The following is a 72,089-nucleotide window of genomic DNA, read 5'->3' as shown; positions in this document are numbered from 1 at the left end:
TCTCCCAGCTCGCTCTATTGAGTCCTGGTCAACTCTTAAAAACAAGTTCAAGTCAAGGTTCTCAACCAATAAATAAGGAAGGAAAATGACCGCCTCGCTCGTCAACATCCATCAAAGACCAAATGAAAGTCTCCAAGAATACTAAAACAGATTTCGAGCCAAAACAATCTAGATTCCCGACTTAATAGAAAATTAGGCATTGACCTACTTAGCAACTGGAGTTGATAGAGGACTCCATAATTTGTTGTTAGAAGAATTCTTCAAAAAAGTCCTTTAATATTCCAAGAAGCCATTGAGTTATTTGACCATAGATTGACTTTACAAGAAGCGGTTGGTAGCACACATTTGTCCAAGTCTCCGATGTAACGCCCTCAAATTTGGGGTCTAGATTAGGGAGTTACTACACGATAAACAATACTAAATATGTACAACGGAATAAAATATTAACTATGACCCCTTTCATGCAACTGGATTGATCACAGTTTATAGTATGAAACATGCACTATTACAAACCAAATGTTATTACAACCCATAAGTCTATTTAGTTTTACAAACTATTCATATTTTATTACAAACCTCTAGACTAGTCAAACGTCCCAAGACAGTCTACCTGGAAAGCACACCAAACTATTTACAAGTACACTTCTCCTGGTAAAACCTGGAACTCAAGCCTGCTCTGGATTAGCTGAAAGATCAGAATAATAAACAAGTTTGAGCGAAAGAAATGCTCAGCAAGCAGTATATAGCTTATAATTGAACAACAACAACTACATATGAGTAAAACCAGAAGTTAATATAAGCTTTACTGTTTAAGCGACATTTTTAACACAACACAATTATGCACTATGTTGTTCCTGATGATCAGTCATGAAAGAACACCGGTATCCCGCAGCCATACCATAAATTTAGGTACCGATATCCCCCAGCCATATTGTATCTATAGGATATCCATAAAAAGGCATATATTCGCCTTACAAGATATTACACTTTCGTATAATAGCTCACGCTGGACCGGTGCCTCGGCCTCTTACGCTAACCAGTAACCAATTCATAAAACAATTTTGATTAAAGGAGTCGTATTAATGACATCCTTATCCATTTAACTCCCCATTTCACATGGTCTGGAGTAATCGCATCAACTGATGGCAAAATAACTAGAACAAATAGTTATTCTCTAATCTCATCGCAAAGTTTCACTGTATAGAGTATATCTAGATAACATAGTTATTCACTATCTATTGAATCAAAAGATTTGTTCTAGCCGAAGGATTGCTAGAATAAAAGGATTTCGATAATCAAATGACTGTTGGTATCTAATACACTACAAGAATATTTATAAACAGTTCTAATATTTTGAATACATAAAACAATCAACTATTCTGAATTTAGAATAGGGAAGAAAACTTGCCTGGTATGCTCAATAACTTCTCACTATAACCTTGGCTTATAACTGCTGGCTATCAACTCCGTCTAACACTTGACTACGCCCCTTGCTACTTGATTCTATAAACAAAAGGATTATCTCAATTAACAGAACCGAACTCAATCAACGTAACTATACGTCTTGACATCTACCCGGTCGTTCATAACTAATCATGGGATTTTAAAACTGTAAACAGATAGCATGCATATCGCATAACACGTAATCACGTTACTCATATAACACGTAATCCTATATTTCATGTAACATATAAATCACATTGTTAAAATTTAGGTCTCAGTACGTTTAGAATTGAAAACAGGTCTATAGCAGAATTTATCTATCAGATACCGACTTAGAATGACTCACAAATTAAATGACCTTTCAATACAAAATAAATTAGGTCTCAAAAGTATTTTTATTGAAAGCGGAATGTTTTTCTGAGTCTATACGCGCTCATTTCGGATTAAACGGACGAACGGTTTATTTACTACAAATAAAATAAGAATAATTGAGAATAAATCAATTAATAATAATATTAACTAATTTTTAAATACCTAAATGTAAATTTTAAAAGCTCAAAATTTTTTTTAGAAATTATTTGAATTAATTATAAATATTTATACTTTATTTAACTATTTATAAATAAAATGAATTGATTAAATGATTTAATCAATTAATTAAATCCATAAATAATTAACTAAAATAAATTATAAATAATTCAAACAAATATTTATTTTTGAAGATAATAAAAGAAAATAATTTTTAGAATTTAAAATAATTTAGCAAAATATTTAAAATAATAAAATAAATAAATAAAAACAATTTTTGAAAAGAAAATAAAATCAAAAAAATGAATTTTTTAAAACAAAAAGCAATTTTTAATTAATTTTAAAAAGAAAATACAGAAACAGGTTTAGAAATTGGGATTAGTGTTTAGGAGAATCAAACCCGGGTCAGGATTAAATCCAACCAGGTCGGTAGGAACCCTAATGGGTTCGTATGAACACCGCCGGAGATTCTCGCCGGCATCTGGGAGTTCCCAGATTCCGGTCGCCGGGGAAATTATCCGGCGAGGTCATTCCTTGCCCCAAAACATACCGTTTGTCGTGATTTTTAATCTGTTCTCGATCTAAATCCAACCCAAAATTAACCAAAATCAACACTATAATCGCCGATTCCGTCGAGTTTCAGCCTAACGTCGGCGAACTCGAATGCAAAATCCGGCAAAATAACAAATTGCATCAATCTTAAACCAAACACAGTGATTTACATACTAAATTAAAGCTATAATTCTCTAGAATCTAACCATCTAATTCAAATCAACCACAAATAAATCGGAAACTTTGAAAATCGAAATCAAAATCCAAGAATAACAAGAACTCGGTTTATATCATTCTGAACTACAACATGAATAAAACTTGCCCAAATCAATTCTAATAATCATGATAAAGCTAACTGCAACATTAGGAACAATAAAAAACTCATAGAAATCAAGAATCCAATTCGAGCTCAAGAACAAAAAAAACGAATTCATGATTTACTCAACCTCAGTTGATGATATTTGTATCAAAAGAAAGGTCTCTTTGAGAGGATGGATTTGGTTATAAGAGCTTCATAAATGGATTCCTCAATCTCCCAATATCATCAATCAAAGTTATGCACAAGAATTTCATCCCCAAAATGTGTTCTTGAAAATTGTTTTTAATAAAAATAAAAAATGAAATAAAATAATTAATTAGGCTATTTATACTTTTTGAAAAATAAATACCCAAAAATCAATTAAGGGCGTTTTTATCTCTTAATTAAAATAATTAGGCCCAAAAATAATAATTATGGGGAATAATTTTAAAAGCAATTAAATATAAAATTTATATCGAAATTCCCCAAAAATTATGAATAATTCAAAAATGCACAAATAATGGGTATTTGAAACGTGTATGATTTTATAAAAATAAAAATATGAATTTTTTGGGTTTTGACGTCCCGGTGGAGTCCTGGTCCGTTGAATTTTGATAAACCAAAACGATTCCTAAATTAACAGAAAACCCCGAAAACACATAAAATACATTCAAACGCACATAAAACAAGATAAAACGAGTACCTCGATAACGACGCAAATAAAAATGCGTCCAGATTGCGGACGAATTCATTTAAATGCATTTTAAAACACATAACAACTAATCGAAAAATTTTCTGGTCCTTGCGAGGCCGCAAATAGCAATTATAACATGATATAACATGGCAATGATCAATTTAAACTTATATAAACACATAATATTTATTTAATTATCACAAAATATTTACATAATTTTCCCGGATATTACATCCTTCCCCCTTAACATGATTATGTCTTTAGAATCAGCTTAGGAAAACAAGTGAGGATACTTGGCTCGCATTTCGCTTTCCAACTCCCAAGTCGATTCTTCAACCTTGGGATTCCTCCTCAAACTCGCACTAAAGACACAGATTTATTCCTAAGCACTCTTTCCTGCCGGTCTAAAATCTGTACCGGTCGCTCGATAAAAGACAAGTCTAGTTGAATCTCGACTGGCTCATATTCTATCACATGATCTGAATCAGGCAAATAACGCTTCAATATTGAAACATGAAACACGTTATGGATATGCTGCATGTGTGGTGGTAAGGCTAACTCGTAAGCGACCTTCCCCATACGCCTCAAAATCTCAAAAGGGGCAACGTAACACGGACTCAGTTTTCTTTTCTTCCCAAATCTGGATAAACCTTTCCAAGATGAAATCTTCAATAGCACTGCTTCACCAACTTTAAATTCCATATCATTTCTTGTAGGATCAGCATATTTGCGTTGACGATCTTAAACTGCCACTACTTTCGAATGAGTTTTATTTTCTCTTTTGTCTGCTGGATCAATTCTGGACCCAAAATATTTCTCTCACCAACTTCATCCCAACAGATCGGAGATCTGCATCTTCTGCCATACAAGGCTTCATAAGGTGGCATGATAACTATTGTTGTAGGAGAATTCAACAAATGGCAAATATTCATCCCAACTTCCTTCAAAATCTAGAGCACATACCCATAGCATATCTTTAATAGTCTGAATTGTCCTTTCACTTTGACCATCTGTCTGTGGATGATAAGCGGTACTCATATTCAACTTTATTTCGAGACAATCTTGGAAACTTCTCCAAAACCTTGAATTAAATCGAGGATCTCTGTCTGAAACTATGGATACTGGAACTCCATGTCGAACCACAATTTCCTTCGGGTATAAACGAATCAATTTATCCAATGAAAATCTCTCGTTGATAGGCAGGAAATGTGCTGACTTAGTCAATCTGTCAATAATAACCCAAACAGCATCATGATTTGCCTTGGCCCTCGGTAATCCAACTATAAAATCCATCAAAAGATGTTCCTACTTCTATTTTAGAATGTCCAATGGCTATAACAGTCCACTAGGTCTTTGATGTTCTGCTTTGACTCGCTGGCAAGTTTAACATTTACTTACCCATTCAGCAATTTCTTTCTTCATACTTGGCCATCAAAAGTATTCTCTTAAGTCTCTGTACATCTTTGTACTTCCAGGATGAATTGAATATCTGGAGTTGTGAGCGTCTCGAAGAATTTCATCTTTCAGCTCGGCCACATTGGGTATCCATATTCTGGAAGAAAATCTTAAGATTACTTTATCATCCTTTTGACTCCCTATCTCTTCTCCTGTTAACTTGTCTTGTTCATGGCTCATTACTTCTTCCTGACTTCTTCTTATTTTCTCCAACAATTCTGGTTGAAAAGACATTGCATACAACACATCTGTAGACATACTTGAAATACTGACCTTTATTTCAAGCTTCTCAAATTCCTTGATCAATTCCTCAAATGAAGTGATCATGTTTAACCTTTCTTTCCTGCTTAGAGCATCTGCCACCACATTTGCTTTTCCAGGATGATAGTTAATGGTACAGTCATAATCCTTGATCAACTCTAACCATCTTCTCTATCTCATGTTCAGCTCTTTCTGAGTGAAGATATACTTCAAACTCTTGTGGTCCGTGTATATCTCACACTTCTCTCCATAAAGATAATGCCTCCATATCTTCAATGCAAACACTATAGATATCAATTCCAGATCATGGGTTGGATACTTCTCTTCATGTGGTTTTAACTGTCTTGAAGCGTAGGCTATCACCTCGTCATGCTGCATCAACACACATCCTAATCATTTGTACGACGCGTCACTATAGATCACAAAGTTTCCTTGATCATCTGGTAACACTAGCACTGGAGAAGATACTAATCTATTCTTTAATTCATGAAAACTCTCCTCGCACTTCTCGTTCCATTCAAATTTCTGATTTCTTCTGGTGAGCTTTGTCAATGGCGTAGCTATCTTCGCAAAATCGTGTACAAATCTTCTGTGGTAACCTGCCAATCCCATAAAACTTCTTACTTCTATTGTGTTTTTGGTCTCTCCCAGTTGATTATTGCTTCAATCTTTGATGGATCCACTTCCACTCCTTTATTACTAATTATGTGCCCAAGAAATCGTAATTCTTTTAACCAAAATTCACACTTTGAAAATTTTGCATACAATTTCTCTTATCGCAGTATCTCCAGAATTGTCCTCAAATGCTCTGCATACTCTTCTTCCATCTTAGAATAGATCAAAATGTCATCTATACACACGATCATAAATTTATCCAAATACTTTTTGAATACTCGATTCATTAGATCCATGAAAGTTGTTGGTGCGTTAGTTAATCCAAATGCCATCACCACGAACTCATAATGTCCATATCTGGTTCTAAATGTTGTCTTCAGAATGTCATCTGGCTTAATCTTCAGTTGATGGTATCCAGATCTTAAATCAATCTTAAAAATCATACAACACCTTTCAGTTGGTCAAACAAATCATCAATCCTTGGTAACAGATACTTGTTCTTAATGGTCAACTTATTCAATTCTCGATAATTAATACACAGTCTCATACTTCCGTCTTTATTCTTGACAAACAACACTGGTGCGCCCCAAGAAGATACACTTGGTCTTATAACTCCTTTCTCTAAAAGATCTTGCAACTGAGTTGCGAACTCTTTCATCTCCACTAGTGCCATTCGATACGGAGCTTTAGAAACTGGTTCATTTCTAGGTTCTAAGTCAATCGCAAACTCAATCTCTCTGTTGGGAGGTAATCCTGGAAAATCATATGGAAAGACATCTAGAAACTCATTGAAAACTGGAATTGCTTCGAGCACGTGAAATTTTTTGCTGGTGTCTATCACATGGGCCAAATATGCCTCACAATTTTGACGCAATAACTTCTTCACTTGAGCTATCGTTAAGAACTTCTTTTCCTGCTTACTTCCTCAGAATATCACCTTCTTCTTACAATCCAATGTCTGAAGTCTCACTTTCCTATTCTTACAATCAATCTGAGCATTGTTCTCTGATAACCAATCCATTCCTAAGATAACATCAAATTCTCCCAACTTAAAAGGTATTAAGTTGGCATAAAAAACGATGTCCTCCTATCTCAATATCACACCTCGGGCACACTCGGCCAACGGGAACTTGGTTCTTATTAGCTAGTTCTATCATTAACGCTTGTTCTAATAATTCAACTTCACAATGCAGTTTATCGACAAAATCTTGATAAATAAATGACCTTGTAGCTCCAGAATCAATTAAAAATTTAAAATCTACGGAGTTGACTGGAAGCGTACCTGCAACGACGTTGAAACTCTGAATAGCATCCTTCATAGTCATATTGAATGTCCTGGCCTTTGGCTGATTCTTTGTTGGTAATCCTTCAATCCTTGGCATACCCTGAGATGATGGTCCTGTTATCTTTGGCACATTTACACCTTGAGCTTTCTCTTTACAGTTGTTAGCATAATGTCCTGTCTTCCCGCTTCGGAAATATGTAACTTCTAGCATCTGATTATAATACCCATGTGCATGATGTCCCTTCATATTACACTTGTAACAAACAGAATTAGATTTTCAAACCCCAAAGTGCTTTTTGCCACAAAACTTGTAATCTGGCATTGGTGGAATATTGGACCTCTGCTGATTTGAATTATGGAAACGGTTGTCTTGTCTTCCATTTCCTGTTTGTGGTCTTCTGAATCCCACATTCTTATTACCCTGAAACTCTGGCCTTTTGTTGAAACGGACCTGGAAATTACTCTATTGTTGACCTCCTCCTAAGGTTTCTATTTTCCTTTTCTTTCCGTCCCTTTCTCTCTGAGACATGTCACTCCTACTTTCAATCACCATCGCTTTCTGAACCACTGCCACATATGAAGTCAACTCAAATATGGCCACTCTATTCTGAATCCAAAATTTTAATCCCTGTTCAAACCTTCTTTCTTTCTTTTCATCTGTATCAACCTAATCTGGCACAAACCTCGCCGATTCAGTAAAGTTGGCCTTATATTCGTGACAGTAAGATCATCATGTTTCAGACTCAAGAACTTGATCTCCATTTGATTCTTCATATACCTCGGGAAATACTTTTCCAAAAACAGCTCTGTAAACCTTTCCCAAGTCACAAACTCATCTTCTTCCAATGCTTGCTAGGATTCCCACTAGTAGTTTGCCTCACCCTTCAGGAAGTAGCCGGAAAACTTGGTCTTCTGTTCAAATCCTGCTCCGACCAAGTCAAAAGCCTTCTCAATCTCTTTAAACCAGGCATTGGCTTCCATGAGGTCAGCACTTCCCTTAAACTCAGGTGGTTTCACAGCCTGAAATTGCTTAAAAGTCACCGCATGTGAAGCTGCTGGTTGTTGCTGCTTCTGTTGTTGTTGTTGCTGTTGCTGCGTAAGATGCAACATTTGTTGCTGCATCAGTCCCAATATCTGTACAATCGCTGGATGTGTATGGCTCTCGGTACGATCCTCTCCTGAGTTACTCCTCTTCTTTGGTGCCATTATTCTGGTAAGAAAACAAGCAACTTATATAATAATCTGTCCAGCATGGTGTCAAATATGTAGCAATCTTTTAGCATGTCAAAATTTTCACGCATTATCTCTTTTCCAAATTATCATAAACTTGCTACCATATTAACACATGCGACATGATTATAACATAATCTTGCTTATTATCTCAAAGAATAATAACACAAAGAAAATTAATAAAGAATTATCCAAAGTCTTCCAACTCTTGCTCAAAAATCTCAAATAAACCAACAAATGGTGGATAAGGTTGCAACACAACCTTCCAACCTCTTTCATCACTTCTTACTATCCTCGAAAACCAACAAAATAGCAAATCAATGGCACAAAAGCCTAATGCTGAACGCAAAACAGGAAACCTGAACAACATAGCTATAAACGAGCCCAATAACCTAACCTAACTCTATGAGAGCTAAACTACACGCGCTTATCTTATGTTATGTTCCTATAACTTACTTATGACAACACCTAAGCCTGTTTCAGTGGCTATAACATAAGCTCTGATGCCAACCTGTAACGCCCTCAAATCTGGGGTCTAGATTTGGGAGTTATTACCCGATAAACAATACTAAATATGCACAATGGAATAAAATAATAACTATGACCCTTTGCATGCAACTGGATCGGTCACAGGTTATAGTATGAAAAGGCACTATTATAAACCAAATGTTATTACAACCCATCAGGCTATTTAGTTTTATAAACTATTCAGATTTTATTACAAACCTCTAGACTAGTCAAACATCCCAAAACAGTCTACCTGGAAAGCACACCAAACTATTTACAAGTACACTTCTCCTGGTGAAACCTGGAACTCAAGCCTGCTCTGGCTTAGCTGAAAGATCAGAATAATAAACAAGTATGAGCAAAAAAATGCTTAGAAAGCAGTATATAGCTTATAATTGAACAACAACAACAATATCTAAGTAAAACCAGAAGTTAATATAAGCTTTACAGTTTAAGCGACATTTTAAATAAAACACAATTATGCACTATGTTGTTCCTGATGATCAGTCATGAAACAACACCGGTATCCCGCATCCATACCGTAAATATAAGCACCGGTATCCCGCAGCCATACCGTACGTATAGGATATCCATAAAAAGACATATATTCGCCTTGCAAGATATTACACTTTCGTATAATAGCTCACGCTGGACCAGTGCCTCCGCCTCTTACGCTAACCAGTAACCAATTCACAAAACAATTTTGATTAAAGGAGTCATATCAATGACATCATTATCCATTTAACTCCCCATTTCACATGGTCCAGAGTAATCCCATCAACTGATGGCGAAATAACTAGAACAAATAGTTATTCACTAATCTCATCACAAAGTTTCATTGTATAGAGTATATCTAGATAGCATAGTTATTTACTATCTATCGAATCAAAAGATTTGTTCTAGCAGAATGATTGCTAGAATAAAAGGATTTCAATAATTAAATGATTGTTGGTATCTAATGCACTACAAGATTATTTATAAACAGTTCTAATATTTTGAATACGTAAAACAATCAACTATTTTGAATTTAGAATAGGGAAGAAAACTTGCCTGGTATGCTCAATAACTTCTCACTATAACCTTGGCTTATAACTACTGGCTATCAACTTCGTTTAACACTTGACTACGTTCCTTGCTACTTGATTCTATAAATAAAAGGACTATCTCAATTAACCGAACCAAACTCAATCGACGTAACTATACGTCTTGACATCTACCCAATCGTTTATAACTAATCATGGCATTTTAAAACTATAAACAGATAGCATGCATATCACATAACACGTAATCATGTTACTCATATAACACGTAATCTCATATTTCGTGTAACATATAAGTCACATTGTTAAAAGTTAGGTCTCGATACGTTATAATTGAAATCAGGTCTTTCGCAGAATTTATCGATCAAATACCGACTCAGAATGACTCACAAATCAAATGACCTTTCAATACAAAACAAACTAGGTCTTGAAAGTATTTTTATTGAAAGAGGAATATTTTTCTGATTCTATACGCGCTCGCTTCGTATTAAACGGACGAATAATTTATTTACTACGAATAAAATAAGAATAATTGGGAATAAATCGATTAATAATACTATTAATTGATTTTTAAATACCTAAATATATATTTTAAAAGCTCAATATAAATTTTTAGGAATAATTTAAATTAATTATAAATAATTGTACTTTATTTAACTATTTATAATTAAAATTAATTGATTAAATGATTTAATCAATTAATTAAATCCATAAATAATTAAATCAAATAAATTATAAATAATTAAATCAAATTTTGATTTTTAAAAATAATAAAAGAAATAATTTTTGAATTTAAAATAATTTAGCAAAATATTTAAAATAATTAAATAAATAAATAAAAATAATTTTTGAAAAGAAAATAAAAAATTATTTTTTTAAAAAACAAAAATGAATTTTGAATTAATTTTAAAAAGAAAATACAAAAACAGATTTGGAAATTGGGATTAGGGTTTAGGGGAATCAAACCCGAGTCAGGATTAAACCCAACCGGGTCGGTAGGAACCCTAACGGGTTCGTATGAACACCGCCGAAGATTCCCGCCGGTTTCTGGGAGTTCCCAGATTCCGGTCGCCGGGGAAATTACCCGGTGAGGTCATTCCTTGCCCCAAAACATATCATTTGTCGTGATTTTTAATCCTTTCTCCTTCTAAATCCAACCCAAAACACAACTGCAGCAAAATTAACTAGAATCAACACTATAATCGCCGATTCCGTCGAGTTTCAGCCTAATGCCGGCGAACTCTAATACAAAATCCGACAAAATCACAAATTGCATCAATATTAAACTAAACACAGTGATTTACATACTAAATTAAAGCTATAATTCTCTAGAATCTAACCATCTAATTTAAATCAACCACAAATCAATCAGAAACTCTGAAAATCAAAATCAAAATCCAAGAAGAACAAGAACTCGGTTTATATCATTCTGAACTACAACATGAATAAAACCTGTCCAAATCAATTCTAATAATCATGATAAAGCTAACTGCAACATCAGGAACAATAAAACACTCATAGAAATTAAGAATCTAATTCGAGCTCAAGAACAAGAAAAACGAATTCAAAATTTATTGAACCTTGGTTGATGATCTTTGGATCAAAAGAAAGGTCTCTTCGAGAGGATGAATTTGGTTATAAGAGCTTCATTAACGGATTCCTGAATCTCCCAATATCATCAATCAAAGTTATGCACAAGAATTTCACCCCCAAAATGTGTTCTTGAAAATTGTTTTTAATAAAAATAAAAAATGAAATAAAATAATTAATTAGGCTATTTATTTTTTTGAAAAATAAATACCCCAAAATCAATTAAGGGTATTTTTATCTCTTAATTAAAATAATTAGACCCAAAAATAATAATTATGGGGAATAATTTTAAAAGCAATTAAATATAAAATTTATATCAAAATTTCCCAAAAATTATGAATAATTCTAAAATGCACAAATAATGGGTTTTAGAAACGTGTATGATTTTACAAAAATAAAAATATGAATTTTGTGGGCTTTGACGTACCGGTGGGATCCCGGTCCGTTGATTTTTGAAAAACCGAAATGATTCCTAAATTAACAGAAAACCCCGAAAACATATAAAATACATTCAAACGCACATAAAACAAGATAAAACGAGTACCTCGATAACGATGCAAATAAACACGTGTCCAGATTGTGGACCAATTCATATAAATGTATTTTAAAACACATAACAATTGTTCAAAAATTTGTATGGTCCTTGCGGGGCCATAGATAGCAACTATAACATGTCATAACGTGGAAATGATCAATTTAAACTTATATAAACACATAATATTTATTTAATTATCAGAAAATATTCACATAGTTTTCCCGGATATTACATCTGAGGTCCATGAGGTCTTCAGACCGCTCCACGGAATGGGTCTACCGAAGAGCCGATCGAAGCCGCAGAGCTGATAAAAGGTCAACTCATAAATCTCCTTGTCAAGAAAAGAAAGAAGAAAATACTTTTTCCACCTTAGACTGATCGTTGACATCTTGGATGTCCCCTCCTAAGCAACGAGCGTGACCTCCTAAACCTCCTAAAAAGTGTGACTTCATAAAGCACACCATCGATAAAACCCAGATACTGGCAATACTTAAGGCAAGTCTGGGATACAGGCCTCCGAGTCCCATGAACCTAAACAGGCCCCCGAGCACCATGTTATATGAGTCCCACGAAGAAATGGGGCACACGACAGAAAGGTGTTACCAGTTAAAAAACTTGATCGAGGACAAAGTTCAGAGCGGATAGCTTTTATACTTCACTATCAAAGATGATCCATCTCACCAATAACAATATGATCAAGACATAATCATTGATTTCATATCAGAAGGACATTCCGCCGTAGGGAGCTCTAACAGAGCAAGAAACCCATATGCAAGAGAGGTATTCAGAATTAACTTTCAAAGACCGAGAAGAAACCCATCTCCAGTCCTATCATTCTTGGATGAAGACTACGGGGATAGAGTAATCGAAGATCACCAAGATGCCTTGGTCATCACTACCAAGACTAAAATAAATACCGTACATAAAATACTAGTATACAATGGTAGCTCAGTTGATATTCTCTACCAAAGTGCCTTCAAGAGAATCAACCTAGGAGACAGAAAAATGGGTGATGCGAGAGATGATCCCTTTATGGATTCATAGGAAATGAAGTCATAGTGGTTGAGGTTATCGGCCTTCTAGTACCGTTCGGATCTCCTCCCTGTCACTCTTGGTAGATGGTAAAATTTCATGTAGTGAATGTTATCTCCAATTGCAACGCCATCATAGGTCGAGCTACTTTGGGACCTTTAAAAATTATAATCTCCGTCCCATTCCTCATAATAAAGTTTATCACTGACTTCAGAGTGTAAGAAATGCGTGGTGATCAAAAAACTTCAAGGCAGTGCTACATTGGATCAGCCGTCCCCAAGAAGTGCATCAGCTCAGATGCCTCAGTCAACAAGGTTGTTGAAGTTGATCCAAGAGACATCATTGAGCTCCAAAAATCCCCCAACTACAAGCTTATTGAGACCGTAAAGGAAGTCTCGTTCGATATCAATGTGCCTGAAAAGACGGTAAAAATTGGAACTAAGATACCTCAAGAACTTCAAGAAGCCCTTGTACAGCTCCTCAACAAGTTCAAAGACATCTTCGTCTGGATTCTAAAAGATATGCCAGGAATTCCATAAGAGGTGGTACTACATCGTCTAAATATAAAACCAGGATACCAAGCTATGAAAAAAAGAGCAGAATTTTTCTAAAGAAAAATTAGAGACAATTGAGAAAGAGGTGGCCATGCTTTTGGAAGCTGACTTCATCAAGCCGGTAAAGTTCCCAAAGTGGATAGCTAATGCAGTCCTAGTCAAGAAGACACTACACCATAGATTGGTTATAGCAATGCTCATTTTAAATTTGTACGTAAAACGTTGCTATTTCTGAAGTAGTTTTGACAAATGTCTAGCTATTGTAATATTTTTGAAAAATGTTACAAAAAAGTGAAATGTTTGCAAAATTTTAAACATTTTGCAACGAATTTATAAAACCGTTGCAAAGGAATTCAAAATTTTGGGCCAAAACTTTCCCGGGCAACAGAAGCTGGCTTTTTAAAACATGCGCCCCCCAGTCCTGTTACACATTAAAACGAAAATAATTTATTTACAAAATATTGGTAAAGTACACATACTCACATTTACACATCTACACTCATGTATTCTCATCTACACTCACAGATCGATAAATATGGTGACTTAGAGATTCCAATGAGATTTAGAGGCTTCCAATCAAGAGAAAGGCTCGAAGATTCAATCTCCAACACTCAAACCCAAAAAAGGTTCCTTCCAGATTGATTTTAAAATCTGCATCCAAAGGTGTGTCTCAATTAGGGTTTATTTGTTAAATAGTAATATTTTTGAAATTGATTTATCGAGTTATATATGTTTTTGTTCTTGTATGTTAATTAGGGCTTTTAAGTTGAGATTTTATTTAAGTTGAATTTTGAAATTAGAGCTTCAGTTTTGATTTTAAATAGAGTATTTCGTTGTTAGTTTGTGGTTGTAAACTTTTTAATTTATATCCTCTGTTTGTATGTTTGTATTTGTAAACCTTTTAATTGGGGATTTATTTTTGTATGATGTGTTTTATGTTTCCAAAATTTGGAATTTTTTTTGTGTATGCTCTGTTATTATGGTCAAGTGTTGTCATGAGGGATTCAGTTATGCTGCAGGTAAGATTAGTGTTTGTTTGTATTATTTAGAACTGATCAGATTTATGATTTAGCTTGTTAACACATTACTTGTTGTTTGAGGACTAATATATATGTCTTTCTGTGCACAACTTTAATGATGAAGAGGGTCACATTTAATATTGCAGTAAATGTATGTAAGGTACTTCCACCTAATGTCCTCCATCTTTGATGGAAGCAGTTCCATTATTGTGTAACCTTCTGCAATATGAAGATAGGCAGGTAGGGTCTTGTTTCTTTAGGCATAAGTCTACAATCAAAGTTGTTTTCTCTCTTGACATTTTTAACGAATACTTCTCCTTATCCTTTCAGCTTATTGAAAATGTACCAATCTGTTTGATAAAAATAGCCAAGCAAGTTTGTCACTCTTCTGAAAAGTTGGATGAGCTTTGTAAGCATGATCTGATTCATCAAGCCACACATCTTATTGACTTGAGCAATCAAACTACTCTATCTGTACCAGTCCATAGTGTATATAGATCTTTGTATATATTCTGTTTTGGATATCAGTTCTATGATTTTACCTGTTTTACCAGCATTTAAAGAATTTCGGTGACTAGTTTGTGTGCTTCTGCTACTATCATGCATGTTGGTTATAAGTGTCAAGAGTATCATGTAAGTAGGAGTGTTTTTAGCCTTATATTTGTAAATGACCACCATGCACTAATAAATAGGACCAGATCACCAGAGACCAACACATTTTTCAAATTAATTTAAAACATTATTTTTATGTGCATTTAAGACACACGTGTATTGACATACTTCATTTAATTCAAACGAGCAAAATTAGTATTCAAATTGACTTATACAAGGGAGGTGAAATAGAATGTGTGATTTATAGTACACTATATGTATATGTCGACATACTAAAATGTAAGATATAAATGTTGATGTTATAGGTGGGATTTTGACAGGGTCAAAATGGTAAAGGTGTTGGTAGTAATAAACATCCAGTCTTGTTGAAGCATGGCTTCAGAGTGGTAAGATAATTTATATATTTAAAGTCGATATGATAGTAAAAAAGGGTGTCTCGTGACTTTTATTAATGTACTGATTTCCTTACTCGGTTACTCTGATGAAGATGTTCATAATTTAAAATGTATCCGCGTATTTTTTTTCAACTCAAAAGAAGATAAGAACATGGTTTACTTTACTTTATCTACAAAATTATTGTGAATCTAGATATTTAAGTTTACATTAGTAAGGTTTTATAGTTTTGTTGGCAGTCTTATAGTTTTGTTGTCTGTTCTTTCTCGACTGTCAATGGTGATGCACCATTGTTGTACTGATTTAATTATAGCTGTAGCATTGACTTTTGACCTTGTCTTTTTTTAGCAAGTTTATTAATTTGGAGTTTAACAAGAATTTGTTTCCCCTGTATGAGTACATTATGTTTTGTTGATAAAACTGAGGCCACTTTTGAGAACGAGTAGATGTGTGGAGTTCAAGGAATTATGGGGTTTAGTTATGTTCATAGATGCATGGGTTGTGAAAAGTTCCATAAAATCATGGCATGGCTTTAAATTGTTGAATGGGATAATTCTATAGTTTTATAGTTGATGTTTAGTTTTAACATTTGATTTGTTAAAATGATTTCAGGATTTGTCCCTTTCTGTCCTGCTGATATATACAACTCTGGTTCATTACTTACAAAAAGTTAAAGTAGCCAACTTGCAGCATCTCCAATTTTCTATTCAAATACCAACTCTCTCTGTACTCCAGGCGCATTCTCTATTCAAACGATGAGTAGGTGCTAACAGATTCAAGTTCGGCATCCTCTATTTAATTTGAAGTCTAAAATTAAATTAGTGTAATTTAAATTATGCCTTGACTTTAGTGGCTATCTATGTATGCGACTTGGATTTAGAACGCTTTTATAAAATTGTATTGTAACAGTCATGGTACCGATTTTGGATTGCTGGAAACTTGATGTTGGATTATTATTTGTCAATTGAATATGTGGCTTTTATGCCTTGCTAGTACTATCTTTCAATTTTTTTAAAAATATTTGTAATTATTTCATTGAATAATGTTGCTAAAAAGTTACAAAATTATTACAATAGGGTCAAAATCATTGCAATATCTTGATTAAAATTATTGTCAATGGTCTAATATTGTTGCCTTAAAGTCACTAAAATGATACGAATTTAAACTAATGCAATGCTACATATACGTTGCTTTAGTCTAAAATTTGTTGCTAAATGAATCTATTGCAATGAATAAAATTTGTTACTATAAGGTGTTATATTCGTTGCTAAATTGAGCAATTGCAACGCACTCAGATGCAATGCCCAATTTTGGCCTATTTGTTGTCATAGACTCTATTGCAACATAAATAGCACATAAGACAATATTTTTTCGGCGTTGCTATAAGCAATATATGGTGTAGTGAGAGCAATGGAAAGTGGCGTGTGTGCATCGACTACTCTAGCCTCAACAAAGCTTGCCCCAAGAAATTCTATCCTCTCCCCAACATCGACCAGCTCCTTGACTTCACAGCTGGAAATGAAATTGTATCTTTTATGGATGCGTACTCAAGCTATACAATCACTCACGAAGGTCACTACACCAAATATGACCTATTGTAATGCTAAAAAATCGTAATATTAGGCCCAAAAAGTGTTACAATATACTCTAATATAACATATTTGCCAAAAACCGGTGTTGAATTTACTGTCGTTGCAATAAACCCTATAGCAATGAAATTTGTGCTCATTGCAACACTTAATTACTATTACAATAAAAATGTTGTAACACTTTTACAAGTTATAGTAACACATATAAGGTGTTACAATAGGTTATTATAATAAATATTTGTAACATTTTTAAGGTACATTTGTTACAGAGCTGCCATACATTGAGACTCTTTTGTAACATTTTTGTGATATTTTGTAACATTACTTGCAACATTTAGTTGCAACGTTTAAATTATATTTCGATATTTTTTATTGTTGTAGTCAATATTACAATATTTTTTTTCGGTATTTCAATTTACGAAAAATATCATATATGAAATAAATTTAAATTTCCACAGTAAGAATTTAACTATGAAGTCCAAAAAAAATGAAACAAAATCGACTTATACAGATAACCACAATAAAAAATAAGTACAAAATTAATGTAAAAGGAAATTAATTCATCTTGCATACAACTAAAATTGACTAAAACATAAATATTTTAACCAGTGTGATTTTTATACAAGCTACACCATATTTGCACCTTATGTTGTACTAACTGAAGGTATTATACCATTATTTATAACTGGTTTTGCAATAACCATAAGCTTCAGTTTGTATTAGCTTTTACATTTTATTGCAGGGGTTTAGCTTCATGTTGCTTCACCTGATTCTGGTACGAGATATCGGGCATTATGTACTATGATAGCCATAATTTCTGAGTCCATGTAAGTCTGCAAAAAGAAAATAAACATCTTCTTAAAGTATTTAACTCAATAAAAGTTTTTCTTGTTCTAAATGATGGTGCCTAACTTAACAGATGATAGTGGTGTTATGGTATGTCTAGCAAGCAACACTAATGTAAAAAATATTCTTGAACTTTATCTTAAATTCTTAATATAATTATCATGCTCAAGTACAAATTATTAGGCATATAAGCTACATCCTGTTAGTATTTTAGAGGTATTGCATCTCTATTTGATCACTAATTATTAGTGTTATTTATTTGTATAAAATATTTTTGGATTCAAAACTATGAAACAAATACATAAATATCACGATTGGTTAATAAAGAATTAGTAGTAAACCAAAGCAAGTATTACAAAATACATGGCCCAATCATCTTGTACATTATAAACCTAAACAAGTTGATATAATAAATGTTATTTTCAAGATAAATTTTATTTGGGAAGATGAATTTTTAAGAGAGAAACAGACTCATGTACAAAGAAGGGGGATTTCAAGTGTTCTAACCACACTAATAGCATTCAACATTACCCAGTTTCATGTATTTTTATCACTGAGTTGTGTACACAGAACATATATAAGTCAACCACTTTAACAAATCGGGATGGACTGAATCCAAAAGAAACTTCTTCTGACCTTAAACTTAAAATGAACTAAATTAGGATGAAGCTTCTTCTCCCAGTCTTTGTACTTGAGCTCTAGATTCTCGTCATTAATATCGACAATCATAATGAAGCTTAAGTATTAAATTATCTAAAAATTAACACATAATTGATCAAACATCATAGTTAGAAAATTTTATATAGTGAGAAGATGTGGAAATAATCAATATAATGATTAACATGTTGAACGGCGCGACAAGACTAACAAACCAGGAAAAGAGTCATACTTGCGGCAACAATATTATAATTCCAACAACTATTGAGTTTTTGTAAATTAAATAACTGAGGTCTGCCGAGGACATTTCTGGTACATTATTTTTACTTGTAGTTACATCCTCAAAAACCAACTAATAATGATGAGACACGATCATTCTACCATTTTCACTATAAACCACCCGATGCTTAACCTTTTCACAGTCATAAGCAGAAATAGTCATAAGCAGGCATAATTTCACCAACAGTACAACAGCAACTACATATTCTTCCCGAGTTTAACCAATTGAAACATCTAAATTATGTGATTTCGAACCATCATAGTCAATTCCCAAACCACCCCTGATATCAATAACACTTATACGAGCACCAAGGCGTACTAATTTTCAGTAGACCCTGCTTCACCTACCCCGTCCTCCAACAAAGAGATACTATAAATTTGAGAACCAATTTGAAAGTGCAATAATTGCAAAGAATCAAGCATACCACATTCATCCAATTTCTTAACAACATTTAATATGTGAGTAGTAGTAAGTTCAAACTTACCTTTCTCGCCAGAAGTAGAGCCAAAATGACCATCATGTTTCGTCCTCGTCTTTGCCTTTATTCCAATAACATGCCTAATACCAAATTTTTGACTCCAATCAATCACAAAGTCAACCTCTTCCTCCAATTCAAGAATAATTACAGTATTAAAACCCAAATTCCTCCCAACCAAAATAAGACTTAGGGATTTTGTATCTTTCAATTAACAAAAGCGTTAATTGAATCATCTAGGGATTTTGCTCAAATCAGTTTTTGGGTTGTACTCTAATTAATTTTAGGGATTTGAAGAGGTTTAAGAAATGAATTAGAGAGATGGGGGAGATTAGTGTGAGAGACTGTTGAGAGAGAGGCCAGGGGTGAGCGAGCGATGGGGAGAGAGAGAGAGAGAGGGAGAGAGAGAGAGAGTGACCATGGATCGTGTGCGTTATTTATCTGTATTTATCATAATTTTTTAATAAAGTTTTGGTGTCGAAATATTTTTGGGGTCAACTTTTATTCAGGCCAGCCCAAAAATTCAGTTCGCGCCTACAGTTTTCGGGTCAAATTGAATAAAATCCTAACGTGTATTGTAAAACTTTTCTGAAAGTGTTGATTTTTCGAAAAATATCAAAATGATCTTCACCATGCAACACTTTACAATTTTATACAACACTTTACTATTTTATATAACACTTTAAAAAATATTGCAATAGACTCGTAATTTTTTTTTCTATTGTACCATTTCATGCAACATAAATGTATGATGGGGTTGTAATAGGCCATTTTTGGTGTAGTGGGTATCTTTTTTTTATAAGGTTGTTCAGTTTGGCCTTATAAACAGTGAAGCTACTTTTCAACGAATAATGGATATAATTTCCAGTTTACAAATTGGAAGAAATGTAGATATTGTAGCCATGTCACGAACTGCTTCATCTCACATAAAGGACTTGGGAGAAATATTTGAAAGGGTAAGAGCCCACAACATGAGGGTAAACCCTACTAAATGCTCCTTTGGCCTAAGTGGCGGGCAGTTCTTTGGCTTCCTCCTAACTCAAAGAGGCATTGAAGCTGGCCCTGGTCAAGTAAAAGTCATATAGCGCATAACATCCCCAAAGTGCCTCAAAGAGCTCTATGCCCTCGCAGGGTCCATACCAGCTCTGAGACGTTACATATTCCGGTCCTTAAAGTAATGTTTGCCAATGTATAAAGCCATTAAGGAAGCATCAAAACACGGTTTCTTTAAATGGACAAATGAGTGTGAGGAAAGCCTACAGAAAATAAAGGACTTTCTTACATCTCCTCCAATCATGACCAAACCTTTGTCATGTGAACCGTTAAAATTATACTTATCAGCAGCTCACATCACAGTGGCCATAGTGGCTCGTTCAACGTCGACTATCATCGATACATCACCGATCACCATCCCTTTGCAGTCGTCTTTTTCAATGAATTGTAGATTTAATTAAAACTGTAGTGGTATGTATGAGTTGGGTTTGTTAAATAGTATAAGATCTTGTTCAGGCCTTCTTGACACCTTAAAATTTTAGAGCGACTAGTTGCTTAACATGGTATCAGATGTCGGTTTATGGAGGGACTCGGGTTTCAGTCCTCCCACCCAGTTAGTCCCTTAACGATATGACAAGAATTACAGAAGGGGGGATGAAAGGAATTCTTGAAACTTTTTCTTGAAATAAAAATGTTCTAACTCGAATACATATATAAGTGTGAATGATTAGCACAATGCGGAATCGTTACTTAAATGAGTCAAACCACAAGTAATTAAAAACATGAGTCTTTAAAAACTTTCTGGTGGATTTGAATGATTCCACCAGAGATATATATTATATATTGAGAGAACCATGTGTGCAAAATGCTCACAGCTGCTCAGAACAATTGAACAACTAAGACTACAGAGAAATGCTAAGAATTCTGCTTATAAATGTTTCTCTGCTTGTATCTTAGATCGATGGTTTCTTAGTTGCTACTTCTTGGTTTATATATCACCAAGATTACAAAGTAATGAGACAGGATAATAAAACAAAAACTATCTAGTCTATTACAATGCTACTTCTTTACTCTATTCCAGCATCTTTGAATATCTTCATCATAGCATGGAAATGGCAATGCTTCTTTGTTCTCGAAAATCCAGTTGAATAGGCTACCACATTCCATTTACATCCACTCGACGCATGTGACTGTGTTGTCACTGTCAACATATATTTGAATTCTTTATCCGTCGGGTTCATGATCATCCGTCGGGTTGTCTAGTTGATCATCCGTCGACTTCATTGTAGATTATCCGTCGGGTAGCAATCTGGCACTTGACTTCATTTCATTTATGCAGAATTACAAGACATCATCTATGTAAAATTAATCAACCTATTCTGCATATCTAGTTAAAGTCAACATGATTTGAATACTACTTACAGAATCTATACAATGGTGTATGCAGAAATGTGCCACAGACTTATTGTTACATAAGCTACTCACTCGATGGATAATAAGTCATCATCCGTCGGGACTATAATGAGTCATCCGTCGGGACTATAAATCTTATCCGTCGAGTGCTACATAATTTCACTAAGTAAAATCTACCAAGGTGTTTTGTTCATGAAATCATCAAGTACACAACATATACACAACAATCTCCCCCAATTTATGTCTACTGGAATTGTAGCCATAAATTAAGAGATACTTGATGATAACAAAACACCCTAAAAATACAACTTTAAAAGAAAGTAGATATTACTGAAAAGTGCTTCAAATAACAAAATATACAAAGTTTTGCTCACAATCATTTTCAAGGTGCTCCTCTAGCTTGAGCAGATTTATCTAGTTCCTTGAAGGTCTGGATCTCTTTCCAAGCTTTCTGTTGTTTTTTCAATCTGATTTTGGAGCTGCCTATGGAATTCCAGTTCATCAGATTCTGAGAGATTTAGCTTTCCTTGCATTTCCAAAAGAGTCTCATTGCTAGAGATGCTCAATTGGTCTTCTAATCTAAAAAATCTTCTCACACCTTTGTCATCCACGAATTCCATCAGCCAGTAGGGTCTTAGATGCACTCTTCTCCCTATGTAAGGGATAATTAGAGTCTTTGGAAGTGCATCTTTAGCTCTAACACTCCTTAGCTCTTCAATCTTCTTCAGTACCAATCTTCTTGCAGTGATGTTGAACCCAAAATTCTTCTTGAAGGATGAATAAACTTTAATCAGTACAGCTTGGCTTTCTTGAAGGATTCTATGAAGTGGCCACTGAATCTCCTTTCCTCCTTTGTACTTGAACACTAACCTTTCAGGTAGGTTTCTGTATGCATCAATTCCTCTCACTTCATCTAGTTCATCTAGATAGAGGTTTAGATCAAAAAATTCTTTGATGTCATACAAGTACATGTAATCTCCCCTATTGTCTTTGGACTGAGCTTTGACTACAGATTTGGATTTGAGAGGTGACAGCTTCACTTTCTTGACTTCTATTGACTTTGTTCTTCTTGGCTTGCTAAGGATTGGTAGATTAAAGTCAGGAATTGGTATGTTCTCCCATTCTATTGGCTCATCCTTGGGAAAAATAGGTTCACCATGAATATTCATGTAGGGATCCATCACCCTGATATCTTCAAATACCACAGAGGGCTTTGATGCTTGAGTTGTAGATGGTGTGGATTCCTTAGGAAATTGATCTTCCAATTCCTTATCAACAATATCCAGTTTCCTTTTAGTTCTTTTAGCCAATTCCTTGATTCTTAGAGATTTCTTCTATTGTTCAACTTGCTTCTTTGATTCAGTAATTTCAGATGGCTGAACAGGAACTTGTTGTGATGAATTTATAGCATGTAGCTTGGCTAAGATAGCAATTTGCTTTTTCTTCTATTTAGCCTTTTTAGAATCTAGAGCAACTTGCTTCTTTTCCTGATTCAATCTAGCTTTTTCTTCTTTCTTTGCTTGAGTAAATTGAGGATGTCTAGCCACCACACAAATTTCTTTTCCATTCCTGAAAATCTTGGCAATTCTCCTTTTAGAAGCTGAATTAGCTGGATCTTTGTTGAAAGCAATTGATCTTGACAAAAACTTCTTTTCATCAGGCTTGGGTGTCTCATACACAGTATCCAAGGGATTCTTCAATGATGATTTTGAGTAGTTCACCCTTGGTTTAAGAATTATTTCAGCCTTTGGAGATTTGATGCAGGAAGGCTGTCCTATTTCCAGATAGTTCATGCTCATCTCATTCACACTAATTTGCTTGACTTGAGAGTGATGGATGGCTGACTTAACTGGCTCCTTGACAAGTTCAAACTTCTTCTGTATTTCCTCATCAATCTTCTCCCAGTTGACTAAACTCAACTTCTCCTTATCAGCTGCTCTTATGTTGGCTGCTGCTGCATTGATCAGATCCATACTATCTGTAACTGATTGCTTTGAGATAGTAATTGAAGGCACAATTACTTTACTAATTTGAATTTGAAGCCTCTCCCCCTCACTTGGTCTCCCCCCCTCACTTGGTCCTTTCTTCCCCTTTTTGTTATCATCAAGTTGAGGTGAGGAGGGGGTTTAAGCAGCCACCAGTTTTTGTAGTAGATTTGTCTGTTGGGCTTGATGAAGATGAATGGCAGTTAAAGATGCTTACATGGCTGACATTCTTGTGTCCAAGGAATCTATCTTGGTAGACAGATCAGAATTTTTCCTTAATTGCCTCTTGATGTCAAGCATTGTTGCTTCTGGAAGTTTAGAATCTATCTTGTCTAAAATTGGCCTTCTTCATCTCCTCAATATCACCCTTCATGGTGTTTAAATCCCTAGCATGCTGGAAGCCCTGGATTTGTTGAAGTTGCAGGGAGGCTAGATGTGCCTGAAGGAGCTTCTTGATGCTGGCATTAGTAGTGGTTTGAAGAGCAGTATTTGTCTGATTGATTAGCTGGATCAGGGTTATCTTGAAGTAATGTTCATCACAGTGCTTTGAGAAGGCCCATGATGGCATACCTGATCTTGAACTTGAGCCTACTTCTCCCCCTATGTCCATTGCTTTATCTTCACTATCCCCACTCCCATCACCAAAGAAATCAGCTGAACCACCAGTCTCATAGTCCACATCACCAGTTGTAGAAGGTAAAGCTGTGATGGCATCCTTAGCTCTCATCATGGACTGTGTGGTATGCACCAAATCCAGCATCCTTTATGCATTGTCATTGCCCTGTTCAGCTAGAAGTTGATAAGCCGAAACAGGGTGAGTAAATGCCTCAGCATCAAGGGAAGTAGAATCTATAACAGCTTTAGGATGCTGAGATAGTCCTTCCCTGTCTGCATCTTGGACATTCATTGACTCACTAGCAATGACATCCATCCTTATTGCTCTGGTACCTGTATTTCTCTCATTTTCTCTCTTTTGTTGCATCAGGGTCTCACCCTGGCTCCCCAACCTCACACTTTCACCTTTACCTACTAAGGTGGGACTCCTCTCACTCTCTTTTGCCAATCCTGAAGAAATGGATTGCATAGTTTCACTTATTTCCTCTCCTTTTTCCTGTGAGCAACCCAGACTATCACTCAAAACACTCTTCTCTCTCAATCCTAAGAGTGACTGTACAACCACTAAATCTTCTGCACTTGAAATAAATGAAGTTTGAAGTTGTGCAGAGATACTCGACGGATGAGTGATATCCATCGAGTGAGTGGTTTTGCTATCCGACGGATAACTGCTGTTAGGCTTATCCGTCGGGATGCAATCACTACTCGACGGATGAGCAATATCCATCGAGAGAGTAGAAATGAATAAACTGGGAAATGAAACTATTGTTGACTCTGTGCTGATTGAAGATATTTTGGGCATAGATGATACAACAGTTCCTGAAAGAATTGGCAAGTGAGCCAACAAATCATCTAAAAGATGATACTCACTTGCACTAGATTTTGGCTTCCCCAACAGAGTTAAAGAATGGGAATCAGAAATTAATGTGTTTATCATATCCACATCCAGAGAATTTGTTGGTGAGTTGGGTGTTTGAGGTGCTTCTATAACTAGAGATTTTGGTTGTGACTCCGCATTTATTGGAGCCACATCAAACTGAATTTGTGAAGGTGTATTGACTGTGTCTGTTGCACCAGTTTGCACTGTGTGTGTACCCTGTGCATCCCCAAGGGTTTTAGATTTCTTCTTTCTGGCATAAGTTTGAGGTGAGCTTGTGTCCCTAACCCTCTTGTCCCGTGCTCTTGGTTGAGAGCTTTGTTCAATAACTACTTCCTTTTGGGAGGATGCAGCTAGAAATGAGCTTTTGTCCTTTTTAAGCACTGCAGTTTGTTGGGAAACTACAATGTGGCTAGGCTGGGATCCACTCAACTCTCCAACCTTATTCTTGGGGTTTCTTTGATGTTTACCCCTTCCCTCACCTAACTTACCCTCCTTCACACTCTCCTCTTTGGCTTTAGTAGATTTTGCAACTGGCATCTTTTGAGAGATACCAGAGGGGGCTTTCTTTGATTTGGATTTTGAAATAATTGTAGGTTTGGTAGCTTGGGTAGGCAACTGTTTGGTCATTGACACAGTTGCCATAGCCACACTAGAACTCAAAGAAATTGTTGAGGTTAAAATAGTTGTAGGGATAGATGAACTCACCTCACTTACCTGATGTACTTGCATTACAGGAAAATAGAACAATGGCACATCCTTGTGATGATTGGCCCTGTTCAAATCTGTAATGAGCCTTCTCTCTTGAACCCAACAATCTAATTTGTTGTTAGGGTTCTCAAGCACAATCTCTTCACAAAGGTGGTTAGCTAACATCATTTTAAATCTAGCATAATACGCATTCTTACCTCTGTTATTTAACTCTCCCAGTTTAAAACCTAACTCAAATAAAACATGGTCACTAAAATTAAAATACTTATCTGTAACTGGCATGTAGAGCATGTTAAGCATGGAAATATTCATTGAATCAAAATTACTGATCTTTCCTGAGAAAACCTTTGTAACTACATCACACATGAAACTCCATTCTTTCCTAAGACCCATTCTCCTAATGTCACTCAGTTTAAAAGTAGGAAGTGCATAGTTCATGAAATTAAGCATATTGATTATATCAGTGTCAGTGTGTGGTGAGGTTACATTGTCATCAGGAATTTTGAAACATGCTTTTATCACATCACTATTGATACATAATTATTTACCTTTAATGGTGAGTGTGATTGTCTTATCTGTTGAGTTGTAGGTAGCAGCGGTCCACATCTCTTCAACAACTTCACAGAAGATTGTGGGTGATTCCAGCACGGCATAATTGAGCTTGCAATCTATCATAAAGTCCATCATCTTGTGATAATCACTTGAATGCTGAATACCCTTGTTCACTAGTGCAGTGAAATTGTTCTTCTCATAAATGAACCCAGTTTGAGATATAATCTTTACAACAGGTGCCATTGTTAGAGAATAAGAGCTTGAAGAGAAAGAGAGTAAGTGCTTTGAGAGAGAATGAAATTAGAGCAGTTGAATTGAGAATGATAAAAGAAAATCAATTGAAATGAAATAAGTTTTTATACTCTCTCAAAAATAACTGTCAAAAATAATAAAGTAAAATAAAGTAACCAATAGATATTGCCTAAAATAGCCATTTAAAAATAAACTATAAAAATTCCACCCATTATCCGCCGTGTTATGCTTACAGACTGTAATTATACTCGATGGATAATGTAAAGGGAATTAACGGCTGAGATTAAGACAATTTGACGGATGAGGATAAGCAGTTATCCGTCGAGTCATAAAATATTCCAGAAAAATAATTGATTTTTATTAGCAAATAATATACCGAAGGATGATCAAACTCGATGGATAAAGATCATCCGTCGAGATGTAAATTTTGACTTAGCCAAAATTTCATCCAAGACTGAAAAATCAATTAAATTTCTGGCTGCATTTCAACTTGCAAATTAACTCATATAGATTTAAGAGTAATTAAGCATACCTAACTCACTTACCAACCTTGAAAAGGTGGATTCATCCAGTGGTTTGATAAAGATATCTGCAAGCTGCTTCTCACTTGGAACAAAATGTAGTTCCACAGTACCATTCATTACATGTTCCCTTATGAAGTGGTACTTGATATCTATGTGCTTTGTCCTTGAATGTTGTACTGGATTTTCAGTGATGGAAATTGCACTTGTGTTATCACAGAAAATAGAAATCCTCTCAACTTGCAAACCATAGTCTAGCAATTGATTTTTCATCCATAATATATGTGCACAGCAACTACCAGCAGCAATATATTCAGCTTCAGCTGTAGAAGTAGAAACTGAATTTTGCTTTTTACTAAACCAGGACACAAGCTTGTTTCCTAGAAATTGACAGGTTCCTGTTGTACTTTTTCTATCAATTCTACAACCTGCATAATCTACATCTGAATAAGCAGTTAGATCAAAACCAGAATCTCTAGGGTACCAAATGCCAAGTTTTGGTGTTCCCTTGATATATCTGAAAATTCTCTTAATAGCTATTAAGTGAGATTCTCTAGCACATAAACATGTAGCAAACATTATATTTGGCCTACTAGCTATTAAGTACAGAAGTGAGCCAACCATGCCTCTATAACTTGAAATATCCACAGACTTTTCAGTAGTATTTAATTCAAGCTTAGTTGCAGTGGCCATGGGAGTTTTTGCAGATGTGCAATTCACTAGATCAAACTTCTTTAAAAGATCAAAAATATATTTAGTTTGACTAATGAATATTCCATCACTAACTTGCTTAACTTGTAAACCAAGAAAGTAAGTCAGTTCTCCCATCATACTCATTTCATAATTACTTTGCATCAGTTTGGAAACTTTTTGCAAAGTTTCTCATACGTAGAGCCAAAAATAATATCATCTACATAAATTTGAACAAGTATACTAGAGCCATTAACATTTCTGAAAAATAAAGTTTTATCTACAGTACCTCTTGTGAAGTGATTTTCCAAAAGGAACTTTGATAAAGTGTCATACCAGGCTCTAGGTGCTTGCTTCAGTCCATAAAGTGCTTTCAAAAGATAATAGACATGATCTGGAAAATTTGGATCTTCAAAACCAGGAGGTTGACTGACATAGACTTCTTCCTCCAAATCTCCATTTAGAAAGGCACTTTTGACATCCATTTGATAGACCTTGAAATTGGCATGGGCTGCATAGGCTAAGAAGATTCTGATGGCTTCAAGTCTTGCAACAGGAGCAAATGTTTCATCAAAATCTATACCTTCTTGTTGACAATAGCCCTTAGCAACCAATCTAGCTTTGTTCCTGACTACTATGCCATTTTCATCCATCTTGTTTCTGAATACCTATTTGGTGTCTATTGGATTCTTTCCTTTAGGCTTGGGCACCAGCTTCCATACATTATTCCTTTTAAATTGGTTTAGCTCCTCCTGCATAGCTAAAATCCAATCAGGATCCAACAAAGCTTCTTCTACCTTCTTTGGCTCTTCCTTGGAAAGAAAGCTACTATATAGACATTCTTCTTGAGTTGCTCTCCTTGTTTGAACTCTAGAAGAAACATCACCAATAATAAGCTCAAAGGGGTGATCTTTTGTCCATTTCCTTTGTTGAGGTAGATAAGCTCTAGATGAAGAAACCTCATTGTTGTCTTGATGTGTGATTGAGTTTTGATTGTTCAAAAGTCCCCTTGAGTTTGTGAATCTTTGATTTGAGAAAAGAGAACTTTCTGTAGGTGATCTATCTTGACTTCCTGCTCCTTTTGATAACCCGACGGATGGTGAATTTTGAGTACCGACGGATGAAGCTGGTTGTCTCCCGACAGATAACGCAGATTGCCTCCCGACGGATGAGGCATTATACAACTTGACAGATGTTGAGTTTTGTGCTTCATTGGTAGTGGATTTGTCTGCATTATCCTTAGATACAGTTTCTTGATCACTTTCATCATCACTGTCATCACTAACCATCTCCACATTATCGAATTTGAGGCTCTCATGGTAATCTCCATCTTTCAGTCCTTCAATCTTTTTATCATCAAACACAACATGTATTGATTCCACAACAATGTTGGTTCTTATATTGTAGACTCTATATGCTTTACCAACAGCATATCCAACAAAAATTCATTCATCTGCTTTAGCATCAAACTTCCCATTTTGATCAGTTTGATTTCTCAAAATATAGCACTTGCAGCCAAAGACATGAAGAAAATTTAGAGTTGGCTTCTTGTTCTTGAACAATTGATAGGGAGTCATGCATCGTGCTTGATTAACCAGAGAAATATTCTGAGTGTAGCATGCAGTATTTACAGCTTCAGCCCAGAAGTAGGTTGGCAGTTTAGATTCTTCAAGCATTGTCCTTGCAGCTTCAATAAGTGATATGTTCTTCCTTTCCACTACTCCATTCTGTTGTGGAGTCCTTGCTGCTGAAAACTCATGCAGAATCCCTTTTTCCTCACAAAATGCTCTCATGACAGAATTCTTGAACTCAGTTCCATTGTCACTCCTGATTCTTCTAACCTTGAAATCAGGATGATTATTGACTTGCCTTATGTGATTGATGATGATTTCACTAGCCTCATCTTTAGACTTTAGGAAATATGTCCAAGAGAACTTTGAGAAATCATCTATAATTACTAGGCAGAATCTTTTCCTTGAGATGGATAACATATTGACTGGTCCAAACAAATCCATGTGAAGCAGTTGCAAAGGCTCTTCAATTGTTGAATCAAGTTTCTTCCTGAATGATGCTTTCATCTGCTTCCCTTTTTGGCAGGCATCACACAGTCTATCCTTAGAAAACTCCACTAGAGGAATGCCTCTAACCAGTTCTTTCTTTACTAGCTCATTCATTATTTTGAAGTTTAAATGGGATAGCTTCTTGTGCCATAGCCAACTTTCATCCTGACTTGTTTTACTGAGAAGACAAGTAACAGATTCTGCATTAGATGAGTTAAAATCAGCTAGGTACACATTTCCTTTTCTCACACCAGTGAGAACCACTTTGTTGCTTCTTTTATTAGTCACAACACAGGCTTCTGAATTGAAGGTTACTGAGTTGCCTTTGTCACAAAGCTGACTGATACTCAACAAATTGTGTTTGAGACCATCCACTAAGGCAACCTCCTCAATGATGACATTGTCCTTTGAAATCAAGCCATATCCCACAGTATAACCCTTGCTGTCATCTCCAAAAGTAATACTTGGGCCAACTCTCTCCTTGAACTCTGTGAGCAGGGTAGAATCACTAGTCATGTGTCTTGAATAACCAATATCCAAGTACCAAAGATTATTTCTGTTTCCCTGCACACATCAAAATCAAATCAAGTTGATTTTGGTACCCAAGTTTCCTTGGGTCCTGCCTTGTTAGCTTTCTTTTTCTGTTTCTTAGGCTTTATCTCATTTGACTTGGGGACATCAGATTCATCCTTGGTCATCTGAATTGAGCCTTTGAAACCATTCATTTCAACATAATTATCATGCATATTATTATTAACAGGAAATGGCATGCTATTAGTAAACATGTTATTCCAGTATGGCATGCTAAATGGCATTTGTGGCATATTGAATGCAGCATAATAAGGATTGGGTGCAAATGGCATGTTAGCAAACTGTGCATTCATATTATGTGTAGACATAGCATTCATAGGCATGGGAAGCATGGCATTCATGTTAGGAAATTGAGGTGGCACAGACATGGAAGTAGGCATGGTAGATTTACAATTAACAGACAAATTATTTACACTACCACACTTGACACAGATTTTTCTAGGAGCATATTTATCAGGTGTGTAGTTATTGTGTTTGTTAATCCCTACTTTACCATTTCTATTATTTTTCTTTTTCGTCTCTGTTTTTACCTCAATCTTTTCAAGTCTGTCACTTAACTGTTTGACAGTCATGTGACCAACATTAGCCTTTTTCCCTTTCTTAACTTGACTCGATTCTCCTGAAACAAAGTTCTTGGAAACAGACCCATACTTCTCATTCAGCTTAACAAGTTTGGCTTTACTGATAGGCTTGCTTACAACCGACGGATGAGGATTTTCATCATTCGACGGATAACCCTTTTTGTTATCCGACGGATGATCCTCATCATCCGTCGAGTCTACATCTGTTAGCACTCCATCTACCAAATTTGGTTCTAGTTTCTCTTTGTTCTTTTTTCAGGCTGCATCACAGAAAGACTCAATTTCTTGAACTTTGGTGATTTGAGCATGGACATCCCTGGATGTTTTTCATGCCTTAATCACCTCTTGTTCACGCTCGAACTGTTTCTTTAAAATTTCTTCTTTCTTCAAGGACTCAGTTAATTCTTCCTTGGCAATTTTACACTCAATTCTTAACTTCTCAAAATCAATGAACTGAGACTCAAGCACATTATTTCTCTCACTCAAAAACAAATTGTTTTCTTTGATTTTAGCATTTTCTTTAGTAAGAGACTTAAGTGTAACACGCAAATAATATAACTTTGTAGACATATCATTTATGGCATCATTACACTCAGCTTTAGATAAATATGCAAGGTTTGTAGTAATTACCCGATTACTCGAAGAACTTGTTTCTGTCTCATCAGACTTGGCCATTAGGGCTAGATTAACATAGCTGACATCTTCATCTTCATCCGGACCATCTGCTGCCCAATCATTTTCTTGTGTTATGAAAGCCCTTTCCTTTTGTTTGAGCAGTTCAAATTATTTTTGCTTATAATCCACAGGCTCAAACTTTTTCTTACTGGAATCTGATTTTCTACATTCACTGGCAAAATGCCCTGCCAAGCCACATTTGAAACATTTGAATTTTGATTTATCCACCATGTTTCTATTTCGCTTGACTGCTCCAAAGTTCTTCTTGAACTTGAGCTTGGCAAATCTCCTGGAAAGAAATGCTAGGTGTTCATCAATGTCCTCCATGTCATCTTGGCTCAAAGAATCTTCACTTTCTACTGCAAGCCCCTTGCCCTTGTTCTCACAGACCCTTGAAGTTGATTCAACAGCTTCCATTTTCACTTCCTTCTCTTTTTCCAACTCAGCAACTAGTGCAATGGATCCTCCTTTCTTCTTTCCTCTCTCCATCCTCTCATCTTGTTCTATTTCAAGCTCATAAGTTTTTAGGATGTCATACAGTCTCTCCAAAGTAAACTCCTTATAATCTTGTGAGTTTCTTAATGAGACTGTCATTGGTTTTCATTCCTTTGGAAAAGATCTAAGGAATTTCATATTGGAATCTTTTGTCTGATAGACCCTTCCATGCAACTTAAGAACATTTAGTAGTTTTTGGAACCTACTAAAAATGTCAGTGAGAGACTCACTTTCTTCATTATGAAAATGCTCATATTGCTGAATTAAGAGCTGCATGTTATTTCTCTAACTTGCTCAGTGCCATCACAGATGATCTGTATTGTATCCCAAACATCCTTGGCTGTTTTGCAGTTGATAATATTGTCAAACATATATCCATCAACTCCATTAAACAGGATGTTCATGGCCTTTTTATACTTCCTTACTTGTTCAATGTCAGGATCAGACCATTCATGCCTTGGCTTGGGGACTGATGGCTCATTTCCTGTTGCAGCTCTCATTGGAACATGAGGGCCTCTTTCTATGCAGTCAACATAGGCCTCATCTTGAGAAAGCAAATGAAGATGCATCTTTACCTTCCAATGATGGTAATTATCTTTATCCAGAAAAGGGATCTTGACTCCAACATCCTTCTTGTTCATCTTGCTGTATTGTTTGATCTTTAAACTCTTTGTAAGTTAAGAGCTTGCTCTAATACCAATTGTTAGTCCCTTAACAATATGACAAGAATTACAGAAGGGGGGTTGAATGGAATTCTTGAAACTTTTTCTTGAAATAAAAATGTTCTAACTCGAATACATATATAAGTGTGAATGATTAGCACAATGCAGAATCGTTACTTAAATGAGTCAAACCACAAGTAATTAAAAACAAGAGTCTTTAAAAACTTTCTGGTGGATTTGAATGATTCCACCAGAGATATATATTATATATCGAGAGAACCCTGTGTGCAAAATGCTCACAGCTGCTTACAACAATTGAACAACTAAGACTACAGAGAAATGCTAAGAATTCTGCTTACAAATGTTTCTCTACTTGTATCTTAGATCGATGGTTTCTTAGTTGCTACTTCTTGGTTTATATATCACCAAGATTACAAAGTAATGAGACATGATAATAAAACAAAAACTATCTAGTCTATTACAATGCTACTTCATTACTCTATTCCAGCATCTTTGAATATTTTCATAATAGCATGGAAATGACAATGCTTCTTTGTTCTCGAAAACCCAGTTGAATAGGCTACCACATTCCATTTGCATCCACTCGACGCATGTGACTGTGTTGTCACCGTCAACAAATATTTGAATTCTTTATCCGTCAGGTTCATGATCATCCGTCGAGTTATTGATCATTCGTCGAGTTGTCTAGTTGATCATCCGTTGACTTCATTGTAGATTATCCGTCGGGTAGCAATCTGGCACTTGACTTCATTTCATTTATGCAGAATTACAAGACATCATCTATGTACAATTAATCAACCTATTCTGCATATCTAGTTAAAGTCAACATGACTTGAATACTACGTACAGAATCTATACAATGGTGTATGCAGAAATGTGCTACAGACTTATTGTTACATAAGCTACTCACTCGATGGATAATAAGTCATCATCCGTCGGGACTATAATGAGTCATCCATCGGGACTATAAATCTTATCCGTCGAGTGCTACATAATTTCACTAAGTAAAATCTACCAAGGTGTTTTGTTCATGAAATCATCAAGTACACAATATATACACAACACACCCCCATTTGTTTAATTTAAATATTTATTTTTGTATGAGTATTGGTATTGGTTATATTTGTTATTATCAATTATAGCGAAAAGTATCGTACGATTGAGAGAGAGTGTTAAATAGTATAGATCATGTTCAGTCTTCCTCTACCATCTTATGATTTTAGACGGACTAGTTATTTAACATGGTTAAATTGATGAAGGCTTAATTTTGGTTGATTGGAAAATTTAAGACTTAATTGCAGTTTCATGACCTCAACTATATTATTTTGCACAAAAATGACTCTTTATAATTGTTGCCATTTGAGTGACTCGACTATTACTTTTTTAACAGATAATTGCATTCCGTTAAATATTTTTAACGAACGTTAATGAATTTATTTTTAGTTTTTAGTATAGCACTTTGATGGCTTAACTATTAATTATTTTGCAAGAAAATGACTCTTTTATACATATTGACATTTTATTAATATCGACATACAGAATTTTATATTTCATTCATAGAATAAACTCATATTACATGCATGCTCTTAACAATGTTCAAGCAGCGGACTGAAGTTCAAATACTTTTTTTAAGTAATATCGAATTTTTTTGTTAAGAAATAATCTAAAATAAAATTGAACTTTTAAATTATTTGACAAACGTGATACGAACATTAGTAAATTATTAATGTAATATGATTTAAAAATATTAGACATAAGTGATACTAGAATACAATACGAAGTGGGAATGCATTGTAATTTTTTCCTTGATTTTGAATTTGTTTTAGTGATTATAAATATTGTAAGTCACCGTTCATTTTCCATATGTCGAAAGTACTTAAAAATCTATTTCTTCTATTTTTCTAGATATCTTGTTCTTCGGTTTCTAGTGTCTAAAAATCATGTACAATATATTTATAATAAAAATCTCAAAGTCAGACAGGTGTTTAAAACTATAATTAAGTTCAGTTATTGGTAATTAATTATTTGGTTGATAAAATGTCAATATATATGAGTCATTTTTATGAAAAAATAATAGTTGAGTCATCAAAGTGCAATAATAAAAGTTAAAAAATGACTTCATTAATGTCCATTAAATTTTTTTGACGGAATGCAATTATCTGTTAACAAAATAATAGTTTAATCACTAAAATTGCAACGATTATAAAATGGTCATTTTTGTGCAAATTGTTAATAATTGACACCATCAAACTGCAACTAAGTCTTAAGTTAATTATGTTGATTCTGTTTGCATGTTTGTACTGAATTGGTCACGATAATTCTGTTTACATGTTTATACTGAATTGGTCACGATTCTCAACGTATGCAACTATATCTTGCAACTAAAACAAGTTAAATCAACTCCAAAAATAACTTTAAATAATTTAGGTAAAAAGTTGTATTTAAGCTTGTAAAGTTTCAAATTGTATTTTTAAAAATTAAATTTAAAAAGTTTTATTTTTAAAATATATATTTTTAAATCATATTTTTAAGAAATTAATTTATAGAATAGGTAGTTTTGGCAAAACCCCCCTTTTTATTATATTCAAGAGGGTAAAAAATATTAATAGTTGGAACTTTCATTAAGATATTTAAAGTAAAAAATATGTTCGAATTCAAGGAAAATGTGAATTTATCAGAAAAATATATAATTAAAAACATTAACATATTTAAATGGATTCAAATTTTAAGAGTATGGTTTTTCAAATTTATGAAAACAAAAACATAAAATTAAGACTAGTTTTAACCGGAAACATAAAATATTTCCTAAATTTTAACAACCACTTCACCTGATTTCCAAAATGAATTTTAAATGTCATCAATAATTTTTTAAATAGTCTATATTTATTTTTCTTAAAAAATAAATCAGGGTCGCCAAGCACGCGGCTTAGTCGACTAACATTAAACTATACGAAAACGGGTAAAAAAGACTAAAAATTAGACCCGACAACGTTCTGTGTCGTATACAATGTTTCGTGTACTTTCGTATTTTCGTGTACCAAATCTTAAACCCGAACTCGACCATAATTTACATTCGTGTACTAATTTGGTGACACTAACACGGAACTAATATATTCGTGTTTATCCGTTTTAGTATACTGAAGTACACGAATTATATACGAATAATTGTTAAAAATGCATTAGATAATTAAATGTTGAATTGCTCACTCACGTAATCAAAGAACAATAAAATATATTTTAGTATTTATAATTATATATATGTCATTTAGAATAGGTAAAATTCACATTTGGTATTTAGTGTGTATATATATATATATATAGGGCTGCTCCAATAGAAACCAATTTAAAATAGAAATTAGAAACCAAATATATTTTTTTTTAAACTAATTCGAAAAATAACACTAATGGTATGCAAATCGATCGTTGAGATATTTAGAAAAATACAGTGAAATCAGATTTTAAAAAAAACTTACAGTTTGACGGGAAAAATCAAATTAAAAAAGGAGGGGAAAAGCTGAAATTGGGTGTGGGAGGGTGTAGAGTTGTTGGGTGAGGTGATTTAGGGGGACCATTAGATTAAATAGATCTAATGACTTATATTAGTTCCTAGTTTCTATTTTAATTTTAGTTTATATTTGATCATTCCCCTATATATATATTATATTTTTAAAAATTTAATTATTTATTTACTCCGTGTACCTTCGTTCCAGGTCGTGTACCTACACCGGAAACTCAAACCCGACACTAGTTATATTCGTGTTTTTTCGTGTTCGTATATCAAATTTTCGAATCCAAATACTAATTAGTTTGTGTCCTTTCGTACCGTATTAATGTGTCGTATACCAATGTTGTCCATTCTAATAGAAATTCACAAAAAACTTAGTGGGCTGGGTTTTATCCAAGTCTTAAGAAACCCGTTTTTTAGAAACCAATCGGTTTGAAATTTTTTAAAAATCAAGCTCAGGCTCGTTGGCTTAATCCGGACTTTCTTTATTTATATATTAAATATTATTTAATATTTGTTGCCCTGACCTATGAGTAGGTTAGACACCGAACGTAATATTTTAAACTAAAAGAGTAATTTTGTAACGAAAAAAAAATATTTTTCGAGAAAATTGCCCCTAAGTGCGTAATTAAAAGAGTTACATAAATATGCAATAAATTTTTATTGGCAGAGTTCTAATTTTTTAATCAAATTCTCTATTTACAAAATTATCCCTTTGTTTAAATTAAAAAAAATTGTACTTACTTAAATTAGTTGAGTATTTACTTAGAAGAATTACACTCTTATATTCCATTCAAATATTCTCCATTATTAGCTTAATAAAGGTGTATTCATTTGAGATTTTAATGAATTTACAATAATTCATGAATTTTACTAGATTTTATAAATCCGTGAATTTTTAAAATTCTACAAAAACTTGTATATTAACTTTTTAAATTCTATACAGATTTTGATGAATTTTTATGAATTTATTTATCAAGATTTTAATGAATTGACAATAATTCATGAATTCTATTAAATTAATTTACTAATATTTTTCTGATTTTGACAATATATATCATATATCAACTTGTAACAAAGCTTTCATCACTCGTTATATATTACTAGTTCACATTATACGTTAAACTATCACTAGTTAGTAGTTACGTAATTACTCAACAAATTTAATTATACTGTAAGCTTGTACACTTCTTGTAACAACTCCAACACTATGTTAAATGAGACTTCTTGATTAAATTTTGAGAAAATAAAGTTCAAATTTAACTCCAACAAACTCCTCGTAACTCTATTATTTTAGGATTTTCAAAAGGTGTCTCATTGTTGAGGAGTCAATTACCTCTCCTCAATCACTATTATATTATTTCACTCATTCTCATTCATTTAACTTAAAAGATTTTAGTTACTTTTGTATGTAGTTAATTTTTTTTAAAAAAAATATGGAGTAAAAGTTTATAGAGGATTGTTGAAGATAAAGTTAAATTTTAGCTCTTAAATGTTTAAGAGGTAATTTAATAATTAATAATATTATTATAGAAAAAGAGGACTTCCTATCATGGTAGACTTTCTTTCCAAATCAGATTTTTCCAATTGTTTTCAAATCAAATTAATTTTCGAATTTTAGAGTTCTTAAAAATATATAAAAGAAACGGGCCTGAGCCTATGTCTTTTTTTATACTGAACCTAGAGCCATATATTAAATACAGTTCGTATATGTCATCACGCGTTGGCATTTAATTTAAATATACATTAAATAGGACAGGTCCAACCAACGGTAGAGAGACGGAGAGGAGATTAGTAATTAGATTTAATTTAAATTTAAATACATTAAATATCGTACGTATATGCAGCTGTAGGTCTGGTTCTAGTAATTAGATTAGTTCCTGGCATATGCATGGTTATATTTTAATAACATTCTGAAAAATTATTTTAAAATAATTTAATTTGAATATATATTAATGTAATATTTTTAATACATAATGATGAAGAAATAATTAAATTATAAAAAAAAAAATTAAAATATAATATTACTCAAACTATAAATATTGATTATTAACTTTTTATTAAATGAAAAAATATAATAATGAATATTTGTGTAAATAAAATTAATCTTGAATAAGATAAAATTAGTGAAGAAAAAGGAATTATTGAAAATTATTAATTTAAGAATATATATAACGAGAAAGAAAGAGAATGAGAAATTAGTAAAAGATATAATTAGTAAATGTAATAAATGAAAATAGAGATTTGAATAAAAATAAATTAAATGAGGAGAATATTGTTAGTGGAAGATGATATCAAGCATTACATTTGATAATGTAAAATATTAAAAAAGAATGTAAAATATTAAAAAAGAGTTTGACACTGAGTCATGACAAACGTGAGTTATGATAATGTCATTTGTCCTTTGTTTTACTATAATGTATACACGTGACAGAGTTTTGCCAACATTTTACACTTAGAAATTATAGTTGTGTCCCAAAATATAAGTGTCTTTGTCTTTTTATGCGTATTTTAATATGTATAAAAGTCATAGTTCCGTGTGTTTTTTTTAAAATTTCTTTTTTGAATTAAAATTTAATATATATTTTTACGTAGAAAATGAAAATTTTGGAAAATGACTTGTGAGGCTATTTTTTTTATTCACTTTAAAATATGCATAAAAAGTTAAAAAAAAAACTTATATTTTGGGACGAAGATAGTAACAACATTTTAAAAAGTCCCTATAAATTATTTTTATTTAAATTTTTTGTGGACGAAAAAGCAGCCAATCGGTTTACTCCGTGGCAGCTGCTCCTCCACTAGTCTGTCTAGGGGCTTCCAATTATTTGTCACAATTAATTTGTTTTAAACCAGGTAGACTCAATTTTACCCTACCTCCCTATCTTCATTTTCTATTTTTCCCCACCCTTTTCTTTCCCCATCACACTTGCTGTGTATTTGATATATTTTTTTTATATCCCGTTTTCACAAATTATACATGTAAATTGCTACATCAAGTCTTTACATTATATGTTTATTTATGCCTTGGGTTAATGATTGTTGTAATGTCTAATATTAATTTATGAACATAATGTAATGCGTAGAAAACCTTAATTTGAATCTCAACAAATTGTCGAGGGCCTAAATTTGTACTAATGTACTTTGGGCCAGATTGGTCATGGATCCAAGTGTGTACTACATTATTTATCCATGACACTCAAACTTAACTTGAATGTTTCCCCACTCTAATGAAGTGGGCTACATAAAAAAGCAAACTCTTAAACTGATGTTGTAGTACTAAGCACAACACAAACTACCTGCTGCAAAATAACCAACTAGAAAGAAACTAACTCATCCATGTTCAGTAAACCCAGATGAATACTAGTACTAAAGTGAGAGGCCTACTATCAACAGCCACATGCCGGAACATGGTATTCGGTTCATTTGGCTTCTCCATCTCCACTGCCTTTTCCAGTAGCCGAGCTTCTTGCACCACTAGCGCTGGGGACCCGTGCACCTTCACTGGCATCTTGCTTGCTTCCACCTCCACGTACCTTACTCGGAGTTTTTGCTTCCGTCAACGAACCACCAGCTGTGCCTCCACGGCTGGGCTCTATGTGGATGGGATTTGTACTGTTACTGGGACCTACTGGCCTTGTACCACTTGGCCCTGGGAGTCCTCCCTGAGCATGGTGTTGAAGTATCTTCTGCTGCTGCAAATCCTGCATTGTATGTGGGGTATTAAACTGTAAAGGCCCCTTTGGAGGGTAAACAGGCTGCTGCTGTGGCATCGCTGCTGCTGCTTGTGGTGATTGCATGTAAAATCCTCCTGGCTGCATCATAGGATGTGGAGCCATCTGCACATGCCAATAGACTAGTAAGCTACAACTCTACAACATCATGTAAACATGCAATCTGCTCATCTTTCATATTCACCTGCGACGGAATCATTGGTCCTTGTGGCTGCGCATCAGCAATGGCAGCTAAATACATCAAATTTTTTTGAAGTAGAGCCTGGTAACTACATAAGATCAAAAATATTTCATGAACTTAAATGAAAGGCAACCTAAGACTGAAAGTCTGCCCATGTAGACAGTTCGGACCATAAGCATAACTGCAATCAAGGTTATAGACTAAAAACAATAATTTAGACTCTTTCTACATGATGAGCACAATAAATGGAATATGCATACAAAAAAAGGTCTGCACATCATACATATATCTTGGACATAAACCAATAATGTTATTGACACCTGTAAATGAAGCCAAAGTAGGACAGACAATGAATATCAAAGAAACCGTTTGAATTCAAAGACGAAAACAAGAAAACTCCAGTTCAATTTAAACAAAAAGAAACCCTGAGTTCAACTTTCTACTTCGATTTTTTTTTGAAGTAGAGCCTGGTAACTACATAAGATCAAAAATATTTCATAAATCTTGAATGAAAATAAAAGGCAATTGAACACTGAAATTCTGTCCAGGTAGACATTTCAGCAAAGGATAAGCATAATAGCAATCAAGGTTATAGACAAAAACTAATCATCTAGACTCTATCTACATGATAAGCCCCATAGATGGAAAATGCATATAAAAATAGGTTTGCAGATCATACAAATACCTAGGATATAGAGTGACATGGATAAGCTCATTACAAGTCAAGGTTTTATCAAGATAAAAAATTAACAATTACAAGTCAACATCTTCTGCTTCACCATTGCTATTTCATAAATTCGAGTTGGATAGAACACACAGAGATGACCATTGTAATGACTAAACAAGCTAACCAGCACAAATATATGCAGGCAAAGGCAAAAAAAAAAAGGAAAAAAAAAAGGTATGCAACTTACTGAGCACAGTCAGTAAGTTTTCCAAGATTCTGATTGTCCATAATTGCCAGAATTAATTTCTTATTGTCGTCAAGGTACTGCATTTTGCATAAACAACTTGCAGATTAGTAAATATATGCTACAACTCATTAGTCTATATCAGTTTAGAAAGAGGAAAAGTTAAAAACATATTAGTCACTACGCACCCCTTCTCCATCACTTGCAACCAAGTAATGTTTTAAAGAAAATAATATATTAAAGAAAGTAGCTTGTAGTTGGCGCATTGCAACAAAGAGATAACAAAAGGTCATACAAAAATCAGTGTGTAAAGGCCCTAAACTAGTGTTTTCACAATTGCAGGTAAACTACGGATGTGCTTGATTCTCTTATGCACTCTCTGAAAAGAAATTTATCTACTCACATGTTGAGACATATAATCTGTTCTTTTATCACAAGGGGCCCTGTTTCTGAGGAAATAAAAGTTTGACAATTAGAAGTGCTTGGGAAGACCCTGTTTTGCTTTGCAGTATGTCATTAAAGTAAAAAATCAATATTACACATAAGGTGCTTGCATTATCTCAAATTTTATTATTTGATTAAAAAAATAGGGTCATACTGAACAAATTAACCATTGCAGTTGGTATCAATATGACTTGGCTTACACTGTTTTAATCTTGAAACCAAAATGGTCAACCTACTTTGTAAGTGCTGAAAGCAACTCCTTAACTGGACGGTTGGAATTTTGTACTGAAGTATTATCACTTACCTATGAGCATCGAGGTTATGTTTGTTTTAGTCCCCTGTAGATTAACTAAAAAGTATTTCTTTAAGCGATCAGTTATTCCCAAAACATAGTTTAAATGAACTAGAAGAAAAAAATTTAGTCGGCCCGATCCATCAGATTATTTAAAATAGTCTGATTTTAAGGGATCGGTTATCCCTTGGGACAAACATGGCCTAAATGGAGTAGGAGAAAAAATTTTAGTCGGCGCGACCCTCACAAAAATGGAGTGAAGACCATGTAGAGCACTTCACTCGTTCCTAGGAAATGGTGTAACGCTCTGTTCGGTTGGAAAAAATGAAAGGGGAGTATAGAATGAGATTTCTATTATAATCTAAGCATTAAGGTTGTTTCCACTTAAAGGAATGAAATGAAGGCAGAATGAGACCAAAATTTAATAAAGAAAGAAGAGGTGTAAGAGAAGGAGGTCGGGTAAAACTTCAATATATTATAAAGAAATGCAATTCTCTTCTGGTAATAATGTGAAGAATACTAAAGAAGCCAGCACTGCATTTCATTTTTCAAAATGAACGGATCATAATTTAAACTCAAAGGATATTTGTTTATACCTCTCCAAGTTCAATTATCATTTTACTCTCAACTGATTCATTCCGCCCAAGCGATACACAAAGTTTATATAATAATTTTCAAAAAATATTGTGCTACTTTAGCTCTACATTAAGCTGGGAAATCAGGTCCTAAGAAGTTGTTTTATGGTACAAGAAAACAATGCTGAACGGGCTCAAGAACTCATATCATCAAAATGACGAATTAAAAATCTAAAACTATGTTCCCCATAGTAAAAAAGCTCCTGTAAAGTTGTACAGCTGTGAGTCTTAAGCCTATGTGGGTTGTTCATCGTTCAAATTTTCATATATTTTTTGGATACTAATATCATCATAAGAAGATCAATCATATATTGTATCAATGTGACTGACTGAGTTAGACAAATACAAATACAGCATACGAGGATAATTTAGTTATTTTTATCCATTCTCATAAACAAAAACGAATAGTCCATGACACTTAATTAGCGGTCTTCAGCTTGTAAATAAAGCAGGGATGTTTTCAAACAGTGCATAAAGGGGTTGTTCGACTATCACCAGTGTATAGTAAATAGCTAACACTTGCTTGCCCCCAAATCAATCGGGGCAAACTTCCAGCTCAATTTATTGACTAAATATTTCCATTGAACGATATGCACCTAATTAGCAAAAGCAAAAGTCTTATCCACAACTAGATATATTACAAGTAGTATAAATAACAAGCTAAAAATGGTGAATAAATCATAATATAAACATAAAAAAAAACAAATAGAAACTAAAGAAGAAAAAGTGAAAAGATGAAACCTTTTGGATCTGTTCAGTGGTAATATTAGATTGGGGAAATGAAGGCATCATCGGCTGTGGTTGCTGCTGCTGCTGCTGCTGTTGCTGCATATTTGTGCCCTAATTCAAAATCTGTGATTATTTAAAATTCAAAAGATAAAAGAGAAATCAATATCAAACTTAATATTAATTTATTTATAAAGAGATGAAAGAGAGATTGATATAGTTTAGGTGGGAAGGGGGTTGTTGATGTTAGGCCTAGGACAAGACCAAAACCCCCCCACTATCTATTTTCAAGGTGTGAACAACTAAGTTGAGGTCTGAGGATAATATTGGCAGCTGCTGCGTCGTCGTACCGGGTAAGAACCGATTTGAACCTACTTCATTAGGGTTTGTTTTTTCTTGTAATTTTTTTTAAAAAAAGGGTTTGTTATTTATTATTATTATTATTATTATTATTATTATTATTATTATTAGATTAGTCCCCGGTCTACGCCAGGTTAATATTTAATTTATTTGAGATGAACGTGTTAATTTAGTTAAAATTTACTTTAAGTTTATATTAAAGAAAAAGTTAGTTATTAACATTTTTATAATATTGTAAAAATAATTTTTTGTGTATGTTATATAAAGGTTATAGAAAAATTTTATTTTACAAATTCTACTTAAAATTTTATAATATTGTGAATCAGTCAAAAAAATAAAGAATGAGTGAGTAATTAGAATGAGATATGATGAAATATGGGGAGGAAAGAGAATTAGTGGAGATTAATGAGTAAGAAATGGAGGATGAGAATTAATGAAAAGTGAGAAGTAAAAAATATGAAAGAGAAGATTTTAAAGTAATATAAAAATAAGATTAAATAAGAAATTGACACATGAGCAACATGACATCATCATAGCATAATAACTTGACACATTAGCTAAGATGACATCAGTTGTACTCTGCTTTAGTATAGTATAGATTATATACCGGACTTTTTGCAATAAATATTGTTTATTCCTTTGTTCGCAAAAACTCCACCAAAATCTAAAATTATAAATTTTCGCAGTTATGTGCTCGTAGGGATCATGGTTGTTACGTCAGTAAATCGAGTCGAGTCGACCGGGTTGTCCGGCAAGTCGAGTCGTGACTGGTCGAGACTAGTCGTAGACTGGTCGACACTAGTCGACAAGGTATTAAATTATAAATATATAAATACATATATATATATATATATTATACATGGATGTTCTAACTTTTAACAAACTTTTTTCTCATGTTCCTCTTATATACAGATCACGAGAATATTGAAAGAACACTAGAAGAGTGAAGATTATACGAAGAAAATGAAGATAATAGAAGAAATAAAATGTAATCAAGTTTAGCAATATCTAATTATTGTACAAACACAAAGATTTCCAAATAAATGATTCAAATTATAATTTAAAAATATTCATGATTCTTGCTTCAAAAGAAATAGAGCTACAAGTTCAAGTGCACTTTGCACACAACAACTGGAGTTTCCAATCTGCACTTCTGCATAGCAGTTAATAATCTGCAAAGCAGTCCTCAATCTGCACAGTAGTTTTAAACAACCAAAGAAAATAAAATGAAGTTCACTACCACTATCAAACTGGACAAAAAAAGAACAAGAAAACCCAAATTTTATAGCACAAGTAAACTCGGGCACTTGGGCACTTGGGTTGAATTTAGATATCATGATCATATAGATTCAAAATATTATCTCTTTCGCGTTCTTTATCATTTCTCTCGCTATTATTGTTTGGTCTATAACCAAAATCATCTTCAAAATGCTCATCATCATCCAATATTATAAGCGTATGGTCTTCCTTCATCTCAACATCATCATCAACTGAAGGGTTTTTAGCAGATAAACGCAGCGAAAACGTAAATTTAAATCATATAAAACCGAAACCCTCTGTAGGATCCATGCGAAAAATAATATTTAATTCATAGTTCAGTATGTTTACCTTAAGAAACTTTACGTTAATGGAAAGATGGAGGTCTTTAATGGCGATCCAAAAACGATGAATGGAGATCCTTAGCAGCTGCTCCTCAAGTGTGAAGCACTCCACCGGTATCCACCAAGAAAACGATGTAATGAAGGAGAAGGAGATGGAGAGAATTAGGGTTTTATAAAAATTTTAGGTTGAGGCAAAAATAGGATTTATAATAGTATATTTATAGGCAAAATTTTCAGCTGAAAATTTTTCCATAAAATATTATTATTATTAACCCTTTATTATTCTCACTAATAATTAAAACACCTTTTAATTATTAATCCTTTTTTATAAACTCTTTAGAAATAATTCTCTCACTTGATTTAATTTTCAAAAATTAAATTCTTAATTAATAATATTAAGAACCTTTTCTTAAATAATTTATAATCAATTAAATCTCATTTAATCAATTATTAAATTTGCCAATTAATTATTTATTTCATAAATAAATAATTATCAGCCATTATTAATTAATTCCTCCATCATTAAATCATTCTCTTTTATGGTGTGACCCTGTAGGTTCAATATTAAGCCGGTAGTAGAAATAAATAATTATAAAATTATTTTATCATTATTTATATAAATTCTCTAATTCATTAAATATGATTAATTAATTAATTATATTTACTCTACATCGTGAAGGATACTTCTCAGCATATCGCGACTATCCGGATAATACGAATTCACTGCTTAGAATACTGTTTATATAAATTCTAAGTGATTTTGTTTGCATGTTTGTACTGAATTGGTCACGATTCTCAACGTATGCAATTATATCTTGCAACTAAAACAAGTTAAATCAACTCCAAAAATAACTTTAAATAATTTAGGTAAAAAGTTGTATTTAAGCTTGTAAAGTTTCAAATTGTATTTTTAAAAATTAAATTTAAAAAGTTTTATTTTTAAAATATATATTTTTAAATCATATTTTTAAGAAATTAATTTATAGAATAGGTAGTTTTGGCAAAACCCCCCTTTTTATTATATTCAAGAGGGTAAAAAATATTAATAGTTGGAACTTTCATTAAGATATTTAAAGTAAAAAATATGTTCGAATTCAAGGAAAATGTGAATTTATCAGAAAAATATATAATTAAAAACATTAACATATTTAAATGGATTCAAATTTTAAGAGTATGATTTTTCAAATTTATGAAAACAAAAACATAAAATTAAGACTAGTTTTAACCGGAAACATAAAATATTTCCTAAATTTTAACAACCACTTCACCTGATTTCCAAAATGAATTTTAAATGTCATCAATAATTTTTTAAAATAGTCTATATTTATTTTTCTTAAAAGATAAATCAGGGTCGCCAAGCACGCGGCTTAGTCGACTATCATTAAACTATACGAAAACGGGTAAAAAAGACTAAAAATTAGACCTGACAACGTTCTGTGTCGTGTACGATGTTTCGTGTACTTTCGTATTTTCGTGTACCAAATCTTAAACCCGAACTCCACCATAATTTACATTCGTGTACTAATTTGGTGACACTAACACGGAACTAATATATTCGTGTTTATCCGTTTTAGTATACTGAAGTACACGAATTATATACGAATAATTGTTAAAAATGCATTAGATAATTAAATGTTGAATTGCTCACTCACGTAATCAAAGAACAATAAAATATATTTTAGTATTTATAATCATATATATGTTATTTAGAATAGGTAAAATTCACATTAGGTATTTAGTATATATATATATATAGGGCTGCTCCAATAGAAACCAATTTAAAATAGAAACTAGAAACCAAATATATTTTCTTTAAAACTAATTTGAAATATAACACTAATGGTATGCAAATCGATCGTTGAGATATTTAGAAAAATACAGTGAAATCGGATTTTAAAAAAACTTACGGTTTGACGGAAAAAATCAAATTAAAAAAGGAGGGGAAAAGCTGAAATTGGGTGTGGGAGGGTGTAGAGTTGTTGGGTGAGGTGATTTAGGGGGACCATTAGATTAGGTAGATCTAATGGCTTATATTAGTTCCTAGTTTCTATTTTAATTTTAGTTTATATTTGATTTGCCAATTAATCAATTATTAAATTTGCCAATTAATTATTTATTTCATAAATAAATAATTATCAGCCATTATTAATTAATTCCTCCACCATTAAATCATTCTCTTTTATGGTGTGACCTTGTAGGTTCAATATTAAGCCGGTAGTAGAAATAAATAATAATAAAATTATTTTATCATTATTTATATAAATTCTCTAATTCATTAAATATGATTAATTAATTAATCATATTTATTCTACATCGTGAGGGATACTTCTCAGCATATCGCGACTATCCGGATAATACGAATTCACTGCTTAGAATACCAAGAACCTATTCAGTGAGTAGTTACCGTACAATTAATTCATTTTACCCTGCAATGCCACGATTAAATACAAGGCATGAAACTTGTGTCAAGCCTATCTTATTTAATCACTTGTTTTCCCATTCACTATGCTTAGTTCTATTTAATGTAAATTAGAAACTCCTTTCTAATTTCATTCACTCTGGCCAGAGATTCCTGAACTAACATAAGTGGATCAATATTGAACATTCTCTTCCTATACTGGAAGGGGTAGATCCTTTATTGATCATACATTATCTTCGTGTACAAATTCCTATACCCATTAGAGCCCTTATAATAGTCCCTTGAGACTAAGAACTAAATCAAAGCATAGTTCAGTGTACACAAGATGACTATGATGACCTCAAGTCTAAGGATACTTGTACAACTATCACTATGTGAACAACTGCTGACACGTGAGTGAACTCCATCAGTTGTTCAGCTGTGTGAGTCATGTTCAGTGAACTTATTCTATAATAAGCACCTACATACTAGCTATAGTGTCACCACACAAATGTCTATGAGAACAAATATCCTTCATAATGAAGAAAGCATAGTATGTACCGATATTTGCGGATTATTAATTACCAGTTAGTAATCCTACGACCAGGAACTATTTAAGTTTAGAGTTATTATCTTTAAGGTCTCATTATTATGATCTCATCACAATCTATAACAAGCTTTACTCTAAACTGTGGTATATCTTATTTAAACATTTAAATAGATAGAGCCCGCAATAAAAACAAAACAAGTCTTTTATTAATATCAATGAAATCAAAATAAATTACATAAAAGTTATTCCTAAATCCTCATACATGATTGGACTTAGCACATATCTCTTTCAATCTCCCACCTGTACTAAAGCCAATCACTCTGGTATCTAATACCCATCTTGTCTTTATGACGATCAAAGTGACTCTGAGAAAGTGGCTTTGTGAGTGAGTCTGCTACGTTGTTATGTATGTCAACTCTCTCGACGTTGACATCTCCTCTTTCAACAATCTCCATAATCAGATGAAAGCGTCGCAGGACATGTTTGGAATTTCAATGAGACCTAGGTTCCTTGGCTTGTGCTATTGCTGCGTTGTTATCACAATACAACACAATAGGCTCTTCAACGCTAGGAACAACTCCCAACTCAGAAACAAATTTCCTCATCCAAACCGCTTCTTTTGCAGCCTCACTTGCAGCTATATATTCTGCTTCCGCTGTGGAGTCAGCCGTTGTAGATTGTTTGGAACTCTTCCAACTAATTAAAACCATTCAGAGTAAACACGTACCCTGACATGAATTTGCTATCACTTTCTGATTGAAAACTAGAGTCAGTATAACCCTCTATTTTCAACTCAGATTCACCACCAAAAACAAGAAAAATGTCCTGAGTCCTTCGCAAGTACTTAAGGATGTTTTTCACTGCATGTCAGTGGTCTTCACCTGGATTGGACTGATATCTGATCGTCACACTAATTGAATAAACAACATCAGGCCTTGTACATAACATCGCGTACATGATAGATTCTATTGCTGAAGCATAAGGAATCTTACTCATACGCTCTCTTTTCTCAGGTGTCTTAGGAGACATTTTTTCGGAAAGGGGCACTCCATGGCTCATCGGTATGAGACCTCTTTTGGAGTTTTCCATGCTAAACCTTTTAAGCACTTTCTGGATGTATGTACCCTGGGTAAGACCTATCATTCTTCTAGATCTATCTCTATAGATCTTCATACCGAGAATGTAGGATGCTTCTCCCAAGTCCTTCATGGTGAAGTTCTTTGATAGCCATACTTTGACTGATTGTAGCATCGGTATATCATTTCCTATAAGAAGTATGTCATCCATATACAATACAAGAAATGTTACCGCGCTCCCACTAACCTACTTGTAGACACATGGTTCATCTATGTTTTTGATAAAACCAAACTCTTTGATTGTCTCATCAAAACGGATGTTCCATTTACGAGAAGCTTTCCTTAAACCATATATGGTTCGCAGCAGCTTACACACTAGGTGTTCATTTCCCTTGGAAAGAAAACCCTCTGGCTGTGTCATATACACTTCCTCCTCCAGTTCCCCATTGAGGAAGGTCGTTTTCACGTCCATTTGCCAGATCTCATAGTCGTAGTAAGCAGCAATCGCAAGCAAAATCAAAATTGATTTTAACAGGGCTACAGGCGAAAAAGTTTCATCAAAATCAATCTCTTGCCTTTGTTTGAATCCTTTTGCCACGAGCCTGGCCTTATAGGTCCCCACCTGGCCATCTGCTCCAATCTTTCTTTTGTATATCCACTTGCACCCAATAGGCTTAACACCTTCAGGCGCCTCAACCAGAGTCCATATTTGGTTGGTATACATAGATTCCATTTCGGATTTCATGGCACTATGCCATTTCTCTGAGTCAACACTACTCATAGCCTCATTATAGGTCACAGGGTCGTCATCATCAATGATTGACAACTCATTGTCATTCTTAATGTCAAGGCCATAATACCTCTCAGGTTGGCGAGACACTCTCCCTGTCCTACGAATGGGTTATTCCACAGAAGGTTGTTCAGTCTGAACAGGTATTTCCACATGATCCGTAGTAGTTTGTGCTTCTTGAACTTCATCAAGTTTAATTTTGCTCCCACTGTTTCCTTCAAGGATAAACTCCTTTTCCAAGAAGGTAGCATGTCTGGAGACAAACACCCGATGATCGGTGTAAAAGTAATATCCCAAAGTCTCTTTAGGATATCCCACAAAATTACATTTTACGGATCGAGATTCCAGCTTATCTGGGTCAACTTTCTTGATATAAGCTGGACATCCCCAAATCTTAACGTGTTTAAGACTCGGTTTCCTTTCTTTCCTTATCTCATATGGTGTTTGAGGAACATATTTGGAAGGCACCTTATTTAGTAAATATGCTGAGGTTTCCAATGCATAACCCCATAGGAATACTGGAAGATTCGCATAGCTCATCATGGACCGAACCATGTCTAACAAAGTTCGATTTCTCCTTTCAGATACCCCATTCAACTGTGGAGTATATGGAGGAGTCCACTGGGAGACTATACCATTTTCTTTGAGATAATCTAGAAACTCTCCATTCAAGTATTCACCACCTCGATCTGATCGAAGAGTTATAATACTGTGTTTGGTTTGTTTCTCCACTTCATGTTTATATTCTTTGAACTTTTCAAAGGCTTCAGACTTGTGTTTCATCAAATACACATATCCGAATCTAGATCTATCATCTATGAAAGTAATAAAGTACGAAAATCCACCCATGGCTTGTGTAGACATTGGTCCACATACATCTGTGTGTACCAATCCTAGCAAATCTGCAGCCCTCTCTCCATGTCCACTAAATGGAGATTTGGTCATTTTACCCAATAGACAAGACCCGTATGTAGGATATGATTCAAAATCAAAGGGGTCAAGTAACCTTTCCTTATGCAATGTCCGCAGTCTATTTTCACTAATATGACCTAGCCTACATTGCCATAAATAGGTCAGATTTTCATCATCTCGTTTTCTTTTATTAGTTTGTTCAATCTGAAGTAAATCATGCTCTACGTCACATACATACAGACCATTATTTATAATACCACGTCCATAAAGAACATTATCTCTAAGGATAGAACATTCATTATTCTTAATAATAAATGAAAAACCATCCAAATCCAACATAGGGATAGAAACAATATTCCTCACAATAGAGGGAACGTAATAACAATTATTAAAAATAATAGTCTTGCCCGTAGGCATATGTAAACTAAATTATCCTACAGATATGGCCGCAACCCTTGCTCCATTGCCCATACATAGAACCACCTCATCTTTTTCAAGAGTCCTACTTCCCTTTAGTCCTTGCAACGAATTGCAAATATGAGAACCACAAGCGGTATCTAATACCCAAGTAGAAATTTGACCTAGTGACATATTAACTTCGATCATGAACATGCCTGAATCAGAAGCGGTAGTCTTACTACCCTTATTCTTCTTCAATTCTGCAAGGTAAACCATGCAGTTCCTCTTCCAGTGCCCCAACTTGTTACAATGAAAACAAACAGCTAAATTAGGACCATTCAACTTGTGAGCATCTAGTATGCTTCGGAGTGATAGTGCAGAAGACATGACGAATATAGTAAATCTGTAAATGATAAACATATAACAACACTTAGCAAATATTCAATTTTATTTCAAAACACTCTATGAATCGGGTCTTTATTCATAAGTGTCTCCCACTAGTTTATCTAATTTATTCAACCCCCTAAGTGAAAATTAAGTATTCATAATGCTAGTGGGAATAGGGATCCTACATCCCATCACACAACCTCGGTTGTGGCACGAAACGTCATGTGATGTTCAATAGGCAGACAACTCTTGTCAATTACATCTTATGTTATTCCCTAATATAACTTTAACCTCTTGAATAATTGAGTCACGGTTGTGGCACGACAAACTCAATATTCTAAGTCAAGTCTAACCCAACATTTCGTACAATTGAATCAGTCTCCAACGGCCCACGGCTGTGGCACGTACCGATCTTTAGATTCTAATTCAATGTACACATCTCTATGTAATAGACAAGTATTTCTTATTTCGAAATCAAAGCCCTCGGCTGTAGCACGAAACGACAATGATTCAAAAATAAGAACTACTTTCTACCATGTTGGAAGGCTTTGACCGACACAAGCCCGTTGTGTCGTTGGCCAATTACTACTTGATATTATTTAATTTTAGAGGGATTATATTACGTTACAATTATAATCATATTATAAAGAGATTCTTCCTTTTAAATTAAATATTTCAAATCAATAATCGATAATCAGATGATTCCCAGATCGGGTGGAGCATTGTCAAGAGGTGTCACTTAATAACCCCTTCTTACAGATAGAAATCTGTTGTTGACAGAATCATCCTTTCTCTCAATATTGAAAATTCATATTCAATTACGTGTTTCATAAACACAAGAATCTCATGATCGTATTCATAATATTTATTGTTAAGGCAAGAAACGATTCCTATTCTAGATTTTCTAGAGCACGCCTTATATTGATTTAAGTTCACCTAAATCTATCATCGCATGGTAAACATAAGCATATATCTCATATATAAAATTAAATAAACAAGTAAATGTAAAGTGCAATAAAGTAAATGTGTTTGGTTATGGACCCCATCCTATGTGATCTTTATCAAGCTCATGATAAAGATCAAGGTCAATCTAATATGGTGATGGAAATAAATACAACTACTTATTACATAAGTCTTCTTCTTTGTTTAGACTTCTTGTATGCCTCGTCTTCTTCTTTGTATCACCTCCATTGGATAGCCTTCTTGAGTCATCAATTACATTACATGATTGAAAGTAAAACTAATCTAATGAACTTACAAGAATAACTCGAGTTACATTCGAGATTTATGATTACAAAGATTGACGACATGCAAGTCGTATTTAAAACCAAAACTAAAACCATTACACTAAGGTCGAAAGGCCATAACCATCCACCATGCTCATACAACACATAAAAGCATGTTAAAACACATAATCTGATCTTACCATATCATATTATCCATGATCTAATCATAAAAGGAAAATATGACAAAAATTAGAAAAATCAGAATCAAATCAGAAAAACAAGAATCATTGTTTACGGGCAGTAAACGACGTCAAACGCCTTACAAAGGAGTCGTTGATAGCTTTAGCTGTCAGTTTTGTTCAGACGCTCGTTTACCTATGGAATAGGGTATTCGTTTGCGTAAATCGGACATCAGACCCAGATTTCAGCAAATTTGCAGCAGCAAATTCAGAATCCGTATCTAATATGATTCTCATAATTAGAATAAACATAAATCATGTATATATCAGTATATATATAGATTACATAATCATCTTATGATTATACAACTCACATGAATATCATATATTCAAAACCATATATATATAAGCATATTATATCAACATCAAATAATGGCGAATCACGTACATGCTCATATATCGAAAATAGTTAAACACATAAACGAATTAAAAACTTTTCGCAAGTAGCTCTGATGCCATTGAAGGGTTTTTAGCACATAAACGCAACGAAAACGTAAATTTAAATCTTAAAAAAAACTGAAACCCTCCGCAGGATCCATGCGAAAAATAATATTTAATTTGTAGTTCAGTATGTTTACCTTAAGGAGCTTTACGTTAATGGAAAGATGGAGGTCTTTAATGGCGATCCAAAAATGATGAACGGAGATCCTTAGCAGTTGCTCCTCAAGTGTGAAGCACTCCACCGGTATCCACCAAGAAAACGATGTAATGAAGGAGGAGGAGGCGGAGAGAATTAGGTTTTTGTTAATCTTTGAGTTGAGGCAAAAAATAGGGTTTATAATGGTATATTTATAGGCAAAATTTTCAGCTGAAAATTTCCCATAAAATATTATTATTATTAACCCTTTATTATTCTCACTAATAATTAAAACACCTTTTAATTATTAATTCTTTTTCTAAACACTTTAGAAATAATTCTCTCTCTTGATTTAATTTCCAAAAATTAAATTCTTAATTAATAATATTAATAACTTTTTTTAATTAATTTATAATCAATTAAATCTCATTTAATCAATTATTAAATTTGCCAATTAATTATTTATTTCATAAATAAATAGTTATCAGACATTATTAATTAATTCCTCTACCATTAAATCATTCTCTTTTATGGTGTGACCCCGTAGGTTCAATATTAAGTCGGTAGTAGAAATAAATAATAATAAAACTATTTTATCATTATTTATATAAATTCTCTAATTCATTAAATATAATTAATTAATTAATCATATTTATTCTACATCGTGAGGGATATTTCTCAGCATATCGCGACTATCCGGATAATACGAATTCACTGCTTAGAATACCAAGAACCTATTCAGTGAGTAGTTACCGTACAATTAATTCCTTCTACCATGCAATATCATGATTAAATATAAGGCATGTAACTTGTGTCAAGCCTATCTTATTTAATCACTTGCTTTCCCATTCACTATGCTTAGTTCTATTTAATGTAAATTAGAAACTCCTTTCTAATTTCATTCACTCTGGCCAGAGATTCCTGAACATCAGGCCTTGTACACAACATCGCGTACATGATGGATACTATTGCTGAAGCATAAGGAATCTTACTCATACGCTCTTTTTCCTCAGGTGTCTTAGGAGACATTTTTTTCGGAAAGGGACACTCCATGGCTCATAGGTATGAGACCTCTTTTGGAGTTTTCTATGCTAAACCTTTTAAGCACTTTCTGGATGTATGTACCCTGGGTAAGACCTATCATTCTTCTAGATCTATCTCTATAGATCTTCATACCGAGAATGTAGGATGCTTCTCCCAAGTCCTTTATGGTGAAGTTCTTTGATAGCCATACTTTGACTGATTGTAGCATCGGTATATCATTTCCTATAAGAAGTATGTCATCCACATACAATACAAGAAATGTTACCGCGCTCCCACTAACCTTCTTGTAGACACATGGTTCATCTATGTTTTTGATAAAACCAAACTCTTTGATTATCTCATCAAAACGGATGTTCCATTTATGAGAAGCTTGCCTTAAACCATATATGGTTCGCAACAACTTATACACTAGGCGTCCATTTCTCTTGGAAAGAAAACCCTCTAGTTGTATCATATACACTTCCTCCTCAAGTTCCCCATTGAGGAAGGCCATTTTTACGTCCATTTGCCAGATCTCATAGTCGTAGTAAGCAGCAATCGCAAGCAAAATCTGAATTGATTTTAACAGGGCTACAGGTGAAAAAGTTTCATCAAAGTCAATCTCTTGCCTTTGTTTGAATCCTTTTGCCACGAGCCTGGCCTTATAGGTTTCCACTTGGCCATCTGCTCCAATCTTTCTTTTGTATATCCACTTGCACCTAATAGGCTTAACACCTTCAGGTGCCTCAACCGGAGTCCATACTTGGTTGGTATACATAGATTCCATTTCGGATTTTATGGCACTATGCCATTTCTCCGAGTCAACACTACTCATAGCCTCATTATAGGTCACAGGGTCGTCATCATCAATGATTGACAACTCATTGTCATTCTTAATGTCAAGGCCATAATACCTCTCAGGTTGGCGAGACACTCTCCCTGTCCTACGAATGGGTTGTTCCACAGAAGGTTGTTCAGTCTGAACAGGTGTTTCCACTTGATCCGTAGTAGTTTGTGCTTCTTGAACTTCATCAAGTTTAATTTTGCTCCCACTGTTTCCTTCAAGGATAAATTCCTTTTCCAAGAAGGTAGCATGTCTGGAGACAAATACCCGATGATCGGTGTAAAAGTAATATCCCAAAGTCTCTTTAGGATATCCCACAAAATTACATTTTACGGATCGAGATTCCAGCTTATCTGGGTCAACTTTCTTGACATAAGCTGGACATCCCCAAATCTTAACGTGTTTAAGACTCGGTTTCCTTTCTTTCCATATCTCATATGGTGTTTGAGGAACATATTTGGAAGGCACCTTATTCAGTAAATATGCTGAGGTTTCCAATGCATAACCCCATATGAATACTGGAAGATTCGCATAGCTCATCATGGACCGATCCATGTCTAACAAAGTTCGATTTCTCCTTTCAGATACCCCATTCAACTGTGGAGTATATGGAGGAGTCCACTGGGAGACTATACCATTTTCTTTGAGATAATCTAGAAACTCTCCATTCAAGTATTCACCACCTCGATCTGATCGAAGAGTTATGATACTGTATTTGGTTTGTTTCTCCACTTCATGTTTATATTCTTTGAACTTTTCAAAGGCTTCAGACTTTTGTTTCATCAAATACACATATCCGAATCTAAATCTATCATCTATGAAAGTAATGAAGTACGAAAATCCACCCATGGCTTGCGTAGACATTGGTCCACATACATCTGTATGTACCAATCCTAGCAAATCTGCAGCCCTCTCTCTATATTCACTAAATGAAGATTTGGTCATTTTACCCAATAGACAAGACTCGCATGTAGGATATGATTCAAAATCAAAGGGGTCAAGTAACCCTTCCTTATGCAATGTCCGCAGTCTATTTTCACTAATATGACCTAGCCTAGAGTGCCATAAATAGGTCAGATTTTAATCATCTCATTTTCTTTTATTAGTTTGTTCAATCTGAAGTAAATCATGCTCTACGTCATATACATACAGACCATTATTTAAAATGCCACGTCCAAAAAGAACATTATCTCTAAGGATAGAACATTCATTATTCTTAATAATAAATGAAAAACCATCCACATCCAACATAGGAATAGAAACAATAATCCTCACAATAGAGGGAACGTAATAACAATTATTCAAAATAATAGTCTTGCCCGTAGGCATATGTAAACTAAATGATCCTACAGATATGGCCGCAACCCTTGCTCCATTGGCCATACATAGAATCACCTCATCTTTTTCAAGAGTCCTACTTCCCTTTAGTCCTTACAACGAATTGCAAATATGAGAACCACAGGCGGTATCTAATACCCAAGTAGAAATTTGACAATGTGACATATTAACTTCGATCATGAACATGCCTGAATCAGAAGCGGTAGTATTACTACCCTTCTTCTTCTTCAATTCTGCAAGGTAAACCTTGCAGTTCCTCTTCCAGTGCCCCAACTTGTTACAGTGAAAACAAACAGCTAAATTAGGACCAGTCAACTTGTGAGCATCTAGTATGCTTCGGAGTGATGGTGCAGAAGACATGACGAATATAGTAAATCTGTAAATGATAAACACATAACAACACTTAGCAAATATTCAATTTCATTTCAAAACACTATATGAATCGGGTCTTTATTCATAAGTGGCTCCCACTAGTTTATCTAATTTATACAACCCCTAAGTGAAAATTAAGCATTCATAATGCTAGTGGGAATAGGGATCCTACATTCCATCACACAACCTCGGCTGTGGCACGGAACATCATGTGATGTTCAATAGGCAGACAACTCTTGTCAATTACATCTTATGTTATTCCCTAATAAAACTTTAGCCTCTTGAATAATTGAGTCACGGTCGTGGCACGACAAACTCAATATTTTAAGTCAAGTCTAACCCAACAGTTCGTACAATTGAATCAGTCTCCAACGACCCACGGCTGTGGCACGTACCGACCTTTAGATTCTAATTCAATGTACACATCTCTATGTAATAGACAAGTATTTCTTATTTCGAAATCAGAGCCCTCAGCTGTAGCACGAAACGACAATGATTCAAAAATAAGAACTACTTTCTACCATGTTGGAAGGCTTTGACCGACACAAGCCCGTTGTGTCATTGGCCAATTACTACTTGATATTATTTAATTTTAGAGGGATTATATTACGTTACAATCATAATCATATTATAAAGAGATTCTTCCTTTTAAATTAAATATTTCAAATCAATAATGAATAATCAAATGATTCCCAGATCGGGTGGAGCATTATCAAGAGGCGTCACTTAATAACCCTCTCTTACATATAGAAATCTGTTGTTGACAGAATCATCATTTCCCTCAATATTGAAAATTCATATTCAATTACGTGTTTCATAAACACAAGAATCTCATGATCGTATTCATAATATTTATTGTTAAGGCAAGAAACGATTCCTATTTTAGATTTTCTAGAGCACGCCTTATATTGATTTAAGTTCACCTAAATCTATCATTGTATGGTAAATATAGGCATATATCTCATATATAAAATTAAATAAACAAGTAAATGTAAAGTGCAATAAAGTAAATGTGTTTGGTTATGGACCCCATCCTATGTGATCTTTATCAAGCTCATGATAAAGATCAAGGTCAATCTAATATGGTGATGGAAATAAATACAACTACTTATTACATAAGTCTTCTTCTTTGTTTAGACTTCTTGTATGCCTCGTCTTCTTCTTTGTATCACCTCCATTGGATAGCCTTCTTGAGTCTTCAATTACATTACATGATTGAAAGTAAAACTAATCTAATAAACTTACAAGAATAACTCGAGTTACATTCAAGATTTATGATTACAAAGATTGACGACATGCAAGTCGTATTTAAAACCAAAACCAAAACCATTACACTAAGGTCGAAAGGCCATAACCATCCACCATGCTCATACACCACATAAAAACATGTTAAAACACATAATCTGATCTTAACATATCATATTATCCATGATCTAATCATAAAAAAAAATATGACAAAAATCAGAAAAATCAGAATCAAATCAGAAAAACAAGAATCACTGTTTACGGGCAGTAAACGACGTCAAACGCCTTACAGACGAGTCGTTGTTAGATTTTGCTATCAGTTTTGTTCAGAAGCTCGTTTACCTATGGAATAGGGTATTCGTTTGCGTAAATCAGACACCAGACCCAAATTTCAGCATATCTGCAGCAGCCAATTCAGAATCCGTATCTAATATGATTCTCATAATTAGAACAAACATAAATCATGTAAATATCAGTATATATACAGATTACATAATCATCTTATGATTATACAACTTACATGAATATCATATATTCAAAACCATACATATATAAGCATATTATATCAACATCAAATCATGGCGAATCACGTACATGCTCATATATCGAAAACAGTTAAACACGTAAACGAATTAAAAACTTTTCGCAAGTAGCTCTGATGCCATTGAAGGGTTTTTAGCACATAAACGCAACGAAAATATAAATTTAAATCATAAAAAACCGAAACCCTCCGCAGGATCCATGCGAAAAATAATATTTAATTCGTAGTTTAGTATACTTAACTTAAGAAGCTTTACGTTAATGGAAAGATGAAGGTCTTTAATGGCGATCCAAAAATGATGAACGGAGATCCTTAGCAGCTGATCCTCAAGTGTGAAGCACTCCACCGATATCCACCAAGAAAACGATGTAATGAAGGAGGATGAGATTGAGAGAATTAGGGTTTTGTAAAAATTTTAGGTTGAGGCAAAAATAGGGTTTATAATAGTATATTTATTGGCAAAATTTTCAGCTGAAAATTTTTCCCAAAAAATATTATTATTATTAACCCTTTATTATTTTCACTAATAATTAAACACCTTTTAATTATTAATCCTTTTTCTAAACTCTTTAGAAATAATTCTCTCACTTGATTTAATTTCCAAAAATTAAATTCTTAATTTATAATATTAAGAACCTTTTCTTAATTAATTTATAATCAATTAAATCTCATTTAATCAATTATTAAATTTTCCAATTAATTATTTATTTCATAAATAAATAATTATCAGCCATTATTAATTAATTCCTCCACCATTAAATCATTCTCTTTTATGGTGTGACCCTGTAGGTTCAATATTAAGTCGGTAGTAGAAATAAATAATAATAAAACTATTTTATCATTATTTATATAAATTCTCTAATTCATTAAATATGATTAATTAATTAATCATATTTATTCTACATCGTGAGAGATACTTCTCAGCATACCGCGACTATCCGGATAATACGAATTCACTGCTTAGAATACCAAAAACCTATTCAGTGAGTAGTTACCGTACAATTAATTCCTTCTACCATGCAATGTCGAGATTAAATACAAGGCATGTAACTTGTGTCAAGCCTATCTTATTTAATCACTTGCTTTCCCATTCACTATGTTTAGTTCTATTTAATGTAAATTAGAAACTCCTTTCTAATTTCATTCACTCTGGCCAGAGATTCCTGAACTAACATAAGTGGATCAGCATTGAACATTCTCTTCCTACACTGGAAGGGGTAGATCCTTTATTGATCATACACTATCTTCGTGTACAAATTCCTATACCCAGTAGAGCCCTTATAATTGTCCCTTGAGACTAAGAACTAAACCAAAGTATAGTTCAGTGTACACAAGATGACTATGATGACCTCAAGTCTAAGGATACTTGTACAACTATCACTATGTGAACAACTTCTGACACGTGAGTGAACTCCATCAGTTGTTCAGCTGTGTGAGTCATGTTCAGTGAACTTATTCTATAATAAACACCTACATACTAGCTATAGTGTCACCACACAAATGTCTATGAGAACAAACATCCTTCATAATGAAGCAAGCATAGTATGTACCGATCTTTGCGGATTATTAATTACCAGTTAGTAATCCTATGACCAGGAACTATTTAAGTTTAGAGTTATCATCTTTTAGGTCTCATTATTATGATCTCATCACAATCCATAAAAAGCTTTACTCTAAACTGTGGTATATCTTATTTAAACATTTAAATAGATAGAGCCCGCAATAAAAACAAAACAAGCCTTTTATTAATATCAATGAAATCAAAACATATTACATAAAAGGTATTCCTAAATCCTCATACATGATTGGACTTAGGACATATCTCTTTCAGTTCGTTGGCCTAAGCCTCTGAAGGATGATCCTACTAAGCTTGATAAGAGCAAATATTGCAGATTTCACAAGGATGCTGGTCATGACACCGATGAGTGTAGACAATTGAAGGATGAAATAGAGTTCCTCATTCGAAAAGGAAGGCTGAGTAAGTATACTGGAGATGGAGAAGATAAGAATAACAATGGAAAAAAGAATTTTGATGATCGTAGGAGGGATAAGGACGATCAGGGGCGAAATCCCCAGCTCAGGGGACCAGTGATAAATGCAATCTTTGGAGGGTCACGACCCCGAGAGCAAGTGATACATACTATTTTTGGGGGACCAACTGCCGTGGGCTCAACCAGAAACTCGAGAAAAGCCTATACTAGAGAAGTTATGCATATTTTCGGGGAAACCCCGAAGAGGGCTACGACAGGAGTCACAATGACGTTTGATGATTCTGACTTGGAGGGTGTTAAATTTCAACACGATGATCCTCTGGTCATAACACCGATAATAGGGAACAACCCAGTGAAGAGGGTCCTAGTAGACAATGGGGCCTCAGTGGACATTTTATTTCATGATACCTTCATAAGAATGGGTTATAATGATTCTCAATTAACCCCAACTGATATGCCGATTTATGGATTTGCTGGAGTGGAATACCCCGTGAAAGGGATAATTAAGTTACCAATGACCATCAGTCAGGAACCAAGACAAGCGACACAAATGTTATACTTCGTAATGGTAAAGGTTGGATCAACTTATAATGCAATCATGGGAAGAACGGGAATACATGCTTTCAAGGCAGTCCCTTCTTCCTACCATTCACTAATGAAGTTTCCCACCCAGAATGGGATTAGAGAAGAGAGAGGAGATCAAAAGATGAGAAGAAGTTTTTATGTGGCCTCTCTTAGGGAAGATGGAGTTGGGGGGAAGGTTCCGCCTATCGAAGATCTGGATATTCATGAGAACGATGAGAAAACATGGAAGCCAACAGAAGATTTGGTTCCGATTCCTTTGGCTCCCGAGGATCCTGAGAAAGTAACCTTCATAGGAGCATCACTAGAGGAGCCCCTTAGAGGGAAGTTGGTGATGTTTTTACAAGAGAATAGTAATGTATTTGCATGGTCAGCAGCTGATATACCTGGAATAGACCCGGAACTGATCACTCACAGGTTGAATGTGGATCCAAATCGGAAGACTGTGAAATAAAAAAAAAGAAGTTTTGCTCCGGAGAGGCAGGAAGCTATTAAGCAAGAAGTAGAGAAGCTCTAAGAGGCCGATTTCATTGAAAAGATATAATTCTCGGAATGGTTAGCAAATCCTGTAATGGTAAAGAAGGCTAATGGAAAGTGGAAAATATGCGTGGGCTTCACTGATCTAAATGATGCATGCCCAAAGGATTATTTCCCGTTACCGAGGATAGATACATTGATAGATGCTACTGCTGATCATGAGATGCTGAGCTTCATGGATGGATTTAGTGGATACAATCAGGTCAATATGCATAAGGATGACATCCCAAAGGTATTATTCATTACTGACTTTCGTGTTTTTATTATGTTGTTTTGGCGTTTGGTCTCAAGAATGTAGGAGCCACCTATCAAAGGTTGGTAAATAGGATTTTCAAGGACCTTACTTGAAAAACTATGGAAGTTTATATTGATGACATGTTAGTCATGTTAGGTCACACACACACTGTAGAGGGGGGTAAATACAGTGTATAGCACAATCAAATCGAACTTTAATAACTCAAGTAACAGAAAACAAACTTTATTGAAACAATAAACTCTATTACAGTATGGAACTGTTCTCTCTCAGTGATGAACAAATATCACGAGAGCGGCTAGGGTTACAAAAAATAATCTTCTTGATTGTGATAACACTTATAGTGTAAACCCTATGTATGTGTTTATATACTACACAGTTACAAGATAATCGCTAATTGATATGGAATATAATTCTGCTTCCTAAAATATATCAATCAGATATCTTTTCTTCCAAGTATTCTATTCTTCATAGAATTCCATCTTCATGCATATCTCTTCTTATGTTTGTCTCGATCTTCTTTCCTTTAACCAGCTGCATTCCTTATCTGAACGTCTTTCAGTACTTAAGTTCTGATATCCATCTTCTGATAATTATCTCCTGATAATATAAGTACTGATATCCTTAAGTCCTGACTTCCAGTAAGTACTGATTTATCCTGTTTAAGTAAGGTCTGAAAACTAAACATAAATCACATTAGCCATGACATTATCAAATATATCAAACAATCTCCCCCAACTTGTAAATTAGCATAATATACAAGTTTAACAGATATTTGATGATGTCAAAAATATTAAGTACAAATGCATGAGAATTTGACTAGATAACTACAACTTACAGTCTTTAAAGCTTTACCAATCTTTAACTTTTGATAACAACTTCAGTCTGTATCCATATCAGAATTTAAGTAGTTGTAGATCTTGACTTGGCTTCATCTTCTGATCTCTCTGATGTCAGGAGTTGTTCTGAGATAGTTATTCAACAAACATCTCTCATCATATCTGAGTTCATCAATCATCCTCCTTTTAGCATCTTTAAGTTCTGCAGAATCTTCACCAGTTTGAAAGATTGCAGCCCTGAGATCATTAATTTTAGATTTCTTTATGTTCTGATCCAGTCTGATCAAATACGCCTTGTCAGACTTAAGATTGAATTCCACAGCCCTGTAACCCAGAAAGGTAGTTATAATCTTAGCATAGTTGGGCTTCATCTCAACAATATCACCCTTGTGATCTCTGTACTTTGGAAGATATGTGCTGTCAGACTTAACATAATAAAGCTTTTTCTGTTTCTGAATTTGACTCTTCAAAAAGTTTGCAGCACTTTCTGTTATTTTGTCATTCGCCTGAAGTAAGAATAATACATGTTCCAGCTCTTCAAAATACTTCAGTGGAATGGCATTTTCCCTTATATGATAAATCCTACCATCTGTCATGAAGTACAACAAGATGTGTTCTTTCAAGTAGGTATGGTAAACCATTTGTACAGATTCTAGTTGATCCAATCTCTCAGGAGTTGCTCCAATACCTGGTTCACTTAAGGAAGTTGGATCATTGGTTATGTTTTGTATTCTTCTTTCATCAGCACTTCCCAATCCAGTTTTATCTCTTACTTCCTTTCCAGTAATCACTCTTGCTTCAAAACCACTTGCAGCAGTCTTCAAAGGTTGAGTCTGTTTGGCTTTGGTGAATCCTGGTAGGAGTATCTTTGAAGGTTTAACATGAGCAATGTCAGAGGTTTCCTTTGATTTATGTTCTGATATCAAGTTAACTTGAGCTATGTCAGAGGTTACTTGCTTCTTTGAGATATCAGAACTAACTATCTCTTGACTCTGAACAACTTGATCCATGTCAGAGGTTGTCTTAGAAACTTTTCTTGAAGTCAGAGCAAGATCAGCATCTTCATCAGTAATTTCTTCATTCACAGGAGGCACATAAACCTTGATAGGTTCACCAACTTTCTCTTTACCCTTAGACCTTGGATCTATCTGCAGTTGTGATTTAGCTTTGGTTGCTTCAGAATTTATCCTTTCTTTTATCACAATGCCTTTGAGTTTTGGAAGTTTCTTTTTACCAGAAGCTTCAGATTTAGATTTGACTTTTTCTGATTTAAGTCTAGCTTCTTCTTCCATCAGACTCTCCAAGTCCATTCCTGGATTTTCCTTAAGAAATAACTGTCTTGACATTTCTTCATCAAGATCCAAAAGTTGATCAGAACTTATCCTTTTACCAGTAGAAGAAGTAATTCTTTTTCCAGCATCAGAACTTGTCTTGTGACTTGTGATTTCAGCTTTTCTTGATGAGAAACCTCTACCTTGACTATGACCTCCACCCATTCCAAAGTTTCCCTGGTCATCTTTTTCATCATCCTTCCCCTTCAGTGTCTTATCAGTTTTGCATTTGGACTTAATTATTTTCTTCCCCTTTTTGGCATCAGTAGGTAACATAAGAGAGACAAGCAATTCCACTGAGTCTTGGATTTCATCAAGTTGAGATTGCTAAGAAGCTTGATTTTCCAAAATAGCATCAATCTGAGACTGTTGCTTCTCTTGGGTCTTCTCAATATAAGCAACTCTGTCAAAGGTGGGTTGGATGAATTTTTTCTTGTCAATTTTTTGAATTGTTTCTTGCTTGAGTAATTCTTCCTGAATTTTATGTAACTCTTCATGAGTTGTGGAATGGAGACCTTGCAGATTTTTAGTACTCAAAGCAGTGACTCGAAGCTGTGTTTTGAAATCATCATTAATTAACATCTCACCAGCTTTTGTCAAGAGCTCAACAAAAGTCTTTGCAGATGGAACACAGGTAACTGAGTTCCATTCTTTAGTCCACTCCTGTCCTGCAGGAGTTTCACTCCAAGGAACTGGTGCTTCTCTTGTAACAAACTTCTTAACTAGTTCACTTTTGTGAACAATTTGCTGAGGTGCATGTCCTAAAGGACCTGCTTCATCAGCATCTGCATTTGAAGCAGCATCACCAGTATCATCAGCATTTGCAGCATCAGAACTTACAGAATCAGCATCTTCTAATAAAATAACAGTATGAGAAGCAATTGAGGCATCAACATCATCCTCTAAGTGCTGATCTGGTTCCAAGTTCTGATCAACATCCATATCCTGATGCTCACCTATATTCTGATCATCAACATCTAGATGCAGAGAAGGTGTAGTAGACAATTCTGGAGTTTGAGTAGCATCAGTAACAGGTGTTGTTGATGGATTAATTGTTGTTGGAGCTTCTAAGTAAAGTACCTCAGGCACAACCAGGTTCTGAATATCAATTTCAGCACTTGTGCCTGGATTAACAGGAGATACAGCCTTATATACAGGAGACACAGATGGTGTGTTGGCCTGTTCTGTAGCAGCTTCCTGAGTTGGAGTCAATGGAGAAACAGTGGCTTCAGCAGATTCTGGTTCTTGTGAGATCAGAGATTCCTGATCTCCTTCCTTAGCTGCTGCTTCCTCATCATCTGAAACTGGCCTTTTAGCTCTCTGTTTCTTGTATCTCTTTGAAGGTGGGGATTCCTTGGAAGGTTCAGCAGAAGTCATTCTTCTAAGCCTTTTGAGAAGCTTAGATCCCCCAATTCCAGAATCCTTCTGAGAAGGAACTTTCTCAGCTTCTTTAACAACAGGTTTCGATGGAGAAACCTGTTCCTCACTATCAGACTCATCTCTCAGAACAATCCTCCTTCTCTTATGTGGTGTTTGAGAAATAGTCTTTGTCCTCTTGGGCTTGGAAGATGAAGGCTTCACAGTAGGTGCTGAGGATGAAGGTTGAGCTGTCTGTGAAGTTGAGAGATATGATTTGAGATATGTTCTGAGGGAAGATTGAGGTATAGATATATGAATGGTATGTTCAGATGGTTGCTGTGGTGTTTGGGTTGTGGTGGTGGGTTGTACATTAGGATAAACAGATCTATAGGTTTCAGGATCAGCATTTACCAAGATCTGTTTTACAGACTGAGGAATCTGTAAAGGTCTAACCACCTTTTTCTTAAGGTCAGCATTTACCAAGTCATTAAAGGCTCATTTTGCAATTTTAAAGGGTGGATATAAAGAACTGGCTAGTTGAGGGGGATCAGTACAACAAAAGTTATATATAAGCTGACAGAATCTAGCAAAGTAAACTACATTTCTATCTTCTATCATCCTATCCCCTATGAAACCTATCACAGCACTTGCAAAATCAAAATGAGTCTGGTTAATAATAGCATACCCGATGTGCTGACTCATTATTGGAATGGCATCAAAGTTTGAACACTTATTCCCGAAGGCTTTAATGATGCAGTCGAAGAAGCTCCATTTCTTTCTGATATGTGCCCGTTTCAACTGTCCAAGCTTAGCCAAACTCTTTTCATACCCCAAACTGTCCATTAACTCTTGTAGAGCTGATTCCTACGGTGTTGAAAAAGTACAGCCTTCTGGTAAATGTAAGGCCTTGCGAATTGTACCAGGAGTTACCACATGTTCAGAATCATCCACTTTAAAAACAATACTGGGAGTACCAGTTGTACCACCATTATCAAAATGCCCAGTCCGCCAAAATGTCAGAACTTGTTGGCTTGAAAAGACTGAAGGCTGGGTCAATGCATACCCAATTTCACTGTGTGTAAGAAGATCTTGCACAAAATGCAACTCAGACGGAGCTTCAGCATGATCGAGAATTGCAGCATAGTTATTTGGAACGAACTTAGCTCCATCAATGATCAAATCCTTAGGTGCCATGAGAAAAATTGAAAATTAAGATTGCCTGTTAGGTGTTTGATAAAATGTCTGTATGAAAAACCAACGTCAGGAGATGAGAGAGAGTAAAAGCAAAGAAAGAGAGATAAAGTCTAAAAGTAAATAAAAGATTGTAGAATCTTCTGTCTCTCTCTTACTTATAATTGGTAAAAAAAATATAACCGTTGGACACCTGTCAGACATGCAACAATAATGAATAGTTAATGGGCACGGAAAAACAGTAATCATGACTTATCACATGCAGGTTTTCAAGGAAAAAACCGTTCCACTTACCCAGTAATCCCATTAATTGAGGTAAGTCAGTTTTAATTCAAAATTTAAACTGTTCCCACTAATTCAATTATTTTCACTGCAAAACTAATATTCTAAAAATAAATTTCAAGTGTGAGAATGACCAAAATAAATCAAGGAAACAAGTACTGATATTTGAAAGTCAGAACTTAATTTAAATCAATGATTAAAATGATCATCAGAACATGGATATATCAGGATTTAACAGTGCATGTAAATGTGCAAACATCTCAGAGACAAAATCTTACAAAAATAAGAAATTTCATTAATATATTAAGAGAATACATTCATGAAATTGAAATTACATCAGAGAATTACAAGACTGTCCTAAGCTTCTAATCCTAACATCAACAGCCTTAGTCCTAGCTCAAGAAGCAGGGCAAGGCTGACGATGAAGAAAAACAGGAAGAAGAAAATAAGTTATTTCTTCTTCCTACTTTCTATAAAAAGAATAGCGAGTCTGATGATTCGCTCTTGCTGGCGGAGAGCTTCCGGCCTTTCTTCCTCCAATCGCTCCAGATGGCGATGGTAGTCCATGTAAAAGAACAGGAGGTGTGTGAGAACCTCTTGGGGAACCGAGTCCCAAATCTCATCAGGAATGACAGTTACGTGTCATTCCTGCTGCCATGCCTCACAGCTCAGCTCCATGTTGAATGTCTCATAGTTCAAAAACATATTGTAGTTGACCATGATTTTGTTGGTATGATGGAAAGGAGAGTGAGTATGTGAGAAAAGAATTGATGGATAGGCTGATGTGAAGTGTTGGTTTATATAGGCAAGAGAATGCCAGGAGACGCAAGGAAATTTAATGCTGATAGGTAGAAATAATTCTACCTCGTCTCCCTAGACTTGGAAGAAGAAAAACAGTCATTGGAAAGGTAAAACAAGGTTTAATGCGCACAATAAACAAGTAAAAAAAACTGTGCATGTACGTGTACCACTATCCCTAATTATATTGACTGTTAATATTCCGCCCAAACATATTCTGATTTAAAATGAGATTGTTTTTAGAGTTTATCCACAAATAAGTCAAGTAAAGGATCAGAATTTAATATCAGAACTTAGACTTATATCAGAACTTAACAGTCATTAGAACATGATCTCTTAACTCGAAAAATGAATGCCTATCTTTGTAATTCATCACACAAATTCTGATATCGATTCTTCAGAACTTAATCATCAGAACGTTCAACAGAACTTGTCCTCAGAATTTATGCAATCTGACACATAAATTGTTCATCTAAAATAACATAGATCACCACAATAATTTTCATCATTCATATGGAGTGTTAGTGTGTGCATTAAGCTAAATATCAGACAAAGAGTAAAGTCTGATTCACTTCAGTACATCTTAGAAATAAGGCATAACTAAAACTTTGCTAAAAAACTGTCATTATTTTGAAGCCGACTATTGAATGAGTTCATGCTTGAGTCCACCTCAACTGTTTTGTGCTAATTTTGTGCATCTTTTTAAATTCCATTTTACAGTGGCTTCTCAGTGTAAGTGAGTCACGACTGCTTATCAGAATTTATGCAATTATCAGAGTATTTCTCCAGTAATCATAGAGTGTGAAAAGTCACCAAGAAAAATATTTATTTGCTTTTCTGATGCATATTACTTAATACCAGCATTGCACTTGGGTCTTCCCTTCCACATTTTTACTCTAGATCTCAAAGGAGTACCTGATTTTTATTCCTTATTTCTTTTCCTTTTTCTTTTGATAAGAGAGGTTTATCAGTACTTAGTACATTCAACAGTTTTACTAGAATCAAAACTTAACAGATGAGAAGCATTATTCTAGTTTTTGACTTAGTAATAAGATAGACAAAGTAAACGCAACTAAGCTCAAAATCAGAATTTGCTTGTTTCAATAGATTTCCATAAAAATAATTACTTCTAACATGGGATCTCTAGTGTATTGAAGACTACTAGGTGAGCATCTAGCACAGGTATCCTCATAGGATTGAATAGTTACATAAATAGACATATCACTATCAGAGTTTAGAAAGTCACATCAGACAACAGTCAGTACTTAAGCAATTTTCAATTAAGCACATAATACACAAAGAGAGTAATTTCTGTAAATATTGATCATAAAGTCTGATGCATCAGAACAAAACTAAGAAGATTTAGAGAAAGAACCTGAAACCATTCCAAGTTCATTTACCAATCATGTAAAAGTAGCTTCATACAGTGGTTTTGTGAAGATATTTGCTAGTTGTTGATCTGTTGGAACAAAGTGCAATTCCACTGTACCTTCATCCACATGTTCCCTTATGAAGTGGTACCTGATGCTGATGTGCTTTTTCATTGAGTGTTGAACTGGATTATTTGTCATAGCAATAACACTTTGATTATCACAGTAAATAGGGATTTTAAAATATGTTAACCAATAATCCAGTAACTGATTCTTCGTCTAAAGAATCTGTGCACAACAGCTTCCAACATCAATCTACTCTGCTTCTGCAGTTGATGTGGAAATTGACTTTTGTTTCTTGCTAAACCAAGAAACCAATCTGCCTCCAAGAAATTGGCAGCTTCCACTTGTGCTTTTCCTGTCAATTTTATAACCTGCAAAATCTGCATCTGAGTAACCTATTAGTTTAAAATCTGATTCTCTGGGATACCACAATCCCAGATCAGTTGTTCCCTTAAGATATTTGAAAATTCTTTTCACAGCTGTTAAGTGAGGTTCTCTTGGATCTGCTTGAAATCTTGCACAAAGACAGGTAACATACATGATATCAGGTCTACTAGCAGTTAGATAGAGTAGAGAGCCAATCATACCTCTGTAATCAATAATATCTACTGATTTACCAGTATCCTTATCCAGTTTTGTTACAGTGGCCATGGGAGTGGATGCACTTGAATAATCTTGTATTCCAAATTTCTTCAGCAAATTTCTAGTGTACTTAGTTTGACAAATAAAAGTGCCTTCTTCATTCTGCTTGACTTGAAGGCCCAGAAAATAGCTAAGTTCCCCCATCATACTCATTTGATATCTTGACTGCATCAGTTTGGCAAACTTCTTGCAAAGTCTATCATTTGTAGAACCAAAAATGATATCATCAACATAAATCTGGACCAGAAGTAAGTCCTTTCCATGGTTGAGGTAGAACAGTGTTTTGTCTATTGTTCCTCTGTTCAATCCACTTTCCAGAAGAAACTGAGCTAAAATCTCATACCATGCTCTTGGAGCTTGCTTAAGGCCATAAAGTGTTTTATCAAGCCTGTAGACATAATCTGGATATTTGGAATCTACAAAGCCTGGAGGTTGTTCAACATATACTTCTTCCTTCAATTCTCCATTGAGAAAAGCACTTTTCACATCCATTTGAAAGACAGTAAATTTTTTGTGAGCAGCATAAGCCAAAAATATCCTTATGGCTTCCAATCTAGCAACTGGCGCAAATGTTTCATCATAATCAATTCCCTCATGTTGAGAATATCCTTTTGCAACCAGCCTTGCCTTATTCCTTGTAATTATGCCATCACTATCAGTTTTGTTTCTAAATACCCACTTTGTACCAACAACAGATCTGTTCTTTGGTCATGGCACTAGGGTCCGGACTTTGTTTCTTTCAAATTCATTTAACTCTTCCTGCATTGCTTGCACCCAATCAGCATCTTGAAGAGCTTCTTCCACTTTCTTTGGTTCAGTCTGAGAAAGAAAAGAATTGTAAAGACATTCACCTGAAGTAGCTGTTCTAGTTCTGACACCTGCATCAGGATTTCCAATTATCAAATCAGGTGTATGTGATTTAGTCCACTTCCTTGCAGATGGAAGATTTTCTCTAGAACTGGATGCTCCCCCATGATCCATGCTGTCTTCATTAGCATTTTCTGATGCTCCCCCTGAAACTATGCTCTCTGAGTTGGATTCTTCATAATTTAGATTTTCAGAACTATCAGAACTTGGCTTATCATAACTTGACGAATCAGAACTTGAAGAGCCAGATTTATGTTCTGATGCTTCTTGAGATGTCGTTATATCTTGAGTATGCTCCCCCTACATAGGTGCATCTTCCTTTGGCATAGTCACCGCAGTTTCAATAACATCAGAGTTTAATCCATCAGAGTTTGCAGTATCAGGATTTAGATTGTCAGGATTTTCAGTTTCAGAATTTGAGTCTTCATTTTCAAATCTCAGCTGATCATGATCAATAAAATCTTCAAGTCCAGTAATCTTCTTATCATCAAAAGAGA

At 34.3% G+C, this 72,089-nt stretch overlaps 1 protein-coding gene across 1 annotated transcript; it reads right to left on the bottom strand.

Annotated features, from left to right (window-relative positions):
- Positions 1-39,847: 39,847 nt before the first annotated feature.
- LOC141666519 (GRF1-interacting factor 2) lies at positions 39,848-43,949 on the bottom strand. Its single transcript, XM_074472571.1, has 4 exons — positions 43,625-43,949; positions 41,516-41,592; positions 40,605-40,689; positions 39,848-40,525 (listed from the first exon to the last, which is right to left on the bottom strand). Exons 1-4 carry the CDS (start codon positions 43,712-43,714, stop codon positions 40,109-40,111), a joined length of 669 nt encoding a protein of 222 aa, XP_074328672.1. The 5' UTR covers positions 43,715-43,949; the 3' UTR covers positions 39,848-40,108.
- Positions 43,950-72,089: the final 28,140 nt, after the last annotated feature.

The sequence above is a fragment of the Apium graveolens genome, chromosome 6, assembly GCF_009905375.1.
Source record: "Apium graveolens cultivar Ventura chromosome 6, ASM990537v1, whole genome shotgun sequence".
Taxonomy (NCBI): domain Eukaryota; kingdom Viridiplantae; phylum Streptophyta; class Magnoliopsida; order Apiales; family Apiaceae; genus Apium; species Apium graveolens.
Note: the sequence above shows the minus strand (reverse complement) of the source record. Positions and strands in the feature narration are given on the sequence as shown.

Coding starts and splice junctions, on each gene's coding strand:
- LOC141666519 (XM_074472571.1), bottom strand. CDS start 43,714: ATGCAGCAACAGCAGCAGCAGCAGCAGCAACCACAGCCGATGATGCCT. Junction 41,593..43,624: donor CCACTGAACAGATCCAAAAG/GTTTCATCTTTT, acceptor TGCAAAATGCAG/TACCTTGACGACAATAAGAA. Junction 40,526..40,604: donor GACCAATGATTCCGTCGCAG/GTGAATATGAAA, acceptor TGGCATGTGCAG/ATGGCTCCACATCCTATGAT.